General features: G+C 43.0%; 4 protein-coding genes across 5 annotated transcripts; all 4 read right to left on the bottom strand.

The window, feature by feature from the left end:
- Positions 1–26346: 26346 nt before the first annotated feature.
- On the bottom strand, positions 26347–33907 carry rabggtb (Rab geranylgeranyltransferase subunit beta). The gene is made up of 9 exons (XM_083653331.1): positions 33893–33907; positions 33413–33520; positions 32753–32950; positions 31507–31612; positions 31116–31168; positions 30871–30981; positions 29946–30071; positions 29145–29294; positions 26347–28488 (listed from the first exon to the last, which is right to left on the bottom strand). The coding sequence occupies exons 1-9, from the start codon at positions 33893–33895 to the stop codon at positions 28348–28350; spliced, it is 996 nt and encodes a 331-aa protein (XP_083509457.1). The 5' UTR covers positions 33896–33907; the 3' UTR covers positions 26347–28347.
- Positions 33908–37322: 3415 nt separating this feature from the next.
- Positions 37323–47555, bottom strand: acadm (acyl-CoA dehydrogenase medium chain). The gene is made up of 12 exons (XM_083653592.1): positions 47481–47555; positions 46435–46537; positions 46250–46347; positions 45660–45729; positions 45456–45556; positions 43549–43629; positions 42643–42773; positions 42385–42493; positions 40863–41003; positions 40374–40469; positions 37819–38067; positions 37323–37730 (listed from the first exon to the last, which is right to left on the bottom strand). The coding sequence occupies exons 1-12, from the start codon at positions 47493–47495 to the stop codon at positions 37659–37661; spliced, it is 1266 nt and encodes a 421-aa protein (XP_083509718.1). The 5' UTR covers positions 47496–47555; the 3' UTR covers positions 37323–37658.
- A 3675-nt stretch (positions 47556–51230) lies between these two features.
- Positions 51231–55444, bottom strand: LOC310791841 (small ribosomal subunit protein eS8). The gene is made up of 6 exons (XM_083653514.1): positions 55415–55444; positions 54505–54611; positions 54139–54238; positions 52859–53034; positions 52363–52492; positions 51231–51413 (listed from the first exon to the last, which is right to left on the bottom strand). Exons 1-6 carry the CDS (start codon positions 55416–55418, stop codon positions 51304–51306), a joined length of 627 nt encoding a protein of 208 aa, XP_083509640.1. The 5' UTR covers positions 55419–55444; the 3' UTR covers positions 51231–51303.
- Positions 55445–56202: 758 nt separating this feature from the next.
- hectd3 (HECT domain containing 3) lies at positions 56203–70197 on the bottom strand. 2 transcript variants are annotated; one of them, XM_083653325.1, is made up of 20 exons: positions 70036–70197; positions 69070–69526; positions 68283–68536; positions 67611–67746; positions 66479–66600; positions 65318–65431; positions 64673–64755; positions 64324–64489; positions 63812–63893; positions 63248–63430; positions 62536–62588; positions 62246–62414; positions 61621–61734; positions 60740–60829; positions 59553–59759; positions 58616–58745; positions 58199–58273; positions 57867–57948; positions 57681–57752; positions 56203–56433 (listed from the first exon to the last, which is right to left on the bottom strand). In XM_083653325.1, the coding sequence occupies exons 2-20, from the start codon at positions 69421–69423 to the stop codon at positions 56349–56351; spliced, it is 2571 nt and encodes an 856-aa protein (XP_083509451.1). In that variant the 5' UTR covers positions 69424–69526; positions 70036–70197; the 3' UTR covers positions 56203–56348. The 2 variants fall into 2 exon arrangements, with proteins under 2 accessions (XP_083509451.1, XP_083509450.1); XM_083653324.1 differs by lacking the exon at positions 70036–70197 and adding an exon at positions 69860–69966.
- Positions 70198–71779: the final 1582 nt, after the last annotated feature.

Raw genomic sequence — 71779 nt, 5'->3', positions numbered from 1 at the left:
CAGGGGCTTCAGATGGAAAGTAGCCTATGGCTAAATCTGTTACAAAGCATCTCTTCCCCTATGGGGTTTAATGTTTTTTTGTATAGGCCTATGTCCCTGCCAAATAAACTAATAAAATAAAATAAATAAACGTCAAAATGTTATCCATGGACAAGGAGTTTATAGCCTATAGCTCTGGAGCCCAGAGACCTTCGAAGCCATGCCCACTCTACAGTTGTGGATTTGGCTGTTATTGAGTAGCCTAGATGAGGAAATGAGTTTGAGTTGACTCAGTTTGAATATCGTAGTTTACACAGGCATTGAGGCGTTTTTTTTAATCCGCCATTCGAAAAAAAATCATCTCTCACAGAAAACCTTGCACACTGGTCCGATGCGTTTTATTATTATGTTCGTCGTTCTATTCGCAATACGAAACAAAAGTCCTCTCCTGGCTGTACACGTTAACGTTGCTGTAATTGACAGGTGGGTCAAAACTTGCATTGCAATTTCGTGCCGTATATTCGCATCGCTCTTGATGTGTAAGGACCTTTAGGGTTACAACGTGACTGACAGATAGCAGCAGCAGCAGCAGGCAGTGGTGATGTGGAGGCTGGTCGGGGAAGAGGGGACGGTGAGGTGAAGCGAGCCGCTCACACTGGAGTGTACTGTGGACTCCAACCTACCCGGCGGCCCCTCCGCGGCTCCACACCGACGAAGACATGCTGTGGCTTGTGTGTACTGTGTAGTGGCAGCTTTTGTTTTGGCTGCAACGGAATGGCTGCAACTCATCCACTCTGTCTCGCTGCTTTTGGGTTCGCGCACGTCACTTGAAAATCGGCTCACAGAATCTGCATTTTAGAGTGACCGGCGCAGATCACCGATCGAGGCCGATCACGTGAAAATCGGCCATTTCCGGTCACGTGCCGATCGATCGGTGCATCCCTAATATATATTTCCCCAGTGTGTTTCTGTTTGAGTGCATGTGTCAAAAATGATGGTAGATATGATTATGTTGGATAACAAGATATTACGTTGGGTAACGAGACCTTGTAGGAATTAGGAGGCCAAAAATAACCATACTAGCAAACCTCTAAACATTGAGGCATCAAAAGAATTGAGCATTATTTACACAGCCACTGTTTAGTGTCAGTGGTGGAAGACATGCACAGTACGTTCACTTGAGTAAAGTAGAACTAGAACTCTGGTGGGAGGAAAAGTTCCCTATTCAACATTCTACTTAAAGCAGGACTAAACCCCCCAGACTTCTTGCAAAACAATATTCTACTTGATTTGAAAACTCTGCAGGCAAGATGGCCGCCTATACTCCCTTCTTTAGCTGGCAGAATTCCTCCCCCATAAACTAACATATCTTGGCCAATAAGTATGTAACATACAAAATAAAACAACCCGTAATATCTTCATTTGATGTAGAATGCAGAGGACATGTAACTGTTTAGATAAACTTGCATTCCAGGAATATTGCTCAAAGATAACGTTAGTGGCTCGAGACTGTTTCGTCCTGACACCCACTCGCTTTGCGCCAGACACAAATCGATTTGGGGGTGGAACACGCCAGGATTGGCCAATGCCAGTGCCCAGAACGGTCAAATCAAATCATCGACTGAGATGCTATCACCCGCCTCCCAGTATTCTCAGTGTATCCGAGATATATATCATAGAAAACGTTATGAATATAGCCACGTTATAAACAACAAACTAACGCTGGTGATCCGTATGGAAACTGTTACTCGAAATGGTTAAAAGTTCTATCAATTTGGTCATTCACTGGCGTTTTACTGCCCTGTAACATAACTAACTAGCTAATATTAGCCACAGTAGGCGATTTCCCATGGATGCTTTGCTCTTAAAGGGCTCGCGCCGCGTGAACTACAGTAATCACATGGGGGGATTTTTTTTTCTTTTCACATGAGTGGGGCGCGTGCTAACCCCACCGTGACGTCACGATGTACCAAATATCCCATTCATTTGAGGGCACAAAAAAAGCAGTGTTCAACCCATAGAGGGAACTTATGCTGCTGAAAATGATACAAATGCTACAATGGTAACAGTTTGGTCTCAAATGTGGAAAATTTTGACCAGAATTATTCACACACCACCCCCAAAGTCATGGTTAAAAGCTGAAAAAAAGTGTTTTGGGGTTTAGTCCTGCTTTAAATGTGCTGTAACTAGTGATGTTTTTGTCTGTTACAATAAGTGTGTTGAATAGCTCTACATCCTCACAGCCACATGACTTATTGTAATTATAGCTTATAGCTTATTGATTAGGAAATGCCAATGGAACTTATATTTTTCTCCAACACTTATATAGTGTGTTTGGTCAGTAACGTGGCTCTGCAGTAAACAGAAAATACATTTGTGGAATTCTCTCTCCTGAGTGGAGGACCCACATTACTGACCAAACACTCTATATCAGTGATGACTGTCAGAAAGTTGAGCTATTTAACACTTTATGAAGCGGTGCAGCCACTTCTATGAACGACTTTGTGTGGCAAGTTAATCACCTCAAGTGTGTGTGGCAGAGATCTGACGAGGTGTGTGTGTGTGTGTGTGTGTGTGGGGGGGGGGGTACATTGAAGGGTGGTCAAGATTGACATGAGTGAGGGAACCATTTCACAATCTTGGATTTGTATTGGGGGAAATATAGCTCCACTAGGATTCAGATTTTTTGGTAATTAGTGTTGTTACTCAAACACTGTTTCCCTTAATGTGAATATGTCTGTATTTCAGCCATACCGCCAGACGTTCAGCAGCCGTTGGCCTGTAAAGATGTTCTCCCTGAGCAGCAGGAGTGGAGCTCCAGTCTCGACCAGGAGGACCCAGAGCCCCCACACATTAAAGAGGAACAGGAGGAACTCTGGATCAGCCAGGAGGGAGAGTTCCCATTCATTCTCTACACTGTCCCTGTGGAGAGTGAAGATGACGAAGAGAAACCTCAGTCCTCACAGCTTCATCAAAGCCAAACTGAGAAGAACAGAGAGGCAGAGCCTCTAGCCAGCAGCTCAACTGAACAGATGAAAACAGAAACTGATAACTTATCCTGCTATCCCGCTAGTGATTTACAACCAAATAATGCTGTCAAAACTTTAGACTCTTCTGAACCTAAGGCTGAAGACAGTGATGATGATTGGACGGAAACTAGTGAAGCTCAGCCAGTTCTTGGGAAGAAACACTTTGCTTGTGGCAAAAGATTTGACCACAAGAGAGCTGTGCTGAATCACATGAGAGTCCACACAGGTGAGAAACCATTTATTTGCTCGGTGAGTTGCTCAGTGTTTACTAGTGAGCCAATCAAGGTTCAGGCCACCTATAATAATTAACTAGAAATTGTGCACGCTCTAGCGTAGAAACTCTGGAGACGATGCACTTTTTGGGTGTGTGTGACCAAACTCATGCCAACTCATGCACATTAGGGCTGTGAATCTTCACTGGCCTCACGATTCGATTTGATTACAATTCAGTAGGCTACGATTCGATTATAAAACGATTATCGATGCATCTCGATGCATCTTAAATCGATGCATCACTTTTTTCCCCAATACATGATTTATTTTTTCTCACTTTCTTTTTTCTCACTGTGTGGCTACTTTTAAAATAAAAGTGCATTTGGAATTGCATTGTATTATGACCCATAATTAAAATAAACAAATGCATGTACTTCCATTATATTTTATTCGATTATAAAAAAAACACAAAAAACGTTTATTCTTTTTTTTTTTTTAATAATCGATTTTTGACATTTGTGAATCAATGCAGAATCATGCACGTCCGCATCGCGATGCATCTTATACGGTAATCGATTATTTTTGACACCCCTAATGCACAAGGCTGTGTCCCTTCTGTGGTCCTCTGCATGTGTGGCAGTACCAAATGGAGACCTGTTCTCTTGTGGTCTGGAAATGGCTCGAGCAGGTCCATGTTGTTGTCGCAGCTTCAGGCTTGATTGGCTGGGCTGTGAGCAAGAGTCGTCCAACTTATTTATAAGATGGAAATATGTATGTCTGGCTGGCTACAATTTTAGATTGAATTTGTGGGGAGTTGGAACAGGCTGTATTCACTGAACAAGATTATGTTAATCTGTGCGAATCAGTAACCCCCCCCCCCCCCCCCCAAACCACACCCCCAAGTTTACCCAATCGTCGCGTTTGTTTGCTCTGCCAAGCACCGTCTTTTTTTCTTTGCCTGCTGTCATCCATTGCTGTCATAACATGAGCCGTGAGTTAAGTAATGAACATGCTCTGATTAGCTTTTAAAAGATGAAATATCTGACTAAATGAGTGATTATGCTGTTGTCTTTACAAAAAACAACCTACCAAGCTCTTCAAATGTGCGGTGTCCTGGCGGCTCAGGTCAAACTTTCACTCTCCCTCCTTGGTCTTAGCATGTAGAAGGTTCCATCATTTCCAATAAGGCCCTTCAAACCACAGCTTTTAGGAGTTGGGCTAAGCTAAAGTTAATGCTAGCTTGCTGAAGAAGAGTAAACAAGCAGTTGAACGCTGACATTTTCTCTCTCTGCTAATCACCATTCCATTGTTTAACGCTACCGCGGCTACTATGTAGGCTGTGGCCAATGTTTTGTGCTACTGTACATCACCACCCCATGATTTGGTGTTGGCTTGTGTTACCTTAGCCCTTTTCCCACATGCGCTTTGTACCGCAAAATGACCGGAACGTGGTCTAATGCCTGCATGTGGGAAAGGCGCCGTGCCGGTATAAGCGCGACCCCGTCGTCGCGGCCATTTCACCAGTTTTGAGCCAGTCAGAAGAGCGGTATGCCGCGATAGGCAGACAGGTGAGAAAGGGGTCCAGTCATTTTCCGCTATCAGTGCACACAGTAGACAGTCCAACACCAAATACACAGCTGATTGTTCGATATTCCCCTGGTGTTGCGTACCACCAAAGGACTATTGCCAGTCGCAAACGCGCTTCCAGTGGTTTTCGCCACCGGGTGATCTTGCGTGTTAGTGCGGGTCGGACCAGACTCAGCACGTAGTCGAACGTACACCGGGACATGCGAAAATGACGCTTCCATTCCACGTCGTCAAAATTGTTCAGAGCATCTTCCCAAAATAAATTCCCTCCTGGTCTCTCTCGCTTCCAGATGGCTCTAGTCTCACGCAGCAGCGCAGAGGTACATAACACTGTCATGATCTGTCCCCGGTTTAGTCTATCTTCATATTCTGCACGATGTTGAGCGGAGAAGACTGCGAACATGAATCTGTTAATGTTCGCACGTATATCCCTTTCCATTTTCGCCTTAATTTGTCTGCGTCGCTGTCTACGTTTGAGGAAAAAGCACGTCAGCAATATTATCAAAAGAGTGGACGCCGGCTCCATGTTTGTTTGTTGTTTTTTTCTGACTGGCCTCAGTGGCCTGCAGCACAGACCCCAGGCCACTCTCCCCCACCCCCCGCCCCACCCCACCCCCCAACATACCGGCTATTTGACGATAAGATTCCCACATGCGAACGCTGAGGTGTGAAGGGAAATTCAGGGAAATGTCCGATATTGACTTACAGGTAATTTTCCCGTACACATGTGGGAAAAGGGCTATATAGGCATGTTTGTAGCCTGTTGTTTATATGATTTGGTGTTGGCTTGTGTTAGCCTGGGTAAACCCATCCCCCACGTGACCTGCTCTCAGAGTTCTCAGTCACTACCTAGTGACTGAGAGCAGGTCTGAGAGCAGGTCACGTGGGGGATGGGTTTACCCAGGCTAGGCTTGTGTTACATAAGCCGTTTTCCCACATGCGTACCGGAAAATTACCTGTAAGTCAATATCGGACATTTCCCTTCACACCTCTCTTCTGGCATGTGGGAATCTATCAGCGAAATTGCCTGTATGTGGGGGGGGGGCGGCACTGCAGAGCGGGTGGGGAGTGACGTGTCGGCAAAACTCCGAATGGTGAAATAAGTTTGTTTGTTTATCCGTTCACCTACATCGCGTTGAAGCACTTTTTACAGACTGGCTTCATTTGATGTGTCCGGGCTTGCCTTGGCTGTCGGCAACGTTGCTTAGTCCCTGTCGGGCTGTGACTGAAGGAGGAGGACGGACTGTGGCCAGAGAGCGAGCAGAGAGGAGAGGGGAAAATCAGCACACACACACATGAAGCTGACATAGGCTACTGCTCTTATTATCACAAGATCATTTCGCCAGTTTGCTTTAATGTGCGCTAATGATTAGATTATGCCCGCTGGAACATTAAGCAACGTGTGTACACCTCGCCCATGAGAGTGTCGCGCAGAATATGAAGATAGACTAAACCGGGGACAGATCATGACAGTGTTATGTACCTCTGCGCTGCTGCGTGAGACTAGAGCCGTCTGGAAGCGAGAGAGACCAGGAGGGAATTTATTTTGGGAAGATGCTCTGAACAATTTTGACGACGTGGAATGGAAGCGTCATTTTCGCATGTCCCGGTATTACGTGCTGAGTCTGGTCCGACCCGCACGCAAGATCACCCGGTGGCGAAAACCACTGGAAGCGCGTTTGCGACTGGCAATAGTCCTTTGGTGGTACGCAACACCAGGGGAATATCGAACAATCAGCTGTGTATTTGGTGTTGGACTGTCTACTGTGTGCACTGATAGCGGAAAATGACTGGACCCCTTTCTCACCTGTCTGTCTATCGCGGCATACCGCTCTTCTGACTAGTTCAAAACTGGTGAAATGGCCGCGACGACGGGGTCGCGCTTATACCGGCACGGCGCCTTTCCCACATGCAGCCATTTGACCACGTTCCGGTCATTTTGCGGTACAAAGCGCATGTGGGAAAAGGGCGGCATGTTTGTAGCCTGTTGTTTAGGGACATCTAGTGATTGAGCCACCACAGAGCAGCTGTTTGAAAACCACATGCAACAATTAAGGGCTTGGTAGGTCGTTGGAACTATTTGGGATCTCGTCAGGAGCAGACTGATACTAATTTGTGTATGTTTTCCAACTTTGATTTACAAGTATATGCATTTATTTAACGGCTACTTTGATCTCTCTTCAGTCTCCGCCACAAGCACATCTAAGAAGAGGAAAATAGTGACAGGACAGCAATCCATCACTGGCTTTGTGAAGAAAAGAATCAAGGGTACATATGCATATTGTAGATTTTATTGGCTGATTGCTGTGGTGCTGAATCTGATCATGGTACCAGTTAACACGTTTTTTTTATTATTTTTTTTTTATTAATGTAACTATACAATCACGTGTTTCTCTCTAGTCAGCAACAACTATGTTACATTCAAATCTGTCTGTGCTGCATCAACAACCACATATAAGACTCCTGTTGGGACAATACTAACATGCAGTTTGAGAGATATGCTTGTTGTTTATTTTAAACAACAAGCATTATTTTTTGTTTAATTTAGTTGAAATAATTGATCATACCATCCCACATTATTGTAGAATTCTTTCTTTAAGCTAATATGGGAAAACGGCTAAAACCTTTTTTTTTTTATGTTTGGGTATAAAACGGCATTGGTTATCAATTTGCAGGTGAGAATGAGGAACAGTCGGTTACACCAACAGCAGCAAGATCTCAGCCAGCAGATGAAGGCCCATCCCAGCCAGCTCCAAACCCAACAACAAAGTCTGCTGCTACCCAAGAGCTTCCATCCACCGAGGCCGGCTCACTTTTACAAGAGTACTTTGCTGATGCCTGCATGCAGAAGACCCTGCATTCGTTCTACACGTGTGCTGGTGCTGGCTGTGGTTTGTCAGAGACTAAGGAAACCAGGCGTAAAGGAGGGAAAAGAAGATATGCCTTCAAACACCGTTGGATGAATGACAAGCGCGTGTCATTCTCAGAGGAAACAGGTACAAATAATAGACCCACAGCTTTTATTTGTAGCTGTTAAACAACGTAATGCCACTTTGTGAGGCTAAAACTAATATTTTTTTTACTGTCATTCAAATGGTAGATCTAAACCTGTGTTTCCCAAACAGTGGTCCCCTAGTGGTCCGCGAGTAGATTTATATTTTTTCCCTTTTTTTACACCTCCCACTATCCAATCAGAGAAATGTTTACATTTTCTGGGAAACGGAAGGTCCGATCACAATGCGTATTAAGGACTATATGTATTTTTTCACCCCGAATCCAATGCCGCCACCCCTGAGTCTCTACGACTTACGGTTGCGTAGATACATCCACTCTGCCTGCAGGGCTACAGGAGAGAGACAGAGTGGGCATACAGTGGGGGTTGGGAGGTCCAAGTCACTGACCAAACACTCTATTTCAGTGATTGCTGTCAGAATATAGAGCAAGTTAACACTTATTTGAACAGAAAAACTGAATGCTACTTTAAGATGGCAACAGATAGCCTATTTGACTTTGGCAACATTGTGCATTTATTGAACTTGAAAAAACTTTCTTTGAACTTTGAATAGGCTATATTTGAACTGAAAAGGAGGAATAAATGTAAAACAAAAAAAGGTCAATGGACTAACTAAAATAAATTGTGTATATTTATATATATATATATATATTATATCGGTTATCTTGTTTTCATAATTGTGGGAAGCCAAAAAGTTGATTAAATTTACAGCCTTAATGCTATGTCATTTAATTAGCCTGTAATTTGTAATTTACAGTTGAAGTAGTAGGCCTATTGTTTTTGGGGATGTTTGGGGAGTTAGGTGGTCCCTGAGTTTTTCTTTATTGATGAAGTGGTCCTTGGTCTGAAAAAGTTTGAGAAACACTGATCTAAACGGAATGGTTTTTGCTAATATGTTTTTTCCCTCCATCCAATTGTAGGTTTGTGGTGGCTGGTGTATGTGGAGGGAGAGGGGATGTTCTGCCTCTTGTGCAGAATACATAATACAGTCAACAAGTTTAACAAACAGACCGTATTCAATCAAGCTCCATCGTTCAACTTCAAAGCCAGCGCAATAAAAGAGCATGCGATGTCAGATGGACACCAGAGAACCATAATGAAGGAACTAGAGAGGAGAAAATCACTCGCAGTCCAGCATACGGCTGCAACACAGGCCAATGACTCAGTTACCCACAATGCATTCCTGTCTGCATACTGGCTTGCAAAGGAGGAGTTGCCAAATACGAAGTTGGTGTCCTTGATTGATTTAGTGGACCACGTAGGAGCAGAAGACGTCAAGGAATTCAAACTAAAAAGCCAGACATCTCAGAGGGGACTCAGGTTGCTTCTGGGACAGCTAATAAAAGACAGAGTGGTATCTCGGGCAAAGGAGGCAAAGTACTACAGCATTTTAGTCGACGAAGTCACTGATTGTGCTGTTCTGGAGCAGCTATTAATCCACATAGGATATGTTGATCTACAAGGAGAAACGCATTTTGACTTCTTGGAAGTAAAAGATGTGCTTGAAAATGGCGATTCAGCAAATGCAGAAACAATCACTGCTCTGATTGTTGAAGAGCTCCGCTCATGTGGTCTCCCAGTTGAAAGCCTTTGTGGTTTTGGCTCAGATGGAGCAAGTGTAATGACTGCTGCAAAAAGTGGAGTTGGTGTGCGTCTTGGAAGACTCTCTCCCATAATGATCAGAAGTCACTGTATCAATCACCGCCTTGCCCTGGCCTGTGGGGATTCCAACGACTTGGTGAAGTACATTGAGGTCATTGAGACTACACTAAGGCAAGTATGCAAATGGCTGGAATACCCCAAACACACGGCAGCCTATGTTAAATCTTGTAAAGCCGTGGAGCAAGTCAATATTCAACCTGCTGGTAATCTTCTGAGCAAGAAGATTGCAGTTAAAGTACAGAAAGCCTGCAGAGCCAGATGGCTTTCAACGGGGAACTCTGTCGCCATTGTCTGTAAAAACCTGCTTCCACTCCTGCAGACGTTCAGGGTGTTCCAAGAGAGAGATGCCACTGCAGATGGCCTACTGCAGCGAATGAATGACGTCACATTTGTGGGCACGCTGCTGATGTTAAACCAGGTCCTCCCTCACCTAAATTGCTTGTCAAAGATCTTCCAGAAGGAGCATACTTGTTACTCACGTGTAAAATCAGCCCTTGAGGCCACAAAGACTAAGATACAGGAAATTCAACGCAACTATGATGTCAAGAGAGATCTGGCACTGCACATGGCTCCAGATGGTCCCTACGCAGACTTGGCGCTCCAGGATGCCACAGACTCGGAGATGCAGTCCCTACAAAAGTTGGTAAAAAACTACACAGCCGCACTCCTTAAGAACCTTGACAACAGGTTTAAAGAAACTTGTCCAGTACTTCAGGCGTTTTCGGTTTTTGACCCAACCATCTTGCCAAAAACGTCAGAGGACATTTTTCCAACCTATGGTGACGCCCACGTGAGAGTGCTGTGCGAACATCTCAGATTTGATGTGGAGGAATGCATGGCCCAGTGGAAAACATTTAAATACATGCTGGCCAGCTGGGAAGTGCCCTCAAATATTTTGAAAGGCGATGGGACGTCTCCCGCTGCATTCGTTTTGAAAAAAATAATTTGTGAGCAGGCTATGCTGAAGATCAACTTTAGCTTCATTGTGGACTTGGCAAGCATTTGCTTGTGTCAGCCATTGTCAAATGCTGTAGTAGAAAGAGGTGCGAGTGCCCTGACGAGGGTGAAAAGCAGACTGGGGAGTCCGATTGGCAGTGAGATGCTGTCGACAATGTTACATGTGTCCCTCAATGGACCACCAACCAGGACAGATGAATGTGATGGCATCATAAAAGAAGCCACCAGGATATGGCGAGAGACCCATGTGAGGAACCACCCTGCATCCAAGAGGTTGCCCAAGGTTGGTGGGAGAGACCATGCTGACATGTCCATCAAAACAATGGTCAACATGGGAGTCCATGGGAGTCTTTTTGGTAAGTAAGAGCATCTCAATAACACATTAAAGACTTGCATTGCAAGGATTGGGGAGTCTGATGAAATAGTGGTGATTTACCTTTTACATAACACTAATTGTATTTCATTTTTATTTTCAATGGATGAAACAACATTAGGGGAGAGAACAGAACTGATTCGGTGCCCAGTGAGAGCGACAAAATGAAGAAGGCACTAATGATTTTAGGGGTGGACACACAGTGTGACAGTGAGGATTCTGAAGGAGACGTAGAGCTGATATCCTTAAATGAATGACTCTGAAGGACAGTAGAGCTGGTATCCTTAAATGAATGACTCTGAAGGACAGTAGAGCTGGTATCCTTAAATGAATGACTCTGAAGGACAGTAGAGCTGGTATCCTTAAATGAATGACTCTGAAGGACAGTAGAGCTGGTATCCTTAAATGAATGTCCACAGCCTGCTGGTCCTTCACTGCCCAGTGAGAGTGACATATGAACAGGGCACAATTTCTTAAGGGTTAGGAAGGACAATAGAAGTCAACAGCAGTCAACTGACTGCAAACTTCTGCTTTGGGGCTTATAAGTATTGTCTCTAGGCTCTGAACATCATCCCAATCAAAGTTAGGAAATTCCCTTTTATTTTATTTTACTTGTGTTTATGCACATGTTACATGGTACTTGAGCTCTCCCCTGAAAATTATGTTGCTATAATGAGCCATTGAATTTAAGCAAGCAGTATTCTACCATATACTATGGCATCATAGTGACCTCACCTGTATGCAGAAATATAGACATTTATTTTGTCATCATTGTAAAGCCACAGCACAGTAAAGAGGATATGAATGTGATGTATGTTCTTCATCCATCTAGCCTCTTAATTTTGCTCTCAAAGTGCAACAGATTGATGCATTTTACTTTAAGTAAGATGTACAAAATGTTCTTCTGGGAGAGCATTCCTGTGTAGCCAGTGACAACAGTCCTGAAAGGGGCTAAATAATTGCATGCTGTCACTCAATTTCTTATTTTGTAACGTTATAGGTTATTCTTCAAAAGGTGTGTTATCATTCATTCATATATGCTATACTGTAGTTTTCTAAGCAAAATGTCATAAAGGGGGCACGTGGATTCAGAAATCAGGGAAAGAGGGTACTGATGCCAAAAAGTTTGACAACCACTGTGTTATCGTATACAATACTGTAAAACAGGCTATACTGAAGTGCTTTTGTCATTGTGCATAATTATATACAATAATAAATTAGCCTACAATAAAATGTAATAAATAAATAAGTAAATGAATAAATGCGATGATGATGACGACTGTAATGAGCTCAACCCCGCGGTAGAGTCAATGATCGCGGTGATGGGGTTAGCATCACAGCCCTACATGCCACCAACACCATGTGACCCCAAATCCTCGCATGTGATCAATACCATATTATAAACAATAAGTTATTGCTTATATAATATATCATTTATATAATCTGTGTTATTGTCAATAACAGAGATCATACTGTACCTGGCGCCTACACCATGCATGGCTATATCAGAGTTAGATATTTTTCTGTTAAGCCAGGTTTCAGTGAGGATAAAGCTGTCCGGAGATTCGTCAGTGTTGAATGAAATGATCATAACACTGACGAACTCTAACTTTGAGATCAAGCTCCTGATGTTTAAATGCAAGAGACCCAGGGTCGTCTGGTTAAGACCATCCTGCTTTGTGGTCTCGCATTCTGTTTCGCTCTACGTATCGGTCTGAGTCTGGACTCCAAGCCGTGCACAGTAATTTCAGTGGGTGGGTAGCCTACTTGCCTTGACAGACAATTCTTTCAGCCAATCAGTGTTGCCAAATCCAGTCCTTCAGCCAATCAGCGTCGGATCCAGTCAAATACAAATCCACCCAGAAGAACGACGAAAACTTATTTTCTGCTGAGAAACTCTGCAGCTACATACTCTTGTTTAATTGTTGTTATTGGGGCTAGTTCTGCAATAACTGCACTTATGTCTATGTAAACTCGACGAACGTTAACATTAACTGCTCATTGTTTGGGGAGGCACAGAGCCATGGGACCAGCCATTACAGTTTTGTAGTGACATCCCTGATTGGCCAGTTACGATGTCAATATTGAGGCATTGCCCTGATTGGCCCCTGGACTTTGTAATTCCTGAAAGCGCCCGCCCGTCCCGCAGAACGAAACAAAATGTGAGTTCAGGATTGGATGGAGGCAGTCAACCAAAGAAAATCTTGGTCGACCGAAATTTAGATTTGGGGATTTTTGAGACCGACACAATACGATTTTAGAGTGGGGAAATTACCGATATGGCGGTAGTGAATTTAGTGAATTTTTGAACTGGAATGAAAATAGTCATTTTCCTATGTGCACTTATATAACTATATTAGGCATCTCACGCGCTACGCATGCTCGATTCCTACGCTTGCCCGCTGCACCGGCTCGCTAGTTTCGGCCGCCACGCGGCCTCGCCTGCTCTATGACATCACTGATGACATCGTCATGGATGACATCACTGATGACATCATCACTGATAACCTCATCACTGAACTTATAGAGTACCACTACCGCAGAGATGACGTAGGCTTTATCCAGAAATCGCTGCCATTTGGTTCGTCAGTGGAAAAATCTATGGAGTTTTAGAATGGGGATTTCACTTAAATGCATAAAATAAGGTCTGTGGTTAACAAAAGTTGGGAATGCGAATTTGGGTTCAGCATGATACTCTTCTCAAACGTGAATAACTGATGCCTTTTTGAAGTGTAAAAAAAGCCTGCATTTACGTTCTAAAAGTCATAAAAGTTATTCACGTTTGTGAAGAGTATCATGCTGAACCCAAATTTGCATTCCCATAAACTTTTGTTTAGCACAGACCTTATTTATGCATTTAAGTGAAATCCCCATTCAAAATGGGGTGAATGTACCTACTGACTGTAAAGCGCTTTGGATAAAAGCGCTATATAAATGCAGGCCATTTTAAAACCCATTCACTTTTTTGCTCACAAACCCGGAAGTATACTTCTTTATACTATACTTCATTCCTGCGGTTCTCTATAGCCTCAGCCAAGAAGGATGACATCACTGATGACATCATCACTGATGAGATCACGTCATCATTAGGGCAATTACCCAATTAAAAAAAAACCCTAGTCAGGTTACCCGCAGGGGTGCTCTTTACACTTCCTGAAAGTTTCAGCCTGATCGCACGTAAAATGGCCAAAATTCTTGAAACAAACAGACAAACATTGCCCACTTGCTCCCTTTTATATAAGATGCAAATGAGCTAAATAACATAAGTACTGTATGTTGTCAGTCAAGTGCCGACCCTTTAAATGAAGAAGTAACCAGTAGGCTAGATGGTCGAGGAAATAACATTTTATTTGAGAAGGGGCAGTTTTTTTATGTAGAGATAACAGTTCTATTGCTCAGTTAGAAAGCCTACATTGTTGTGTAATAAGTTTGTCCATTGTATTATGAGTTTAGTTTGTTTTGAGTCTATTACTCTCTCACCTCAGCAAACTCACCACAGCTGGTATTTACTGAGCTGTGTCAGCTGTGTCACCACTAGGCTTACATGGTATGAAAGTAGCTACGCCAAGCTCGTTGTCACCGAGAGTAAATGATGGGGACGTTGTTTATTTACTTTCCAGCATTGCGTCTCACCAACTAACGACATAGCGTGAAATCAACTCAACAGACTCAATCTGCCACCGCGCTGCGCATGGATGTATTAACACAGCCCACCGCACCGTCGTCTGAGTGCTGAACTGCTGCTGTAAGTTTGACTTCACTCTTTTCTTCCTCGTTGGCAGTTTTAACAAGTGCACTGTTCAGCACCAGTCCGCCAACAGGTCAGGTAACATTAATGGCGCATTTGCAGTTACAAATGAGAGAAATCCACCAAGTAGAGGTATTTTTTTTTTTTTTATAATATTTTTTCCCCACATTTTTTATCCCATTTTTATCCCCATTAGTACTCCATGCTTCCTCCGAGACATGGGCAGTAGCCAGCTGCTTCTTTTCACCTGACAGGGGAAGCTTCACCAGTAGGACATAGCATATGGGAGGATCACGCTATTCCAACGAGTTCCCCTCCCTCCGAACAGGCGCCCCTAACGACCAGAGGAGGCACCACTTCAGCAACCAGGATATTGCATGTGGGGTTTCTATATGAAGGAAACCCCCAGGGGGAGAGACCATGCAAACTCCACAGAGTAGAGGTCTTCACGGATCCAAAATGATGAATCTAGACCCGAACGGACCTGGGAAATGTATGCCCAGCCCCAGAGTCCAGACCCGACTGGACCTGTCTATTATTAGAAAGCTGAGACACACACCCGATAAGTGTTGGACCCGAACCCGAAGTCACTTCTTTTGAATGGACCCGAGATCCGTCTGGGTCGGGTATCCAGGGGGCCGGGCATCCCCGAATACCTCTAGTAGGTTCAAGTGCAAATTTTTCTGACAAGTTTATTTTTAATTAGTTATTTGACAATATAAAAAGGGGTTATTGACAGCTGTGACAGCCACTAACCGGGTGCGCTCGGGTCCTACTGGACCTGGCATTTCACTGTCAGAGACCCGTGGCAAATGGACCCAACTCGGAGTCACTTCTTTTGAATGGACCAGAGACCCACTCGTGAAAAAGTACTACTGAATCACTATTATACTATACACTACTATACAATATCTACACAAAACATACTGTTCCACTACTTGATTGCTATTGAGATGTGTAGTGATTTATGTAGTAAATCACTGCATGATTAGTACTTAATTACTTCTGTCTCACTATTTGGCCTTTGGGAAATTACTATATAAACACTACTCATCCCTTCACATTTATTATTGAAATACACAATGCTTACACAATTTACTCCTGTATTCCTTCACAATCCCTGTGGAAATACTACGTCTGTGTAGTATTGTATCACTACTGATGATCACAGTTGGATTTCTTTCATTTATTTTATACACAAACCCTTTCGAATTACTATTGAAAACACGTTTGCTACTAGTTGCCTATTCAGTATCATGCTACATTATCGTGCATATAAATTATTCTTATCAAACAAGAATGAGTTTACACAAGCTTTATTTCAAATACATTTATTAAATTGAATATTGTCACACTTTTAAAAATCATGTATAGCATTACTTATCACATTTTAAGGCTTTGTCCACATAATTTAACTTTATCAGAACATCTTTTTTGCTGCAGCCACACTTCTCCATCACCTAACCTATATGAGAAATGCACAGAACAGCCATCTGTAAGTCACATGCGGGAAGTTACAAAATAGGCCAACCTCGAGAGGAGATAAAAAAAAAATAGCTTATTCTTACCAGCAACCGCCTCCAGTTTCCTGGTAGTGGTGGTCCACTTGACCTTCTTACCGTAGGCATCAGGCGCGTCGGCCTGGCATTACTTTCACTCTGCAAATAAGTTGAACAACAAGAGAAGCTGACCTCCACTCACACGGCTCAACCACAACCACCCTACACACCCTCATATCTAGTCATGTATAAAGTATCTTTGATGAAGTGAACAGGCTAACATTCGCTTTAACTAGCTAACACACCATGCTGGACTTGATTGTGGTTTAGGAAAATGCCTTCTACTTACAATTATTGTGTCATCGCCGTCACAGTTGGATTCACTGTATTTGGGTGTTTTGAGTCTCTTTCTTGCTGAAACTGCTCTGCTTGGCATCTCTATTTACTTTACAACATTGAAAAAGAAACATTTAGCTTTGCAGTTGTCATGATCCGTCTAGTTTGGTCTTGTCATTTCCTTGTGTGCTGTTTCCCTCTGACCTGGTTAGCCCTGCCAAAGTAGTAGAACCTCTACTTCAGTGCTTCTCAAACTTTTTTGGCTTCAGTACCCCCTTCCCCTGATTTTTGAATCCAAGTACCCCCTTTACCCAACTACAACATTTTGCTTATTTTAACGTTTCATTTATTTTCATGATTTATTCTTACATTTACCCTCTGTAGTACCTCCACCCCACGCACCCCTACGCGTACCCCAGTTTTGGAAACACTACTCTACTTGATCACTACTTAAAATATGTGGTGTTGCTGTAGTGTTGTGACTATTCACTATACAAGCAAATAGTAGAACCTCTACATGATTACTATTTAAATGCCTGTGTAGTGAAGCAGTAGTGTTTTAACAGCTTCTTCACTACTAACACCAAGTAGCAAAATTCTCTGCTTGATTACTACCGTTTGGCTACAGAACTCTACTGGTGTGTCGTGAGTAGTGTATAAACTACAGATTCACTGCACCATTCCTACATGTCACTACATAGCCACTACTACACAAATAGGTTTTGTGTAGTGATTCACTAGTACTTTTTTGAGGGCCTCTAGTAGGTGCAAATTTTTCGGATACGTTTGTTTTTAAGTAGTTATTTGATGATATAAAAAGGGGTGATTGACAGCTGTGACAGCCACTAACCGGGTCCACTCGGGTTCTTTTGGACCCGGCAGTTCACTGTCAGAGACCCGAGTCCAGGGGTGCCCAATACGACCGGTCGATCGCGAAGGTAGTGTGGTCGATCGCATGGCAATGAAAGGAAGATTTTTTTTTTTTTTTTTTTTTTTTTTTTTTTTTTTATACTGTTTTTCCACTGTTTTTCCACTGTTTCCACTGTATACTCAGTGTATATATATATAAATAAATATGTTTGGTAGATCACTTTGACTTGGTCATTTTAAAAGTAGCTCCCAAGCTGAAAAAGTGTGGGCACCCCTGCCCGAGTCCATTCGGCCGGCCAAGAAATTGACTGAGCCGCCTCCTAATTCTCTATGCAGGAAAAACTGGTTAAGCAAAATGGTCGACATTTATATGTGAGGATTATTCTAGTGATTAAGCCTGTCTCATAGGACAAACAATAAAGGCCATCAGATCAATGATTTTGTTCTTGAACAGTGTTTCTCAAGGCCAGTACTATTTAACCCAGTACCAGGATTATTTAAAGAGTAAACTCACCTCACCTACATCTGTGTTGAAGCCTGACACCTAATGGTGAAAAGTAGCGTGCTGAACTGACCTGCTATTGGCTGGTGCCCTGTATAGAGTACAACAGAACAGGGGGTGACATCACCTGGAACAAAGACCAGCCAATAAGAGAAGGCCAGTTCAGTACGCTATTTTTCACCATTAGATGTCGGGCATCACCAAACATTTGGGTTTGGGTAGACTTAATGCATCCAGTGTAGGACTTGTACTTTGCCAAACACTCATGTGAGCTATAACGCTGGATTCCCTCTGCAGGTGAGGATGAGCCACTTGAGGGAGATGAAGTGGATGCCAAGGAAGGAAACAAGATGCTCCGTAAGAAAAACAAGAAGAAGAGGCGGCGGCGCAAGGGCGAGAAGGAGAGCAGTTCAGAGTCTGGTACGGAGTCTGATTTAGAAGCACCACCTCCACCGAGACCTGTCGGGACCACCAGAGCCAGGTGAGAAGAACTTCAAATCCACCCTACAGTAGACACACCAGGGCTCCAGCTTAAGGACCTCCCGTCGTCATGGGGCCCATTAAAAATTGGATTGGGGAGGTCGAGGATATAAACTAGTATTAATCATTATTATTATTATGAATTCATATTAATTAGCATTTGGGACACAAGTTGGGGGGAAATGTTACAATGAACGGCAATGAAAATGAAACTGACTGCACGTTTTTTTTTAATAGCACAGTTCTTAGCTTCTTAGCACAGTTCTTAGCTAAACCTCCTTGACTACACACATATGCACACAAACGTTACAAAGGCTGTGTTCACACGTTTTTTTTAATGTGGAAAAAGCGCTGCCTGGAACACATTGTGAAGAGAAATACAAAGCGGATCACGGCAACCTCACCTCAGGGTTCGACATTAACGGATGCTTTTGAGAACCTTTATGAAAAGATTTCAACCAATTCTTGCCCTTTTAGTTGGGTAATCTCCAGCAGTTCCGTGACCATCCTACTTTGGAAAACAAAACATAAGCTTTCCTTTGTTTGATTCAATGCTTACTGTCAATTCAAGTGGGCGGTGACAGAAGTGACATCATCAGTGAGGTGGGTAGCGGTGTAATGCTTCGTTCAATTGGGCTCGTGTTTACCGTGAATATGAGACCGGAAGTTGTGTACACCAGTGGTTCTCAAATGGGGGTCCTTGAGGGGCTTCCAGGGGGTCCCCAGCCAAAAGGGAGGTAATTTATTTTCGCTATAATTCCATTCATAAGTAACACAGTGACTATTTTGGTCATGGGTTTTATACACTTTCTGTAATAAAACATCTAAAAGCATCAATTTTATTATCATAATGAGGGTCCATGGCACAAAATCCTATCAAATGGTCCGTGGTCTAATTTTTGTCAGTTTAGGCGTCCTTCATGTGAAAACAATTTGAGAACCAAGACCGGAGGTTGTGTACGGTAGCTCCCCTGTGGGCACTTTTCTTTTTTCTTTTTTTTCCGCAATGCAATCCGTCACGTCTCCCTAAGTACACTCCCCAAGTTTGAAGTCGAACAGACGAACGGGTCCCGAGATACGCGAAGGACAGGCAAGACATACAGACAAGTTGAATGAATCATCTGGGACAGACGGCAGCATCAGACGTTTCAGCCAAACGGCCTTCTTCAGCTTACGCTGAAGAAAGTTAGCGGCTGAAGAAGGCTGTTTGGCTGAAAGGTCCGTTGCTGCTGTCTGTCCCAGATGATTCAATACACTTTTGAAAGGACATTTTAGTGTGCTGGCCCTTCTCTCCCTTAACCCATTGATACCTGATGCAGCATTTGTGTGTGTATCCCTTAAAGGGATACGCACACAAATGAGGGATATACACGCAAATGCTGCATCAGGTATCAATGGGTTAATCAGTCCTTGTTGGCCCTGCCTGCACCTAAGTTTTCTCATTATTATTAGTGTGCTCGTTATTGCTAAGTCTAGACATACAGACAGACCGTACTGTTATTATAAATGAGTTAAGATAGTATTATTATGGTATTATTATTATGAATAATATTATTGCTGTTTTTCTGGCTGCTTCCCTGTCTTACTGACTGTCTCTTTTTGACTGTTAGAGCTGATTGGCGGGAAGAGAGATATCTGGCAGAGGGGGGGAACATTGTCGAAATTAATTCTTCAGCAGAGGTGAGAAAAAATATCACTGTTGTATCACTGATGTTGCTACATACACACACAGACTCTCCCTGTCCTGATTCTGTCTTTATATCTTTCTCTATGGAAACAGAGAGACACCAATGGACCCAAAGTTCACCACTCTCAGCAGTGTGAAGAAGCATTCACACTTAAATACTTCAAGCATCATCAGAAAGTTCACACTGGAGAGAAACCCTACCAATGTGACCATTGTTGGAGCAGTTTCAGTTCCACAAGTAGACTAATGAATCATAAACGTATTCACATTGAAGAGAAACCCTACCGCTGTGACCAATGTGGGAGCACTTACAAAAGTGCACGTCACCTGATATCACACCAACGCAGTCACACTGGAGAGAAACCCTACCACTGTGACCAATGTGGGAGCAGATTCACTTACTCAAGTAGCCTAAACCAACATAAACGCATTCACACTGACGAGAAACCCTACCACTGTGACCAATGTGGGAGGAGTTTCAGACACACAAGTCACCTGAAAAGACATAAATACATTCACACTGGAGTACAACCCTACTGGTGTGACCAGTGTGGGAGCAGGTTCAGTCAGTTAGGTAAGCTAACAGCACATCGACGCATTCACACTGGAACAGGCTACTGGTGTTGACCGCTCTAAGAAAATGTTCACACATTCATCTAATCTGAAGAGACACTGCTGCATCTAGCCTCTTGAAGAGCGCCTCCACTGTCTGCAGGGGGAACAAGCTTCTCTCTGTAAAAGAAAAAAAAAGGATAGCAAAGGCTGATTGTGTGGAATTATGCTTATTTCTCAGCCATTAAGCTTGGCATTGGAATGTTAGTATGTATATGTAAACAACAATGTAATGTGTCATTACAAAGTAAATGATGTAGTTTGGATGGAGAGAGCTTGTGAAACTGTCATGGCCAAGTGTGTCATTTGTACTACAGCATAATACCATGGAACTAATGTCACCATTCATTTTTCTGACGCACCATAGAGATTGTTATATTTTGTATTTGAGATATATTGAATTTGCATATGGACACTGGACAGTACAGACAAAAGCAAAGCACTCAGTGTTTCAGGTGCCGGACAAACAGATGATCAGCAACAGGCAAAAGGTGGAGTCTGCACACTGCATAGAGACTTACTCCCAGTAGATTTATTGCCTGTATAACATTTCGGTCATTGCTTCATCAGAATGAAGCAGAAAGTGACAGAGCACTAATATAAATGGGTCACATCTCTCCACCAATTGGCGGAGGGAAAAACAGATCGGGTGAGTACAATCAACCAGAGAGTATATATACTGTAACAAAATGACACAACTCAAGAGTGCAACTTGCAATTAAATGAAGTAAAACGGGAATGTTTTAATTGGTGGAGAGATGACCAAAACGTTATACATGCAATAAGTATACTGGGGGGTAAGTAAGTCTCTGCTGCTACACAGTGTGCCGACTACTTTTTTGCCTGTTGTTAAACATGGGTAGTGACATCAACAAAGACAAGTTCATATGAATCCATGGCATAGATCTCACCTGGCTTCAACTCACTCCTCATCAGTGGCCTACTCTATATATCCCGCCTGTTTACTTTGTTCTGGCTGGCAGCAACACCAACCACATGAGGGCCCTCTGTCCCAGTGATTCAGATACACACCTATGGTTGTGCATGATGGAGTGTTTCCTACTTCTTGGTTGTACTTTAATGGTTATTTGTGGATGGGGTGGTGATTGACTGCTTGACTAGTATAATGGTAAATGCTGTAATCATCACCTTGCCCGTTTGCCTTGAGACTACAAGTATTGTGTGTAAGTGAGCACTGAGCAGTGTACACAATTTATTAATTGTAGTGCAAGAATCCTTACAAGACGCTAATTTATAATGTTGAATTTCGAATGTAATTGAATGTTTCTCTCTTATGTAGTACTCTATAATTTCAGCAGTGGTAGGCCTACCCCTCACCCCCTTGGTTAGAGTACTACTTCATTGTTTGTTAGGTACCTTGCTAATTGTTACGTGTTATTCTATACGTTAACTGGTTATTTTGGACTTTGCATAAACTGCTTTATTTTTTATTGTGTGTTTTATTGCTGATCTTATATGATGTGAGGGGAATGCATTATTATTACAGTGCACTCTTATAGTGGTCACCTTGGGACGGGTCAAATTGATCACTATAAGTGGATGCTCATTATAAAAAAAAATCTTTATTTCTCATGCTGATTACCATCTAATTGAGATTTGTATATTTATTATATGAATACAGTACATATAACAGACAGACAGACAGAGATTCCGCGATCTCTCAATATAGAGACACATGCACCAAGTAACACTGCTGTATCTCGTTGGCTCATTTTTGGCAGTTTGTAAGTAAAAAAAATAATGAAATTGCTGTAGTTTTAATTTTTTCCCCGTTCTCAGGTGTGACAAGGCCCAAAAATGATCACTGTAAGCGGAGTATTGATCACTATAAGCAAATTATTTAAACGGCATGTGTATAGGAATGATTCAGGACCTAGTCTCAACGCCAGACCCATGAGAGTTCTTACGCTGATACACTACGTTACTGCATGCTGCAGAGCTTTTTTTCATGTCATTTCTGCTCATTCATCAATATGCCAGTCGTTACTTTAGTTGTAGTACTCTGTTGCTTTTTGTATATATATAGAAAATAAAACCCCACAGAACAAAAACCGTCATAAACATTAAATACAATTTGTCAATTCAGATTAGTTAAACTGTGTGTAGAGGAATAAACGAGTTAAAGGATAACGCTCGCTGACGAATGTGTGTGCTTTGATTACTTCTAAATTGATCAAAAACTTCCAGTCAACACACTCAACTCCTAATATTTGATGTCATAATGATAATTATGCGCTTTTATTTTGAAGGCTAAATGGGTCCCATGTCTTCTTTTTAACGCCCGCCCTCCTCTGCCTCTGATTGGGTTGTGTTTAGGCATGATGATTGACGATTGGTTAAGGTTAGGTAAGAATATCAGGGTAAACCAATCGGGGGCAGAGCAGGGCCTGCAGCATAAATGTGATGATAGCATAGCCCTGATTGTCCTGAAAAAAGGAGGTTTATAAAATGGCTTTCTCAAATCAAGGCCTGCTCACAGCCCTGTGAGCAGGCCCTGCTGCTGGTAAGAGGATGCTCAGGGGGAGGCGTGAGAGCGTCCTTGTTGCTCCCTGCGTGGGCTGCCAGGGCTTTCACAGGCATCTGGGGGGTGCAGGTGCGGATGGGGACCTCACTCAGCGTTGTCTGCATCACTCTCTTGTCGTTCGGACTCTCCTCCAGGACAGCATTAAGGCCCTGTGGTGTGCTGTCCAGCTGGCCCTGCACCTTGTCCCTCCCTTGCTTCACCTTTTTCTTCAGTTTCTCTGAAAGCTTCTTCTTGGTGCCTGCCCTCGCTGGTTTTTTGTCCAGCTGACTGGCCTCCTTCTTCCATGATGTGCTGATGCATCCACCCATTTTCCACAAGCTAAGAAAAAACCTTCAAAAGTTCAAATCAGTAACTTTGTAAAAAGTTCCAACTTGTTCCAACCGATTAGCTCTCTACTAGGCTACTGCTTGTTCCTCTTGCGACCGCTCAGGACTAGAATGAGATCTCAACTGGCACCATCACTATTTATACTCTCATGCACTGTTCTGATTGGTCAGCCACAATTCGAATTTTTCCAACAGAAGAATGCACCAATCCCTGCTTAGTCTGCCGGAAATCAAAAGAAGAAGAAGAAGCGGCCGTTAGCACGAAAAAAAAAAAATCTACCTGGAAATCAGAAGAAGAAGAAGAAGAAGCAGCCGTTAGCACAAAAAAAAAAAAAATCTACCTGCCTGGCAAATTCAATGCTGATAAACCACCAGCGAAATGGTGTGCTTGGAGTATCTACTAGTACAACAGCGACTCGAGATATCCTGAACATAATCCTGGAGTATTTTTCATCCCATTCCCAAAACCCAGGGTAAAATAATATGAGAAATGGCTTCTTGGGATCGGGTTCGCTACCTACAGACTGTTGCTAGCTCGCTATGCTAACCTGCAGACCCGACCCTAGACAGGCATATTTATTCCTGTTTTATCTGTTTTTGACCATGGAACCGCCTTGGGTGAGTACCGGTATTTTATTTTTCCCTGAAGCTGTGTGAAGTGTACGTGTCAGTGTAGACTGTAGAAGCAGTGTAGTGTAATGTTATGTATTGTGCTTGTGGTAGGCAGCTAACGCTAGCTAACGCTAACGTTAGCTAACGCTAACGCTAACGTTAGCTTTCTCTTCAGGGTCATCTGTTAACTGTCCCAATAGCGTAATGTTGTGAAAAGAACGTTACTATGCATATTTGCGATCAAATAGCCTCAAATTAATTTTCCACGTCTTTATATCAGCGCCATGGTTGCATTAACCGCTCATGTTAATTGTGCCTGATTGCTTCCAAACATAGATACTAACGTTAAATAGCACTGCTGTAAACGGCTGTCACAAATTTAGCTAGTCGACAGCTACAAAGACAGTGATCACACTAGATGCTCACAAGTCATGTTTTGCAAGTCCAACTCAACTCAATTCTTTGAGCTAGAGTCCACAAGTCAAGTCACAAGTCTTTGGTAATCTGCTGTATGCCATGGTCTGCTTAGAACACTGCATAGCTAAAACGAAGGAATTCAAAGCATGTAGGTCTACTGTATCACTAGATCCTTTATTAAAAAAAATACAGTATCGGCATTGATTAGTTGACATTATTATTATTAGACATTCCTTAAGGCACTAAATTCAAATAAATAAATAAATAAAGATTGTTCACAAGTCCCAAATCTCAAGTCCAAGTCAAGTCTCAAGTCTTTGAGGACAAGTCTCAAGTCAAATCTCAACTCAGTGTGTGCACGACTAAAGAATTGTGGCTGCCTGCGTTCTGATCTGCTAGTAGTTCCCCTTCAAAGTGGACTGCAAAGGGTATTCAGCCATGTTAAGTAATATGGCTGAATACCCTGTGTAGTCCACTTCGCTGGGAACTACTAACAGATCGGAACGTCTCAAGTCCAAGTCCCCATCTCTGGATGACACTGATATATGATATTATTTTTAATCTCAATAAACAGATATTGTTGGAATACCAGCAGGCTTAGCTTTACCCCGGCTAGCCATTGTTAGCAATAACCGTTGATAAGAATAAGTCCATGATAAGAATGCACAGTATTTTGCGCATACAAACACCGTAGCAATATGCTCACAGATAGAAGTTAGATTAGATTTAATGATACACAAGTCAGGGTAGCCTGTTGCCTCAAAAAGCACAAGTCACTGGTCTGGACTCCTTGTTTGGGATAGGGTTCGAATCCCTGTGGTGACATTGCTTATTTTTGTGGCAACTATACAAATCCAAATCCCATATTATTTTCTCTCATCATAACACTGGCTGTGCTTTCAACATTTTAAATAGGGAAACATTTACATAATACCACGTGGCACCCGCTGAATATCGAACAAGACATTTATCTTTTTGTGAAATGTTTGCTCATGTGGAGAGAGAGACCTGGAAAGAGACTGAGACACACCGTGACAGAGAGACACACACCAGGAGACAGAGACTCACCAGGAGACAGCGAGTCTCACCAGGAGAGAGAAAGACACACCGAGTGCATGAGTTAGTGGGCACTGCATTTGCACATAATATAAATAACTAACTTGCTGTTAAGGTTAACACCAGCTAATGTTGGTAGTGGTACCATGAGTATGGCATGCATAGGCTAGCCATTTTTGTGGTCTGTAACATTGCTGATGTAATGAAATGTCAGGTGCAAATAAATAAAACCTAAAACCTTGGAGAAAAATAAACACTTGACAAAACGCACTTCGCTCTTAAAAAGGACCAGTGCACGCAGAAATTAAATGACTTGAAAACAGATATCAGTGCACTGTAATTAGGCGACACTAGATAGAGTGGCTGTAAGCCTGCCCATTTTTGAACCGCTCTCTCATCGGTGCTACGACCTGTCACTCATTCAATTTCAACCCGCCTTCAAAACTAGCAGTGGCTGTTAACTGGCACAGACTCACTTATGTAGTATGCGGAGCGCAGCGATTCAACATAATATTTGAGTCTGGGGAGAGACTATTCAGGACCAAGCTTTTTGATCAATATGTGGTTGATCACTATAAGCGGATTGCACTGGATTAGGCCTACTATAATTACATTTTTATCATACAGTTCACTAGAATGTTACATTGCTTTTAAATGCAACTAATAAAATAAAATACATTATTTGCATTTAGAATTACCCATGTTACTGAATTATAATTTATATTTGAATGGTTTAAACACACTGTCCAGATGGGGGCATTATTCTTTGTTTGGGCTATCAATGGTTTGGGCTTTTAATTTTGAATCACACTTCAGGGGAAATCATACGCATTTATTGCCACCCAAGATATCACACCATGTCATTACTTACAATAATATTAAAACATACAGTTGTGCAGGATTAGCTGCCCCCACAATACAGATTAGCGGTCTAATGGTTTGTTCAGGTCCGCCCAGTAGAATTCCTTATATCTCTACTCTGCATCACAACAGGGCTCACAAGTCTGCATCAATCTTTGTTAAGGGAATGGGGTTTCCTTGATTTGCACATCAATGTTGCAAAAGACAATTATATTTCTCAGTTGTAAATTAACTAGTAAATATTTTGTCCATTTATTATGCAAGAATTGACAGCCCTACAACTGATTCCACACGTGATATGTATTTTGAAACTATCTAACAATGCCAACAGAACATTTTTCACAAACAATAAACACGTTTTTTGCGTTAAGACAAGTGGATATCATTCAGGCAACAAGAGTGCAGAAAGCTGACAAACATCAGTCACCATATCAATATGGTTATTCACAAAAGGGAAAACTAAATCAAGAAGATGAGAAAATAACTGTCATAGCTACAACAGACAAGCTTCAGAATCATGAATGCTTAAGACTGGATATATTTTATGATTTTACACATGCAAGTTGTTACGTAACATGAACTTAAATAGTGTAGCTGAAATTGTGGATAAACTAACGTAGCTACTTGGCAATAGACTATGACAGTGGTTCCCAACCTTTTTTGTCTTATGTACCCCTTGAGCTGTTTTTCCATGACAATAGTACCCCTCACTCATGCATGTTGATGATCACATACAAGTAAATCTATACAAAATATATGTTTCACTGAACTGCCGGTGTTTGGGCTTTTTAGTTGTTTTTTGCCATTATCAGTAGCAGAACAGTGTAGCAGTTGACACTTGCCAGCAGAACTAGTTGTGGCACACACATCACATTTTAACAATGGGCTTATGAAATGACTTGGAATATATATATATATATATATTTATCATTTTGGAGGTAAATTGTATTCCCCAATCATTCCAAGTACCCCCTGCAAGCTGCTCAAGTACCCCTAGGGGTACACGTACCCCTGGTTGGGAATCACTGGACTATGATACTAACATGTCTTAAAGCATTGGGTTTTTCCAGTCCCCAACCAATCAGTCCTTTGAGTTCCTTCCTGTCAAAAAACCTCTGCCTTTCAAGCTGAGTTATACAATGCAGCAAGTGCAACACAATTAACAAAACAATTAAAACAAAAAATGTTTTTTGCAAACAAAAAGTCCACGGTTGCATCTCCAGTTGCGAGGCCTATTGGGATCGATTCTCGGAGTGAACTGTATGCTTGCTCTAGTGCAGGGGTTTTCAAAGTCTGAGAATGTGGGCCTCCCCTCAGATGAAGCCCCCCCCCCCCTTCATTATCATGTTATTTGATCTCATTGCCACTCAAATATGGTGTTGTCAAGATAGCCTGATATTGCTGTTTGACATACTTCAGACTACACCAGATGGAGAAGGTGAAGGCATGTATTTGTATCCGACTCTGGGAAAGTGGGGAAAACTGTGAAATTCCACAAATCTACTGTATCAATGAACTTTCGTTAACCAAATCACACATTTAGGCTATTCTATGTGATCTCCTTTTGATAACCAATGTAATATTTTTCACGTCCATTCACTGAGCCTCCCCTGAAACGGTTTGAACTGCCTCCCACTTTGAAAACCCCTCCTGGTTTTCCATCGACAACCTGTTACTTTTAAGAGGTGGAACTTATTCGATCTGAAACAGCGGGTGCAGAAACAGAGCTTTTTGTGCCTCATACAAATTCATTGTGAAGCAGAGACAGCTGTGAAGTTTCTTATGCCCCTAGAGACAGAATATAAAAGCGGTGAAATCACAAATCCCAGATCTACTGCAACTTCCCAAAATGTGTGTGTAGACTTCAGCCAAAGCGTGTGATGTTCCTCTCCGTGGTCCCAACCACCATCCCCGGCTCCTGGGGTAGCTCAGGTGTGGCTGAGGGGGCAGTAGTGGTGTGGTGTGGTGTGGGGGAGGAGGTGGCTAGCTCAGGAGGTCTGGTAGCACGTCTATCCTCTGCAGAACGTCCTCAGGCATACATAACACAGGATTCACTGGCTTTATCTGTTCATCACCAAGAAGAGCGAGACCTGCCACTCCAAACAGAGTGTGGAAAGGATCCACCTGTAAGAGAGAGAGAGAAGGCAACAGTAAACATTGTGTCCTCCCTCTGGGCCAATCGGTAACAAATGTGTCACCTTGCTCAGGCCCATCAGTGTTAAAGTGATAATACTTTTTTTTTCTAATTTTTTTGTGGTTAGCGCTCATTACTGTGGTGTTTCTGCTGCTTTTTTTTTGGGGTTAAATATGATTAACGCTATAGATGGTCATCTTCCCCTACAAACTCTGTCTGTCTGTGAAAGTCTGTATAGATGAAGATTATTCTTCACAGAGAGTAAAGCTCGCACACTGCAAGGCTCCAGTTGAGTGTTTTTATTTAACACCGATGGGTTAAATACATTTTAATATTTTTAAATATGTTAAATAAAAACACTCAACTGGAGCCTTGCAGTGTGCGAGCTTTACTCTCTTCCCTACTATTCCTGCCTCGAGCTCTGCACCTGCCCTATACAGGTTTGGATTGTGCATGTCTCGCCTTTTTTCATGTATTCTTCACAGAGATAAATATCAGAATGTGAAATGACAATGGACTTAAACCACAGAAAATCTGTGGGACAGTAAATTTGTGCAATGTCCAAAACGAAAGACCTAGATACTAAACTACTTTTCCATATAGTGGAGAAAACGCATGCAGGCAGGGAACAGCTGTGTTAGCTCACCATGTCTCCCGGTCTGTCTGCGAAACCTCCCGTCTCCTCATCCTGGCAGGCCAGGATGAAGGAGCGCAGCTTGGCCTTGTCGATCCAGTGGATCCTGCCGATGATCTTCAGAGAGGCCAAGACCCACCACGAGTAACACACATCCGGCAGCTGAGGGACACACACACACAACACACACACAGATGCTGCTCGGTCAGAAGCTTGGTGGAAGAACAACTAAATTCAAATTTGGATGCCATTTTTAGTTGATTAGTTGAATTATAAGTTTAACCACACAACAGGAGCGACAGTACGTAACATTTCAACCTACAGGTAACTAGGGGCGTTAAAAAAAAAGATTCATGTAAGAATCACGATTCTTATCTGCCACGATTCTGAATCGATTCACAACTCCCAAGAATTGATTATTTTTTCATGTTTATTTTTCTACAGTATTACTTTAACTTATTTTTCTTGAATCCACTGAGAGAACTGAGAAATACTAAGAAGTAACAAGTTTAGCATGCATAAATGTTACCTTTTGTCTTAGGTTTGCCTTTGTGTGTACTGTGTTTACATTATTGCAATCAGCTCATAAAATGTAAAACAAAAAACAATCTTATACACTTTATTCTACTTTCATGCCATAATTTGCTACACCGCCTTTCTTAGCACACAGCAGACTGGGTGTAGTAGATCCTGAAATCCCTGTGTGCTGAATCAGGAATCTTTTTGAATCGAAAATTGATTCACCCAGGAATCGGCATCGAATCGTGAGATACGCAAAGATCCACGCCCCTACAGGTAACCTAGGTAACTGACCTTCTCCGGTCGGCCGTTAAGGCCGCCGGACGGCAGCTGCCTCTCACAAAGCCACCAGCCCAGCAGGTCGGCGTTCACCTGGTGCAGCTGACCGGTGAGGGACAGGAAGCCGGTGCAGCAGTAAATCTGAAGGAGAGGAGGACAAACCGCTTTTGTTTGAGAGGCATTTTGAAGATGACCATGACATTATTCGTAGTAACTTCAGTATGTTTTCACACGTATCCCTCCTAGACACACATTCAGCCTGGTCAACAGAGATGCCGGGCAGCAGCGTCTCCTGGATCATTTTGGGGTTCAGCGCCTTGCTGTAAATGTAATAGCAGTTCAACCTCCACTCATCAGCCTACAGCTTGAACTGAGCACACCCCATCCAGTCAGCGTCAGGGACTGACAACCTTTCAGCAGCCGCACAGTGCTATTTTAAATGCACTCTCGATGTGTTTAACAGCGTTGGATACTCAGATTAACCAACATGTTCGTTTATCATTTCTTGTAGTCGGTTACTCGTTACCTTTTGAAATTACAATCTCATTACCTTGATTTTTCTCTCATACATGCTGATGGAATGAGACTGGCTTACTGTTTTAAAAACAGAGCAAGTCTTCCTTTGCATTTTAAATAATGATCAACAACACTTGGAAGCACAAGCACAAAAACACTAAGAGCAACGTAACGCGACTAGTTACTTTTAAGATAAGTAACAAAGTTAAATAATCACTTTAAAACAAGGATAGGTCGGAACCTAGCATATGGCCAGTGCGATAAAGCTTTCACGATCATCGGCACGCAAATTGGAACTTTCCCCAACTGTGGTGAATAATTCTCCAAATCCTCTGCCTGCTGCTTGTTCATTGCTGATGTGTAAGAGCACTATATTGTGTAAAGCCAATAGGACAGCATGCGGTGATGAAGTGAGTGGACGTACCTGGCCAGCATGAGACTCAGAGCCAGGCCTGCAGCCAAACCCTCCATCAAAGTTCATACAGGACAAGACAAACTCCACCGCTTTGTCAACATTTATCATGTCCATCTTGCCCTTGGAAAGAACAGAGGAGCAACAGTCATGCACAAATAATTCATTACTATATATTCAACCAATAGAAAAAAAAGGCAGTGCTGTTACAAATGATGCAACCTAAAGCTACACTGCACACATTGAAATGTGCTCACCAGTAACGCAAGAGTGGCAACCGCACAGAAGGAAAACCTGGTGTCTATTTCTCCTGTAAAGAGACAGAGATCAGTTACTGAATAACACAATATCATATGCTTGTAATAGTTGTATAACTTGTACAGCACACCTAAATTTAGTTAAATAGAAGACCTATAATCTCTTAACTGGGATTTTAGCTGACTTGTGTATTACAGAGGTATGCTGTGAAAAAATAAACCCATGATACCTATCAATTTGAAAAGAAGCACACATACTCAACTTCAGATTAAAACTTTGGGATATTTTCAATTATTTTAACCATGGTCCTAAAAAAATTCGGACTGTTCTCCAATTTTTCCATTCGGGAGCACATGTATCTCTTACATATCGTAACTAAGCCCTGCTCACCCCATTTGTCCCCTGCGAACGAGCCATCTTCCTGCTGCAGCCCTTTGACGTATTCCACCACCTTGTCCACATCAAGCACATCGACACTGTCGTACAAGCACAGAATCTGACGGAGAGATCGGACATGAAACAACAAAAACACAGTCAGAAGTCAGAACAGAACCCAGAGAGAATGTGAACACGGGAGTTGTAGAGAAATCAAGCTCCAGCTCCAGACCTGAAGCCAACAAATTGAGAAGTTTTGCTGCCAGCGTCAATAAAATAAAATAAAATGGTAAATGGTAAATGGCCTGCATTTATCCAAGGTCTTGCCCAAGGACACAACGACAGCAGCTGGGAGGGAGCGGGGATCGAGCCGCCAACCCTTGCGGCATTGGCCGACCCGCTCTACCTCCTGAGCTAAAGCCGCCCCCCCAAAAGATCTCCTGGATCATGAAGATGCTGCAGGGGGAAATAATTAAACTGAAATGCTCAGGCAGGAAGTGAGGCAGCTCTCGAGAATGAAATACCACTGAGATTTTTTTTTTTTTTTTACGGGTACTCTGAGGTTCAGGTAACTAGGTTTTACTGTAAACTAGACACAATAGGATATATGTGGTTCTCTCATTTGCTCATTCTAGAGGAGAACATATCACATCAAACTCTGAGTGTAACCTTGCTTATTGGCAAAAATAGCAGCACTTATTTCAATAATATTTAAATTTGTATACCTGGTTTAGCTAGATATCCCTTTAACTTGCACCAAAATACACTGTGGGGTGTGGTAGCAAGTGGTGACAATGATTAACTAATGTTAACTGTTCTTATTTGATGATTTGTTGGGAAGAAAATGATCAAAATACACTAATCCCCATTAATACGTACTTCTCGATCACATACACATGCATGATACATGTCTACAAGGGGTAAATGCTTGTTAACTCTTAAAAAACAATTATATGTACATAAAGGTATATTTAAAAGTATAGAGTACTGCAGAAGATATCACTTATATATCACAAATATATCACTTTAGGATAAGAAACCATAAAATTGTCAAATGTGCCTTATCTTGACTGTCTTTTGAATAAGCCGGTAAACACTGAAGTGCATTTAAACTGCAGTCACCTCAGTGTAAGACATTTTCAAAAATATTTGGGGGACAACTTTTGTCAAAAAAATGGGGGCATTTACACAATTTTGGGGGCACTTGATTTTGGGGGGCATTTTTGCCCTGGTCCCTGGCTAATTTACTACACTGAGTCACCTGCACAGCGCTGAGGGTGTAGAGCAGGTGGGGGTCGTGTCCGATGCTGGCGCTGACGCCTCCACACTCGTGCTGACAGGCCTTGATGAAGTCTGTGATCTCCTGACGGTTCATCCTGGGCAGCTGGTCCATCAGGTCCATCACCGTCAGCCCCCAGTAGATCCCACTCATCCTCAGGTACTCTGACAGCGTGTACTCCTGCACAGACACAGACAGGGACACTCATCCTCAGGTACTCTGACAGTGTGTACTCCTGCACAGACAGGGACAGGTACTCTGACAGTGTGTACTCCTGCACAGACAGGGACAGGTACTCTGACAGAATGTAATCCTGCACAGACACAGACATAGTTTAGGTACTCTGACAGCGTGTACTCCTTCACAGACACAGGTACTCTGACAGCGTGTACTCCTGCACAGACACAGACACTCTGAGAGCGTGTAATCCTTTACACAGACACAGACAGGGACAGGTACTCTGACAGTGTGTGCACAGATACAGGTACTCTTGACAGCGTGTACTCTCCTACACAGTCAATAAGTCAGTCAGTATTTATGCAGTCTTAATTAGACTAGTCTAAACTGAGAATCTAAGACCACCAGTCTATGGCTTAGACTACTCTTAAACTAAGTTTATTCGACTAGCCAGGGTTTACTCACGTAGTCGTCTTTTTTGGAGCCGTAGGCAGCGATGTAGTCCGCATGTTTGTCCAACAGGAGCGAGTTAGGAGCGTCATGTTTGACGACAACATCTTTCACTTGGGTCCCCTGAGGGTAAAAACACAGAGACAGGTCGCAAATTGTGAGTAGCGCTACTTTGATGCACTAACTTATGTTGCAGCGTGCATGTCATATATCCATTGACGGGAGATGACACTGAGTTCATGACACCAAGATGAAACCTTTAGGCTTTAGCCGTCTTGTTGACAGGTTGTGTTGTAAACGAGCTAGCTAGCGGCTAACGTCAAGGCTAGCTAGTTTTTACCCACATAACCAGCTGTCTTTCACATAATTGACGGTCAAATCTTTAACAAATGAAGACAGTGCACAATTCAAAGACCTGCGACTATGACCTATCGTACACACTACAAATAACAATGGCATTAAAACGGGTTTGTTAAACAGTACTGGGCCGGTTACCATTCTGCAATTTTTCTCATGATGATCTGGCGTCGCACTTTTCTACGTCATATCAGGTGGCCGGTGACGCTGGTAATCACCATCACCCCCTGTCTGTCTGTCTGTCTGTCTGTCTGTCTGTCTGTCTGTCTGTCTGTCTGTCTGTCTGTCTGTCTGTCTGTCTGTCTGTCTGTGCGAGCATTTTTCGGTTGAAAAGACGTTTAAAAAACGTTTAGGGTCAACGTTGAAAAAACGTGCAAGGAAGGTTTGAAAGTGAAAGTTTTTTCACCCACTATTTGCAGACGTTTATTGAACGTTCAGATTTAGACCATATTTCACCAGGTTCTTAAATTAAAAATTCAGCAGCGCACGAACCCCGCTTTCCCACATTCAAGGCAGCCCGCTTAACGCGCTGAGCTATACATTTCCTTATACTCTATAGAGAGCTGGGCACATATATACTCTATCTCGCACACAACTTGTAGACTACATGATTGTCGACGATCGGGAGTTATTTTATGTGATGTGTACGAGACTATTATATTAATGTAACAGACTAAAATTATGTTGTGTGTGTGTGTTGTCTATAGGCTGTAGCCTATGGCTTCAGAGGTTACTTCATTTAACACCAGAGACTGAGGAGGTACACAGAGCCTTGTATACAGTCTGTTACAATAACATAGCGTTCCGCACTTGGTGCAGACCGGTGCAGACTTGCTTTGGTCTAGTCTAGTCAGTCACGGTTAGTATAGCTAGCAATTAAGTACTTGCGCATGCACGTTGCGGCAGGAACTGAATTCATTATTTTATAGTATTGCGCTAAACTATTAACCATAGTTGTGTCCTGGAAGCTTTTTGCTGGCACCACATAGCCTATATAGTCCCATATTTATGATATTTCATGTGACATAAAATGCGTTGAAATGTAGTTTTCGTATAGACCAGATTTCAACGCTCAGTTACACAATAAAATGGACAAATGCCAATCCACACACTATCAATATTGCCTCTATTCCAAGCTACAACAAATGTTTTAACAATATGATGAACCAAATTGTGTTTTTTTACACGTTGACGTTGTAACCGCATTTTAGCCGGTTGAAAAGAGGGTGAAATTAGGTCTTAGACGTTCAAACCCAATATCACCCAGATTTCAACTAAAAATCAACGTTGAAAAAACGTTTTGTGCTTGCTGGGGTATGGGGACTGCCCCCCACCTCTCTTCATCCCTGTGGCATGAAGGACCGTTTCTATATTTCATGGCTATATTTTTAAAATTCCTGTCTAGGTTTAATCTCTTTTACTTTCAAACCTAATTGTAATCCGGAAAAAAAGTTCATTTTCATGTTGCTTTATTATTTTAAGTAGCATAGTTTATTATTTCAGCAGAAGCTTTGTGCTAAATGCATAGTCTGCAACATTAATACGCTATTCAGACCATTCAAGCTGCATGCATGATGCGTGTACCACACACACCTACGGCTACGCCCAAATTCAATACAAGGTGTATTGTGCCTCAAGGTGGTTCGATATCCCTGACTGTATACAGTGCAAAGTAGTTTGTATGTGTGAAGTAAAATGAAAAGGTGTGAATGGGTGCAGTTAGGCTGGTCCTTCACATGAGGGAGACAGAGCTCCGTGTGTGTGTGTGTGTGTGTGTGTGTGTGTGTGTGTGTGTGTGTGTGTGTGTGTGTGTGTGTGTGTGTGTGTGTGTGTGTGTGTGTGTGTGTGTGTGTGTGTGTGTGTGTGTGTGTGTGTGTGTGTGTGTGTGTGTGTGTGTGTGTGTGTGTGTGTGTGTGTGTGTGTGTGTGTGTGTGTGGCGTCAGATTGCAACAATGTAACTTTCTTCCCTCCCTTCAATGAATTGCAACAATGTTGCAATTCACTGAATCCGGACACGGTTCTTTTCGAAAAATCAGTTCTGGTGCATCTCCATCTTCTCCGAGACGACAACTTTACGGCTAAAAGAAGTATTTAGGATTTTAATTTATTAGATCGTACTCGTTTCTTATTGGGCTGTGGCACAACACGTGACCAGAAACGGATGAAAAGACGCATTCTGGTGTTCTTTAAAAAAAAAGCATATTTAGTGTTTTGATATTGTTTTACTCATAACCGGCTGAACGGCATTTTCTTTATATTTTGTTCTGTGGTCTTGCGTAGAAATTCAGTAGAAAACCGCGACAGAGAGAGACACCTCGGAGAATGCCCCCGTCGCTCCGAAAGCATTGCGGTATCGCTTCTCGGCCTTTTGGCTAAGATCAAGTGTAGTATCTGTTCTTATCAGTTTAATATCTGATACGTCCCCTACCCGGGGACCATATATTAAATTGATTTTTGGAACTGGGAGATGGAATAGGGGCTTGCTCCGTCCACTCCACGCATCGACCTGGTATTGCAGTACCTCCAGGAACGGTGCACCCCCTCTCTCTGTGGAAAGGAAATATTTTTTGTTCGGAATAGCCTACATGTTGCAAAGTTACGAAATTACTCATAACTGTTCTGTAACATACAGTAATTCTGCTAGTATGCTACTTGCACTTGTTTTGGGACTAGATGTTCCATTCAAAACATGATGCTGTAAAGAAAAGTTAGTTAGTTTGGATGCAGCCCCCGCACATCACTGCATCAGTGCACACGCGCAGCCACAGCTAATTGCACCCATGCAGGTGACGTCGGATTTTTTAATTAGGTGATTGATTGCATCATCAGTGATGATGTCATCCTTCCTGGCTGAGGCTACAAGTTCAGTGATGATGTAATCAGTGATGCCATCCTTCCTGGGTGAGGCTATTACAGGCCAAGCAGCGTATGTGCATTATGTAATGGGCGAGCTGCAGGGCAGGCGAGCCTAGGAATCAAGTGCGCATAGCGCAAGTTTGCTAGTAAATAAAAAATATAAATAAAATGTGGCTCCTTAAGTAGGGCAAGGTTGAACACCTACTGGTTTAGGCATACACATTTAATAATTTTCAGGAATGCATAATATAATCTCCATTTAATGTGAGGTGGTGACTCAATCAATAGGCTACTACACTGGACAAATATTCCATGCCTTTTCCAAAACTTTTAAGGATTTTACAAATACCATGACTTTTCCATGTCTGCAAAACAAGATTTTGAAATTCCACGAATTTTCCAGGTTTTTCATGACCGTGGGATTAGTTTTTAGGCACTGATAAAGATGAAATATAAAATGCACAATGAGAGTGCAGGTGGTGAAGCAGTGCGATGGTGAATTTCCATACTTTCCTCTTTCTTCTGATTTCCATTTTTATTCCCCAGTTCCTTCCCAACAATATAAATTGTATCCATTCCTGCATACCTGTTTGTTTATACCCCCCTAATTTAAAATGACGACCTTGTTACAAAAATGACTGACATCCCTTTGACCATCCCTCAATTCGGCAGGCTGCCATTTTCAAACAATACAATGCATTTTCACATTTAATTTAATAATGACATAAGACACCATCCATAAATTAACATGTTCCTCTTACTGTACATAGTTTATTCAATTCAACAAGAGTGGTTGTATCTGGCAGTCGGGTTATAAAATAATAAATTGTTCACACTGGCATTGCTGCTCTATTTTACATTTGTTTGACTGGTTACAGTCAACTGTGATAGCAAAAAGAACAAGGCATGGATAAGTGCTGGACGTAAGGCAATTTACATTTTGACCTATCCTGCGATGCTTTGATCATATCTATTTGCATGAATATATTTATAAAAAAATATTACAACAAAGGACATTTTGAGCACAATCTGTTCAGGCATGCAGAGTTCATTTCTTGTATTTTCCCAGGTGTTCGCGGGCGATGATCATTCTTTGGATTTGAGCGGTGCCCTCGTAGATCTGCAAAGCAGAGAGAGATCCCACAATTAGAGTGTGAAGTCTTCCCAAACACTTAAGTTGTTGTTGTTGTTGTTGTAACGTCACCCACCTGGTAGATCTTGGCGTCTCTCATCAGTTTCTCCACCGGGTATTCACTGTTGAAGCCGTTGCCTCCAAAGACCTGCACGGCGTCACTGGCCACCTGGTTGGCGATGTCTCCGGCGAAGGCCTTGGCGATGGAGGCGTAGTAGGTGTTCCTGTGCCCCATGTCCACTTCCCAGGCCGAGCGCTGGTAGGCCATCCTGGCCAGCTCCACCTTCATGGCCATCTCAGCCAGCAGGAAAGACACTGCCTGGTGCTGTGAGCAAGGAAGAGACAGAAGCTTGTTCAACCAGTCTGTCTATAGGTGCTGAGTCTGACACAGTGAAAACACTTGAAAGGACTAGAGGCAACTAGATGCTGACCGTTACGTCACCTCACGTCTCCTGTGTCAGGGCCAAAAAGTTGCAAACACGACAGCCGACGGGCAACAAGCACGTACGCTCTGCGTGAGACCTGATTCATGAAACATGAAATAGATAGTAGCGTTTGCCTACCATTTCACTCACTTAAACGGTTTCGGAATACCGCTACTTCTAATCGAGAATTATGTCTGATAGAAATTTGCAAATGACACTGGCGTATGTCAGCCCTCGTCTCGTCTTTTTCTGAAAGGAAGAGGTGGAAAAATAAGGAGAAACCCACATTAAATGGCTGATGATATGCAGCGACAAGCTCGAGGGACTTTCCCAAACGCACGTCGTCGTGAAAATATCCGTGTATTGGAATTATCAGGCGAGATAAAGTTGGAAAATGAGCAGAGCGTTTTGTGTGCCCTCTCTCCTGCTTCGCTCCCGCTGACCAGCCAATCAGAGTGATTTCTCTACCCCTGACCAGCCAATCAGAGTGATTTCTCTACCCCTGACCAGCCAATCAGAGTGACTTCTCGACCCAACACTGATTCAACATGTTGAATTGGCCAAAAAAGCAGCCGACAAGCCGCCATCAAAGCAGACTAGAGCCAACGAGTCAAGTGAGAGACACCACAAATACTACAGCGACAGACAGCCAGACTTGGCCGATGGCCGACTGTGGGCTTGGTGTGTCTGGGGTTTATTGTTAAACAGGGTCAATTTTTCACTGAACGATTATTTGGTCAAAAAATATCCTGGTAAAGACTATCAAAAATAAGGTAAAAATGACTATTAATGAAGGCTAAAAGTTAGTGAAATAACCACGGTTTTCAAATAAAAATGTAATACATTTAAATCTTCTGACATTTGTTTACTACGCACACTGAACTTTGTATACAGTGAGCATGTCATATTATCTTTTGTTGCATTTGTCTTCACATTTGAACATCCTTGTAGTCTGCACACTGTATAATAATGTTATTATCTGACCAAGCTGGGGCAAAAAAATAAGTGCAGTGTCACTGCTATTTTGTGTTTTTCTGTATGTGAAACCAGTCAAACCTGTTCACTCAAAACATGGAAGTGACAAGTATCTGTATCAGTTTATTAAGCCTGTGCTGCTTGCCAATGTTCCTTTTATTCACCTAGGAATCACATGACCTTGTGCTGCTGCCTATTGGCTTGTACACACTACCCGACGTAGTAGCTGTCTCGTAATCAGGAGTCTTTGCGTCGTTGTGGTTTTCACATATGACTGAGCTGCGACAGGTGATCACTAGTCTCTTAGAACAGACGAGTTGGCTTCCGCAATTTTCAAATGCTTCCGCCATACCGTCTGTACTTCGTGGGGGAGAATCATGCACCAACCGGAATGGGAAGCAGAAAGGCGGGTCTTCCGCTCATTAGTCCAATCAGAATCCAATATGCCGGCAGAAAGGCGGGTCTTTCTGCCGGATTCCAATCAGAATCCAATATGCCGCATTCGCGTGTCGTGATTGGTCGGATTCCGTAGAACTTCCTTCCAGTCTGAAGGTTTTTTTCCCAACTTCCTTGTGCATGTTCTGGGGGTGTAACGTACAGACTGTATATAGCTGCATTCGCCGGATGTAGATGATACAGTCTGTTTTAAGAGACTAGGTGATCACACATTACAAGATATCTCACCAGGAGAATCCTCATCCCCGAGTCCACAAACGCAGTCTCACACCGACTTTCTTTCTAAACACGCTCAAACAACATGGGCCATTCTACAGACTTGGTTCAAAGTCAGAGTTATTAAGTTTACTGCGATCTCAAATATTCTTTTGGGTTTCAATAGATCATAGAATGATCTTACTAAACATCCTAAATCAGTTACGTAGCTGCTAAATGCTTTTTAAAATTAGATTTTTGGTTGTGCGGTAGAATGCCGTTGGCCGGCCGTGTCTGTCTCACTGCGCTCTCATTGGCTGAAACACGTTGATGGCTCTGCCCGACATGACCAGATATTTAGCAGGCTAGATAAAGATATCCGTCGGGCCTCTGTGACTCATGGGCAAGCTCTCCTCTCGCGTCTGTGAACACTTCAGACGGAGCAATGGAGCGCCGAGCCAACCGCCGATTTGCCTCGGTTGTTGGCGAGCTCCAAAAACCCTCAGCGAGGGCTCGCAGCGCCTAATCTGAACTGGGCATATTAGAAATCGTGCATATGAGTTCTGTCACAATTACAAACCTCAGCAATGAGTTTCCCAAAGGTTTTCCTCTCCAACGCGTAATTGGTGGCTTCATCCAGAGCCCTCTGTGCCAGGCCTGTCGCTCCTGCCGCCACCTGTTACATTAATGAAGATCATCAACACACAAATACTCACAAATAGTAACAATAAACACAAGGGACACGGCTACTGAATTTAAGATTGATTTTTAGCAACGTGAGGCCAGATTTTCTATTCGTTTTTTAATGAGAAAATCCTTTGAGTGTTCTCTGAGAAGCTGATGACAGCATTACACATGTCAATTAACAGAGTAGTACTGAAGCATGCATTCAATCAAGAAAGTATGGAAAAAGCATCATTTTTAAAAGGTTTCACGAGCCGACTAGAGGTTGATTCACTAAATGTGTTTTATCAATGGTTGATAGAGAATACCAAAAATCAGTTGTTATATGAAAATGTAGATTATTACTTGGACCACAGTTCAGTATGCTTGCAGGTAGTCGACTTACTGGTGGCCTCGTCTTGTCGAAGGCTCCCATGGCAATTTTGAAGCCAGCTCCCTCTCCGATGAGGACGTTCTCCTTGGGTATCCTCACATCCTCAAAGGTGATGCCTCTGGTATCTGAGCACCTTTGGCCCATGTTCATCTCCTACACAGACAGACACATGGGCATCATCATTGGCGTTTGTTTACAGTATATCAGGATCCTGTGGGAATGGGTACATGTTTCCAGACAACTGCTTGGTGAGGTGGTTCCTTTATCTGTTCTGATCCCAGAGCCTGAATTTAAGCTCCTCCAGACAGAGCAGGTTAGCTGTGCAGCATAGGTTACAACAGTGATGTAAGTGAGCCACATTCCTGAAACAATTAAAGCCCCTACATGGAACTTTTAACTGGTTATGAAATACTGGTGCCTCTATATGACCTTCATGAGCGAATGAGACCATCAGTGAGAAGATTGGCTATATCTGTATAGTTATCCTAAATGCCTGTGTGTTGTGTCGCAACAGCAGGAGGAGGCTCGGCGTTCAGACCCAGCTTTTAATTTCTCTCAAAAACAGCTGAAAACGGCCGTCTGTTGAGGCTGAGCAAGGAGACAGGTTTTATTTCAGAAGAGGCGAAGGCAGTAAGAAAATAACAGGAGAGCTTGGAAGATCCTACACACAGTAAGAGGGTAAGCGAAACTGGTAGCTACCATTAGCATTATGTGTGCGCAAGACAATTCTCTGACCAATCAGTAGTCTGCAGTTTTCACATCACCTTTTAGCATAGTCTCCACCAACGTTTGGAACCACAATGGTGGTGGTACTTTTTATTTTTTATTTTATTTAACCTTTATTTAACCAGGCAAGTCATTAAGAACAAATTCTTATTTACAATGGCGACCTGACTGAAAAAAAGTATTGCCCCAGCCCGGTACTTTCTCAGCGGAAAACCAAAAAAATGCGAGGCAAGGTGAGCCGGTACCTCTGGTCAAAATGTTCATGAGACAGAACCCTGGACAAGAATCCATTCATGGACAAGCAGGAATATTCCCTGTACATACTGTTGGTATAACTTTATTCTAGCCACCTTTTAGACAAACAAACATAAAGGTGAATGGAGTTCCTCTAAGATTAAACCGGACGGACAAACCCCGTCTTTATTTGTCACAAACACCGTGGCATGCACACACGTAAGTTGACACCCGCAAGTTAATGTGTCACCATTCACTGCCTAAAGCACATATTTGTTGTTACTGTGACCACGAAAAGAAAAGCTGAATATTTTTAGGAAACAAACTTTTCACATCAAGTACATGTACTTCCATGATAGGCAAGTGTTTTGGGGGTTGGGAATATTGTTGTTTACCTTTTTTTTGTACTACTTGTGCGACGCATCACATTAGCAATTTTTTTTAAGTTAAAAATGTTCTTCTTTGATTTCTCATACAAAAAAAGATAATTTTTTTTGAATGCAATGAGCCTCAACTCCAAAGATCATTAATGGAAAAGCAGTTCAGAGCCGCCAGCAGGTCACCCTGTTCTCACCTTCCGTCCAATTTGAATTCCTGGAGTGTCAGCTTCAACGATGAAGCCGGTAAAAGCCTTGCCGGCTGAGCATTTAGGGTCTGGGTTAGTGCGGGCCAGGAGGAAGTACCTAGGTAGCATGGAGAGAAACACAGTCAAAATGTCTTCCAAAACAACAGATAAGTGCAGATGTTTTTGTAATAGCTACGTCTAGCACATCTGTATTGCTCGCGTGCAGTAAAAGCAGCGGGAGCGTGACATCTGTATGTCGCTACGCACCAGTTAGCTTTGCCGCCGTTAGTGATCCACATCTTCTGTCCGTTAACGACATACTCGTCTCCCGTCTTCACAGCTCGGGTCTTGAGGCCGGCCACATCAGAGCCCGCCCCCGGCTCCGTCACACAGTACGCCTGCACAGACACACAGCACAGGAGCTCGTACTGCACTGCACAGCCTGTTGCTAGACACTTTCACATTAATACTGATGCTTTGTGCTAAATGTCCAGGTTGCCCCTCTCTTATACATTAGTCCTGGTGGTTTGGGGATCGTTTTCATATGTTCAGAAGAAGCCATTTTCTGCCATTCTATGTATATAGATAGATAGATAGATAGATAGATAGATAGATAGATATTTATATAGATAGATAGATAGATAGATAGATAGATATTTATATAGATAGATAGATAGATAGATATTTATATAGATAGATAGATAGATATTTATATAGATAGATAGATAGATAGATAGATATAGATAGATAGATAGATAGATAGATATCTATATAGATAGATAGATAGATAGATATAGATAGATATCTATATAGATAGATAGATAGATAGATAGATATCTATATATACTGTTTTAACTTCTAAATTGCTCCTAGCTTACTTGCTGTTGCAGTGTTTGCTAATACAATAGCTGACAGAAAATAAGCTAGGTTTCAAACTGTTCCCTAGCAACACAATTCCGTGAAAACCGTCATGAGATAAAATCCATTGAATGATTATTTGAATGGATTGAATACAGGAATAAAGAACAGATCCCTTTTTCCACCGCGTGCCAACCAGTGGGAAACACTAGAACAGATCCCTTTTTCCACCGCGTGCCAACCAGTGGGAAACACTGGATGTAGGACGGTTTTCCTTGATGACAACATGAGGTGCTTCTAAAGTGAAATACTTACACACATAAGTGGCTCCTCGGTCATTCTTCCAAGGTATTTCTTCTTCTGTGCGTCATTGCCAGCAAGAATAACAGGCATTTGCTGTGTGGAAGAGGTTGACAACACTTTATTCTAACTGTGATACAGTATATAGGCATTATGAGCTAGCCTGGGTAAACCCAGCTTCCACCTGACCTCTATGTGCCATCAGTCACGAAGAAACCTATTTATGTCTATGGAAGAAACTTATGCTACAGGCATAGCCTGTGACGTCATGTTGAAGGCTGGGTTTACCCAGGCTAATTATGAGCAATTTGGAGTTGAAGTATTAACGCCTTATTCATAGCTTTCAAGGGGCGTTACGTGCTGCCAGGAACGCCCACCTGACGGTCAAAAAAAAAACTTGTTCATTCCGCTGCCAGCCGAGTCGACTAGTTTCTCACGCTGTGTTTGTTCAGCCGTTTGTACACACGTCTTTGCGGCCAACATTTCATCAAAGGTAAGCTCAAGTAACATTACAATAATGATTAAAATACCCCGTTAACGTTACTTGAGCTTACCTTTGATGAAATATTGGCCGCAAAAACGTGTGTACTTTGATGGTAGAAAAAAAGCCATTTGCCCTCCCCAGCGACTGAACCACGTCTAATCGCACAAATCCACAACCTCCTCCTGTCTGAGTTTTCTTTCTCCGACGGGATTCTGTAAAAGCACAAGCCAGGCGTGTCTCCTCGTCGGTTAGTGCAACCGATAGCACAACAGGTATCCGGCATTTTGGCTGAACAAACAGCGTGAGAAACTAGTCGACTCGGCTGGCAGCGGAATGAACAAGTTTTTTTTTTGACCGCCAGGTGCGCGTTCCCGGCAGCACATAACGCCCCTTGAAAGCTATGAATAGGCACAGAATCCAGACATCTTTGATTAGAGAAAATTAAACCCCAAATTCTCAATAACAAAATGTATCTTTGCCCAAATATAGAACATTCGCGCTTTTATTCAAAGAAACTCATGTCCAACAGGTGAGATTTTCTATGCTGAATTTACTGGTGGATCCTCACAATTCAGAAAAGGCCTTGAGTGATATTCTATGATGTACAGTATTCAACTGTTTCTGATCAATAAAAGGCCACATTGCAAGAATAGTGTCTTAGGAGAAGTTTGTTGCAATGTTCTTTCTTGTATTTAGACAGCATCACATGACAGAGCTACATCACTCCTTTGTATTCAAGCCTCCCTTGCTTCAAGCAATGTTCTTTGAAAGAACTGGTAGGGTTAGCAGTAGGGGTGCTCCAAAAAATCGATTCTGAAAGGATCGCGATTCTTAATGCCACGATTCCTGGATCGATTCCAAACTCCCAAGAATCGATTTTTCTTCGTATTGTTAAAAAAAAAATAAAAAAAAAAAATTACAGTGCACCTGAACGCAACATGCAAGATACCGGCTGAATAAGTGTACAAATGTTCATGTCATTTGTGTACTGTACTGCCACGGTGCCACCACCTCTTGCACTTAAGAACTCTGGTTAATGTATTCCCCCCAAAATCTATAAATCCTTCTCAAAGTCTACAGATCCCCCCAGCCTATAAATCCATCTTATCTGAAGAACATAAGGGGGGAATTCCCCCCTAGTTTGCTAAATGAATTTAGGCCCTGACTGTAATACTTCAGAAGTTGAATTTGAAGTTCAGCATTAATACATTTGTCATTGTTTGTCTTATATTTACCTTTGTGTGTTATTGCAATATAAAACTACATAATTGAGAATCGATTCTAGATTCTGGAATCGAGAATCGTTGGAATCGAGAATCGATTCTGGAATCGGATCGTGACCCCAGGAATCGGAATCGGATCGGATCGTGGCTTAGCCGGATCAGAGCACCCCTAGTTAGCAGACCTCCAGCAATCTTGATGAACAAGTTCAACTTACACCTAGAGAGTTTGCCTCAATAGCAGTCTGTACTCCTGTGCAGCCATAGGCCAACTCTTCTGTGATGAGGCAGGCGTCGAATATGGACAAGCCCATTCCACCTGAAAACAAAGCAAAAAGCTAGAGCTACACAAAGCTCAAAATGTGGCACATAAGGTTACAAAAAAGACCAATCAAAACTAAACAGGAAGTGAGACAACATACCGCATTCCTCTGGAATGTGAGAGTTCATCAGACCAAGCTCCCATGCCTTCGTAATGACGGGGACAGGATACTGTCAAATGGGTTAGATATGGATATCCATTAGCCGGGGGAACTATGCAGCAATAATTTTGGTCTTGCATAATGACTGCAGCCCTTTCAAAAACATTTAAGGACTTCTTGTTATGGGGCGTCCGGGTAGTGTAGCGGTAGATTCCCTGCCTACCAACACGAGGGTCGCAGGTCCCTGCCCCCGTGTTACCTCCGACTTGGTCGGGTGTCCACATACAGGCACGATTGGCTGTGTCTGCAGGTGGGAGGCTGGATTAGGGGTATGTGTACGCTGCACTAGCGGCTCCTCTGGTCCGTCGGGGTGCCTGTTCGGGGCGGAAGGGAACTGGTGGGAATAGCGTGATCCTCCCACGTGCTACGTCCTGCTGGTGAAGCTCCCCGCTGTCAGGTGAAAATAAGCTGCTGGCAACTGCACATGTGTAGGAGGAAGCATGATGCTAGTCTACGGCTGTCTCAAAATCGGCAGTGGGTGGAGCAGCGACTGGGGCAGTGGGGGAAGGGGGGGAATAAGCTATACTCACTTCACCACTTTTGTCATAATCCGACGCAACGGGAACAATCTCTTCACGGGCAAACTTCCTGGCCAGCTGCTGGAACTCTTTCTGCTGCTCCGTCATCTCTGTTGGCCAAAGAAGCAGACATGAAGCCTACAAGCAGCTCCAAAACACAGTCCAAAAATAACCCTGATGCTTAGCAGCCTACTCACCAAATGAGAACCCGGTCGATACTCTGGAGGCGCCGACGGCTGCGCTGGCTGCAGCACTGGAGCTCTGGAGGCGGATCCCAGCCTGCACACTGGCTCTCAGCACCTAGAGGAGCAGGGGATGGGAGAAGAGTCAATCCGTAGCTTACTGAGGTTTAACCTTCATCAGCAAGGGTGGATGTAACTAATCACATTAATGTAATTGAAACCTTTTTTGGCATTTAGTCAGTCATTCTCTTTTGCTTTATACTGAAGTATTGCTCTTTTCACATTTTTTTTATATTTTAAACAACATCATTACAGAGTAGCGGTACACAGTTTGCAGAGCCCCCATGTAAGCAACAGAAACTGGGCAGTCGTAAATTGATAAAATTATGGAGCCATTTGCAGTTAGAAGTCAATCAGCAAAGAAGAGTCATCTGGTTTTGCTTTGTGCACTTTATTCTGTAATTTTCAAATTTCCAATTAAAAGAACCTAGTTTGAACTATGCCCTCTTGTCCTCTGCATGGAAAGGAACACATTTACACACCACACACTTTAAATCAGCGAAAGCTATGCCCCCTTAACACTTTTCTACTTCTACTTTTGTCAAATATCAGCAAAGTACCAGTACTTCTACTCCAACTCGAGTGTCATTCCAGTAAGGTCACTCTGTTCATAAAGAAGACAGCCAGATTGTATGACTCACATTCAACTGGATTTTTTTTACCTTGAACGTCATATTTGCGCGACATATTTGCGCGTAGGTTATGACATTCCGTTGCAAGCAACTTCACTGGTATTTGGCTACATATTTGACATCTTAGAAGTAAACATATTGCAAGAAACTGCGGCTGCTTAATGTACTTAACGTTAATAACGATTGTCACGAGCTGGTTAACGTCAACCCCTTGAAGTCGCTAGCAAAGCCTTCTTTTGGTTGACAGTAGGGGGAAAGCGTAACGTGAACAGAAACGTGCAGTTTGCAAAATGCTGCGACTTTGTATCTGCCGTTCATTAAATAAGAGTTGCGTTGCACCAGTAAACTGGCGTATTATACGAGATTTACCTTGTTGAACAGCATTGTTGTTTCCCCGTGAAGACGTCTGCTACTGGCTGCGCCTTTGTCCTACATAAAAAACACTGAATTCCTAGCCTATCACAGCCGCGATTTCAACCACGTGACGTTCCTGGACCAACCGGAGATGACTTTTGCCCTACTTTCTCACCTAGTCTGGGCACCTTCCACCCCGCTTTTTGTCATGGGGGCGTAAACCCCGGACCCAGAATTAACACCGGATGGCAATGCGCCTAACAACGTCTTTGTTGCCGTTAGCTTGACGCGGTGATGTTACCTAAACTAGAGTCTGATCAAAACAAAGCTAGCGTTACATAAAACAAAACGTTTATGCAATATGACATCTCCGCCACCACCGCCTGACACACCGGTCAAAACGGTGAAAGAGGATTCTGATACTTGGGTCAAATTGTCAAGTTAACGTGAAAGTTGACGAGCTAGAAACGCTGCCATCCGGTCTAGGGCGGGCTCTAGGCGGGAACCAGTAGGGTGACAAAATCAATTGTGGGCGGGAGCCAGGCTCTTTCTCGCCGAGAAGACCCTGGTGACGCGAGGTTATTCTCACCTGACATAACCTCGCGTTACCAGGCTCTTCTGTGTGTTTCACACTAGACTAGACTGTATAAATAAATAAATAAATAAGTAGGGGTTTCACAATATATACAAAGATATGCCAGCTCGACATTCAAGATTCAAGTTTGGCAGGAAGTAACACAGGTGCAAGCAAAACATTAGCAAGTAAGGTGACCAGATTTCCGTAATGAAAATCGGGGACATTTCCAGTTCTGCAGTCAATCATTAATAGGCTACTCAATGGTATTATCTATGAAATGAAGAAGATTCATGTTTCATGTAATTTGACCATGGTAGAGGTACTGGTGTCATAAACTATGATGCAAGCCAACACAGACCTTGGGGAACACAACAATTCAAGCTGTGATTTGAGAACAAAAACCTTTGACATTTGAGATTGCACTAAATCAGGCATGCCCAAACTTTTTTTGAATGGGGGCCAGATTAGATCATGTGAAAATACCTGGGGGCCAGCTTCTCGCATCATATGGGTTTATAAATTAGGTATTTATTGATTTATTGTCTACAGTTTGACCACCAGGTAGGGGGATTGCACTTCCTGCACCATTCAATCTTATTGAACCAATCTTATGGAGCATGAATTTTTCTCATAAACTTGTATAAACGTGTATTCATGTTTATAGCCTATTTTATTCATGGTGTTATTTTACATGTCTACTCATACATCATCTATAGAGTCTCGATGATGATCGATATGATTCAGTGACCACCCCCATGGTAATGACAAAAAGTTTAACTGCAATGATGAGATGCAATACACTGGAATATGTCGTTTTTATGTGATACTTTCATCATCATCATCCATGCATGTGTTTATCAATTGTGTTCGAGTCCTCTCCATGTCTTTGCTTCATATATTTTGACTTGACTGAATTTTGTAGCCTACCTCATATTTACAAGAGAAAATAAAAATCATTCCAATCAGTTAGTTCCCACATTCAGGTGAAACAACATAGGCTACATTTCTGTTTTGAAACAGAAAATCTTCAAACTATAATTGCAGACCACCAACAGCAACAAAAGTAGACAGGCCTACATGGAAATTCACACTATAGCCTACCAGGCCTAGTCATCATCACGCAAAGTGACTGCATCAGGATATATCAAGTGCTTTTCACCAATTAAGAATATTTACTTATTGAAAAAGCGTTTTGCCGCTGTAGATGTTTCTGCAAAGAGTAGCCTAATGCTAGAACCAGAAAAAGCGAATCAAAGAAACCCAAGAGGCCCAGCAAACAAAAAAGACATGGGAAAATAAAAGCTTTTTACATTGAACTTGAAGAATCAATTCCTGCCAACAATATTTGCATCATTGCATGGTCTCCAACTCCAAGCTCAGCCAGAGCCAGTTCAGGAACATTAACAGTGATTAGCTGCTGTAGCCTACAGCCAAGGGCAAGTTCATTATAAGAAACAGTATTAACAGGGTTCACACTTTTCACCGATTCCAAAACTTTTCAAACCCCTTTTCAAATGTAGGCTATGAGACTGAATTAAAAAGTAACCAATTACCGTAGACTAACTAAATCTTCCTCCAATATGGAGGTCTGGACTGTTTCGGAGCCAGCCGCAGCTTTTGGGGATTTTTAACAGTAAAAAAGCAAAACATTTCATAACTTTCCCAAAAACATTTCTCCCTTTTACTAGTATTTATCATATCTTCTGCAAGCCTGGAAAATAATATTTTTTTTAAATAATTGCATGACTTTTCCAGGAGTGTGGGAATCCTGCAAGGACCATCAAACTCTCCTGCTCCCTCTGCTCAGCCCTAACTGGAAGGTAATGTAATAGAGCCTAGGCTACTGCAGGGGTTTTCAAAGTGGTGCTCCAAACCGTTTCAGGGGAGGTTCAGTGAATGGAAGTGAAAAATATTACATTATAAACAAATTATCAAAATGAGATCAAATAGAATATTGTGATTTAAAGAAAGTTCATTGATACAGTAGATTTGTGGAATTTCAGTTTTCCCCACTTTATCAGTCAGATAAATACATGCCTTCACCTTCTCCATTTGGTGCAGTCTGAAGTATGTCAAACAGCAATATCAGGCTATCTTGACAACACCATTGTTGAGTGGCAATGAGATTAAATAACAATCATGAAGGGGGGGCAGACTTTGAAAACCCCTGGCCTACTGTGTAGTCATAATACAACACAGCTTGAACAAGAGCCCATCTACCAGCAGGTGGCGCAAACAGGCTGATACCATTTACAACTTCATACTCCAGTAGAAGCATCATGTAGAAGTGGTTCCAGGGATCAATAATCTGAGCCACAGACACAAACTAATAATTATTCAGCTGTATGGTGACATTTTATATTTGCATGAAGCCCCCTGAAAAAGGCAACTAGCCTATTGGAACTGTTTAACCGACAGATTCACCCTTCTCAATTGTGAAAAGCTCCCAAACAGAAACACTCCAAAAACTGATAGTGAAATCTACAAAATTGGATGACCGCCCTCTGTATTCAAATGACCATCGCAAGAGAAATACAGTACATGTGCCTGCCCACTGTGCCCAGTAGAACTGTAAATACACGGTCTTTATGTACTTGCTTAGAGGGTGGAGATAATAAAGTTGACTTTGTACCTTGAGAATCAGCAGTTTCAACTTCCAAATTCCTACTTTTTCCAAACCATATTTACTTAAAAAGTTTGGTCCAACATCATTAGCCTACCAATTACCACATCACTCCATGGATGATATTCCTGTTACAAATATTGTATTTAAGATGACCGGATCATGTGATCAAAATATGTAGTTGCATGTACATCAGGATATATTTAACAATTTTAAGCATATAGGCCACTGGTAAACCCTAGCATTACCCTCATTGTCAATCTTTTGTCAGTTCATAGGCATTTAAGCATACTTTATGGACTCCCAAGTATAAGAAAGATCAACAATTGTACTGGTTGTTGGTTTGCTTTATTCAACACAAATACAAAAGCATTTTTTCTTTTTGCAGTTTGTTCTCAGCCTTCGAAAGGGAGGAGCCATTATGTGGCCCAGCCCTTCTGCTGCCTGAGGTTAGTTTAGCACTGGAATGAGATTGGACCGTCAGGGAAACGGCGGCCCAGTCACTTGGCAGTGCGATAAGATCAAGTTATCCCCAGCCTTTTCTAAACCAATAACACAAGAAAATGAAGAAAGCAAGATTGCACACAGTTTTTGAACGTTTTTTTTTATTGAACTGTATGTATGTATGAAACGTACATTTATTTGCCTTTTTTGGCTTTGATTTTCCTCAGGTAGAACTCCAGTTCCTTGCCCTCCAGGACGTAGCCGTCTGCCCTGCCGCACTGGCCGGGTCTGGAGGCGATGCAGGCTGCAGGGAGGGAGAGGAGATGGAATAAAAAGGGGGTTAACAACTCCAAAAACAGGCAACAATGCTGCACTCACAGGATTTCAGAAAAAGGTTGTCGTTGAGGAATCCGTACGGTCTTAAATTCTCATCTGCATGCTGTTCAGACCTCAGCATCTTTTGAACAGCAGGCAATGACATTTGAAGTGACCTATGTTCTGTGCCAGGTCAGCATTTTAAAATTTGACATTGATTTAACAAAACATTAAATTTGCATTTTACATGACAGAAGACTTAGATGAAGAAAAATAAATCATGCCCCCCAAGGGCATCTGAAATTAGATGATCCATACCGGATTATTATGGACCTCATGGGAGACTTTATAAAAAAGTTGTCTCACTGGTTTCCAGGGGCAACTTAACAGACACTCACCCAAAAAAAACAATGCAGATTTATTTGCACATGATCTCACATTTCCAAAGATTGAACAGTTTTGCAGGCCTTCATTTAGTTTGACACTTATTGAGTTGATTTGAGCTCAATTGTGGACTAGCGATGTCATTCATACACAAATGACAACTTACTCAATAACCGGCAAACTAAATGAATTCCTGCAAAACGGTTCAGTTTTTGGATATGTGTGAGATTATGTGCAAAATAAAATAATTCCAAGTCATTACTACAAATAGTGTTCATAGCCTATAGCTGTGAAACCATGGTCTTCCTCAGAGTCGCAAATATCGTCACCAACATTCAGTAGCAGAACTGGACAAGTTATCGTCATAGAAAGACCATGAATCTTTACTTTAAACGTGAGTGTTTACAACCTATAGCATGCCTCATGCAGTCTACACCAAAACAAAGCCAAGAAAAAGACGAGGGCACTGGACACAAAGGTATTGTTTCCTTGCTTTCTAAAGTCATATTGGATGCTTACACAACACAGCAAATCCATGCAAATGTTGGACTCACCAAGCAGTTTGCCCTGCGTGAACTGCTCCTCAAGGAGAGTGCTGATCTTAGAGGTCTTTTTGCGATCATCAAACTTCTTCTGGGTCTTCTTTGACCTCTTCTTGTTCAGAACCTCTTCCTCCTCGGGAGTCTGACAGAAAAGACAAAAACTCATTAGATGGACATGAACCATTGATCCACAATGTAACACCTGAACATTTGAGATGCTCCCTCTTGTGCCAACTGTGGATAGCAATCACTGCAAAACAGTGTTCATAGCGATATAGCTGTGGAACCATGGTCTTTCTCAGAGTCGCAAATATCGTCACAAACATTCAGTAGCAGAACTGGACAAGTTATCTTCATAGAAAGACATTGTTTTTAAAACTTATAACAAGCCTCATACAGTCTACACAAAAGCAAAGCCACAGGAGAAGTTATGTGCAGCTGACATATTTGCCATCATTGAATAAGATGAGGGCACTTGAAAGTTAACCATTGTGTTTTTCCCACGTACCAGCTTTGCCCCCTTCTTGCGTCCCAGAGGAGTGGCGTAGTGAGCCTCATACCACTGTCTGTAGGGAAGGCTGTCGACGAGGACTATGCAGTTCTTCACCAGAGTCTTGGTTCTCACCAGCTCGTTGTTGGAGGCATTGTAGACCACATCAATGATCCTGGTCTTGCGTGTGCAGCCTGTGTACAGAAGATCAAGCAACATTAGCAAAGACGGAGCTAATTTCATATTTCAGTTACAAGCCAACAGAGTACGTCAAGTATAGGGCGGTTCCAGAATACCACAAGGAGAGGACGAAAATCTGACTTTAATGATTTTCCTTTATTCAAGCGAAAACTGCTATAATATGTGCATTAATCACAACTAAATAAATTACAGCCATAGCCTATAAAAACACATTTGTTCATATGTACAGCAGGCCCTGCTGGCTGCAGGGTGAAGCTGCAGTTTCAGTGCTGTAAGTAATGTTAGATGAGAGCTGTGAGGCACTGATGTTAAATGTCCTCGTCTGGGAGAATAAGTAATAATTAATGTTGATGCATAATAAATAATGTTGCATTACTATTATAAAGTAAATGAAAAAAAAGGATTCAAATACTGATTTGGACATCGATTACCATGGCATCAATTGAAGCTTTCGGGTCAGCCCTACTTAAGCATATTGTAACAGCACAGACAAGGCTGGTTTTGAACCCTCTTATCTCTCACCTACAAGTCCAGCAACGTTAACCATCAAACCAAAGGGACAATCCCTTTGGCCAAGGACTACCGTGCTTGCTTTATACCTCCAGACCCAGGATCACTACACTACCTCCGGCTGTGGGAAGCGCAGCCCCTGCGCTCAACGTATCCGACGACTTACGCTCCAATGAGCGGCGCCCTTCCGGGGACGCACTCCGCATCCCCCCCACGGGGCTACGCCTCTGATGACCACGCGGCCATCCCGAACTTCTGACACCAATGTAACAGCCCAGGCGAGGCTGGTTTCAAACCCTCGATTTTTCACTTACAAGCCCATCAATGTTAACCATCAGACCAAAGGGACAATCCCTTTGGCCAAGGACCAACATGCTTGCTTTATACCCCCAGACCCAGGATGGCTACAATATTATAAATATGTAAATATAGGTAATTGGTCTTTCTCAGAGTCTTAAATATCATCACCTGCAATCAGTAGCAGAACTGACAAAATTATCTTCATGGAAAGACATGTGCACCGCATTAAGAGCATTACAGACAGGAGAATACAACAAATAGAATGAAACCAAAGCAGAGAAACTTACACTCAGAGCCCCATGAGAAGTTGCCAACGTCGAGCCTCAGAGCACGGTATTTCTTGTTTCCACCGCGGACCCTCACTGTGTGGATGCGGCGAGGTCCAATCTAACCAAGCACATGGCACAGTCAGTAAGATATAAGGATTTAGCATGTTTTTAAAGATGAAATTCCAATATTCAATGGTAAAACTACCATTGTGCATGCTTTGCAGCGTGTCAGAGTAACTATGACAAGTCCTAACATTGATAGGCCCTAAACTTTGAACCAAAACGGCGCAAAAAAGGCCTACCTAAGGTCACGTTTTCATCACCCACGCAATACCAAGAATATAACAAAGTAAAGCCTACTTTCAGCAGGTAGCCACTGTTTACCTTTGTGTTTGCAGGAGGGCGCCCAAGCTCATACTTCCTTTTCTTGTGGTAGGGCTTGCGCTTGCCACCGGTCTTGCGGCGTTTATGCCAGTTGTCCCTCGAGATACCTGGGGAAAGGATGAGGGGTAAGAAAAAACGAGTTTAATTAATTTAGATCACATGGCATTTTAATCAGATTGTTTTCTATGCTTGAGCAATCAGTTCTCCAAGGTGGTATCCGCATACGTGAGTAGGATTCCGCTTTAAGAGTTTCATCATGTCACTCAAGCACAGAATTTCCTGCACATGGTTAGTGTCATGTGGAGCCGCTCGCTAAGGCTGTGTACATGCTTCGCTAATTAGCGTTTGCTAGTTACAATGGCAATTTCTAACGTGGCTAGTTCAATTACGTTACAAGTAACATTACTCAGCAGTCTTATTCAGCAATGGAAAGTGAATAAGTAAACGGTGCTCTATAATGTGTCAAGGAAGTAGCATGCTCTTGACAACGAGCCTGCTAGCTAATGCTAACAGCCTCGACAGATTCTCTCCCATTAACCTGGCGTCCAGAAAACACAAATGTCAGGTAACACACACATTAAAACAGCCCCACGCAAGCCGGCAACTTACATTTAAGCAAACAACTCAGTGAATAACAAGTAATTCAATGGCATGTGTGCTATTTACACGGCGTTTTCTTTTAGCATCCATAGCTATACGGCCAATGCGAGCAGCCATCTTGGAGCAAATTACGCGAGTTCAGAATTATTTCATTAAAACAAGGAAAAACTCGCAGCACGCAACTAAGTTAAGGTTATATCGGTTAGTAGGATATTTAGGTTCAGTATGGCAAACCATTATTGGAATATTCCTGCTGTAAAACATCTGATGGACAATGATTCTCTCTGCGACCCGAACATGAAAAACGTACCCATCTCAAGCGCCGGCTAGAAAGAGGAAGCGCAAGGGTTCATGGGTAAGTTTGAAGCAAGGCGGTGTCGCGAGAATCGACGAGAGTGAACTTTTCTTCTTTTGCCCACGTGGTGAGTGGTGCACCGTGCACTGCTCATCATTTGATAGTTCAAGTCAGCAACGGAAATTTGCCATTTTCACGAGTTGAAATAAAAAATTTAAGACTTTTTGTGCACACAAAAGGCTTATTTTCCTCAAATTGTGTTCACAAATGTGTTTAAATGTGAGCACTTCTCCTTTACCAAGATAATTCCTCCACCTGATGTGTCTGTGGCATATGAATGAATGAATGAATGAATGAAAGCTTTCAGACAAATAATAAATAATACAAATCAAGATACACATTTATTAAACAGCATGATTTTTGCACAGGTGTGCATTGGGCTGGCCACAATAAAAAGACTAAAAATGTGCAGTTTTATCTTGACAAAAGACATTTATTGGGACTATGACTACGGCCACACATACTGTATTATGCATTACTGTATTATATCTTTTGAAGACCAGTCAATATTATCTGCTCCTCAGTTTTCATATCATTGTTCTCTACTGGCAATGGAGTTGTCCCATTTTCTTTATCCATATAATTAGTGCTGACCATTCAATAGATAACATAATATCCTGTGTATTGATCATTGCAAACATATCAAACATAACTATTTCCATTGATTTAAATATTCAGGCATCACTCTTTTTCATTCACAAGTCACAAGAAAAACAAAAGTCATGTGCATTATTCCAGGTTTCCATATATTTATTATTTAATATATACAGCAAGGGTTGATTGGCATTTGTGTAGATACTAGATATGGTGATGAACTTGGCAAGGGTTCCTCTGTAAGACTCTAGCCAGCGGGTGCAGAGCTCCTGTAGCGATGTGAGGCGGGTCACTGTCACTCCTCCCAGGGGCTCATGTCTGTGTCGATAGCCACGCAGTTATAAGCAGCGTAACGCAGCTTCTCCTCGCAAACCTTTGCACTGCAGGGATGAAAAGAAGGAATACCGGTTTTGAATGAAACCATTCGTGTTGGGCAATTGATCACAAACACATTTTTGTCATGCAAAGAGTTGCAACAAACAGTCAGCAAAGAAGATAAGAGTAGGTAATATGGGGTTTACTTTGTGCTCTTTATTTTTACATTTCATCCTTTTAGAATTGCATGGGAAAGATCACATCTAACAATGTTCTCTTTTCTCAAATCTCAAAACTTTTACTCGGAGTTAACGACACAGACGACACAAGTTCAGCCCGATATTAAAACGATTTGGTCGTGGGCGACACATTTCCAGCGTCGTGACCGTCAGGAACGACGAACGTCTGTCTTTGCCTCTTGTAGTGTGACACAATCAAAGACGTCGGAGCGTCCGGGATGGCTCACGACATCCCGATGAACAGACTAGCACGCCAGTCTTTTTGGTCTTTTCTCGCCTAGTTTGACAACTATTACGACGAGTTTCTTTTGAATTCAGCTTGAAGTGTGGCTTCTGTGGCAGAAAACACAGAGCGTACCCACCCTGGCTGTAACCATAGCACCCCCACTCACTCAGCCTGCCTGCATGAGAGGAGAGGGAGAGCATCCCCACCCTGTAACCATAGCAACTCACTCACTCACTCACTCACTCACTCACTCACTCAGCTTGCCTGAGAGAGGAGAGGGAGAGCCGCAGCAGCATGCAGGGAGGACGGGAAATGTAGGCTACACAATCTATTATATTGTAGGCACAATATACCAGCTATTGGTAGATTTTGAGGCCTGTGTTTCTCGCTTTCTGCTGTGGCACTGTGCTGTCTGTCTTGTCTGCCTGTGTGCTGTCAGTCATGATTCCACTCCCTGAGGTTATCAATTATGATTTATTTTTTTTCACTGCATGAGAAAATGGACTTGTGGCGTGTGTCAGAGTTGGCAGTCCTGGTTGGGATCAGACTTGTAGTGCTGCCAGTCTCCGGGCCAAAACATGTCACGAATTTATGGCAGAATGATTGTCTAGTCTGACATGTTGACATCATGAAAGACAAAAAATAGTGTGTAGTCTGATCTTGTCATAAGTTGAGTAAATATAATATAATATTATTATTATTATTATTATTATTATTATTTACTTCAATTTCAGTAAAATATCAGCAGAGTAACAGTAGTAAAACGTTAGAAGGACATTCTGGAACTCATTCCACCACTGCTGAAGAATCTGTGTGAAAGCTCAAGATGGCATCATGTGATGTTTACCTGGGGTAGTTGGGTAAATAAAGGGTGCTGGAGCATGTGGAGGATTGTGGAAGTGCATCAGTTGTTTCAGATCTACAGGAGCAAACAGACCATGTTTTAAACAGTGAAGCCAGTAGCACTATGCTACATCATGAGCTTTTCACTATGAGCAACAAACAGCATTTCACATAGACGATCTTTGTTTACCCTTGCTTGTCAGGAAAGATGTAGATGGGCGCTGGGAGACGGCTTCTGCCCGTCACAAACCTCAGGAACCTGCTGCGATCCTCTGAAATCGGAATTGAAAAGCTTCTCAGTAACCAAGGACCCGTCAGAAATGCTTTGTTAGCAACTCATCATCCACACAGAACGGCCCTCTGGAGCTACATGGCAGTCACACTGCCAGGAGCAGGGATCAGATACCCACTGCAGCCACCCTTGATCAAGAAAAGGCCCTCATGGTACTATAAGGTGCTTTGGATAAAAGCATGTCAAATCATGTGTTATGTAATACGTTGCCAAATAAACAGTGAACTGACCATTAGTGAAGTTCATCAAGGCTTCCCACAAGTACTGCACTCTAACGTCACTTTGTTCCAGGTCCTCATAGCGAGCTGTGGGGAGACAGAAACAAGATGAATGCTGTACAAAGCCTTTATCATTTAGTTGAAGATCTCCAGTACAATCAGTGCTTAGTGGGGTTTTATTTCACCTGCACATTAAGCACCTTTGAGGAACTTTCATTTTGTGTTGATTTTAGGATTTTAGTGGCCCCTGTGGACAAAAGTGGTAGTTCCCAGAACAAAAATGGGAGTGGGATTTATGAATCAATATCAGTTCCTTCAAATGAATATCGATTCAATATTGTTTGTTTCTTAACCAAGCCCTATCTGTCTCTAGCCAAAAGTGTGTTTATTGTTAGCGAAGCTGAGATGAGCTCCAGACAGGCCACTCACTGAGTCGTTTGAGGGCTTCCACAGTGATCTCAGGGTCTCCGCACACCTTCTTCTCCACTTCCTGCCAGGTGAGCAGGTCCAGCACGGCTTGGGGGACCACCTTCAGCAGCCCCGCCTGCATGGCTGCAATCTGACACACAAACACAGAGCAAAAATAATGGATATGAACGCACCTACACCTACCTTGTTTTCAATGGGCATATACATATAGACAGCTAGCCAACTAGTCTATGAACATGGGTGTGTCTACGATTATAGCTGTGACATTTACTAAAAAAAAAACATGTTTTGTGGCCGCATTGCATTCTGGTCTATTGAGTCTACTGTTGGTGGAGAAATTGCTCTCTCTGCTTCTTGTACAATGGATATGCATGTTTGTTGAACATCTGTGCAAAATGGCGGCTCTAAAATCAAGCCCACGCACTGTGATTCTGAAGGACTGATGTTTACCGTTGATGTTTTAGACCAGTGCTTCTCAGAGTGGGGTCCTTAAGGGAGTTCCAGGGTCCCCAGCAAAACAGGGAATAATTTGTTTTCACTATAATTCTATACATAATTTGGTCATGGGTTTTATACACTTTCTGTAGTAAAACATCTAAAAGCAAACATCTTATCAGATGTGGGACACTGGGACAAATCTTATCAAATGGGGGTCCGTGGTCTTAATTGGTCTTAGTTTACACGTCGTTGACATGAAAAAGTTTGAGAACCACTGTTTTAGACAGCCAGGGAAAAAGCTATCAAACTTTATTGTGAATATCTGTTTGGCCAGTTTCCCCGGAAATAAGAGAAATACAGCATCAAACAACAAAATGGGTATAAGTCTTCAAGTAATCAACAAAACGTACAAAAACCCCACAACATATATCAACGAGGACAGAGTGAAATATTGGGGCTCCTCGTTACGGCACAGAGCCTGTGAAAGCCAGTCACACACCTGCTGCTTGCTCTCGTCCAGCCGGGCTTTCTGCACCAGCTGGATGAAGTGGCGGCGCTCCTCGTAGCGCACGGCCACGCTCGCTCCCGCGGGGACCAGCTCGGCCATCTGCCCGTCGCTCAACAGCGTGCTGTACACCAGCTCCTCCCCAAACTTCAACTCAAACGTCTCCTGGTCCATGTTCTCCATGGCCTCCAACAGCTTGACCTGAACACACACACAGGCACATTGACCTCAACATGATGAGTGGGCTTGCTTCGATCTGCTCTAGATTCTAGTAAACTCAGTGTAAAATGAGGATTAGACAGACGGAGACTTTGCACCTTTTTATTTCAAATTGAATACACGGAAAAAGATGTGAAATGTGAGGCTACAAAGGTTAAATTCAAACACATTCCAGTAAAATAAAATTAACTTTATGGTGCCTAAAGAGAAAATGTAGTCAATGCAGCAGAACAGGATCTAAATAGCATTACGAAAAATATAAAATGAAAACATTGAAGATGCAAATATGGATCATGCTCATATCGAGTTCCGATTGTTGAGGGGGAAAAAAAATCTTGGTATTGGTTTAAGGGTATGTGTGCATATTGCGTTTTTTTGTTTGTTTGTTTGTTTGTTTTTCCGAACGCCAGCACCTTTTCCTCATCAAATGCAACGGGACGTGGCCGAAAAGTCATCCACTCCAGAAAAGCACTGCAGCCGGCGTTTTCCCCCCCGTCCAAGCGGAGCGCTTTCAAAAGCTGAGATTCCGCGTCCCCCCAGAAAAGCACCGGGTGACGTGAACCACTCATCTCAGCCGACCAATCACGATGACTGAGATGCTGACTGTTTCCCATAGCAACCAAAAATATGGAGAAAGTCAAAGTGCCCGGTGGAGAAATAGGACGTTGTAATCATTGAATTGACGTTACTGTAACAGCCATCTTAAAGGCAGTATGGATAACGGACATGTAATTGAAATATCTGGTAAGCCTTGTTCTCCAACACTGTAATGACTGCTAGAAGAGCTAACCAGCTGGTTACTGAGTTAGCAGCTGCTCAGATGACGTTGTCGTGATCCGCGTTTTATTTCTCCTCACAAAAAGCGCTGCGTTTCCACATAGAAAATGCAGAAAGACTCTATATGATGGACACACTCCCTAAGATTACATGACGGCTAAATATAAAGATTTTCGAGTCCTCACCAGTACAGAGTCGACAGCGGGGAAGTCTTTACTCCAGCTGACCGTCTCTCCCGTCAGCTGCTTCCACACCAGACCAGGCAGAGCCAAGACCTGCAGGATCGGACAGAGAGGCAAATCACTACAGTCAGCCACTCTTACTTTAAGGCAAATCAATGCAAACATCCTGTGTGGATCCTAGAATAAGAATGTGAAGTGTCTCTCTCTCTGTGTGTGTGTGTGTGTGTGTGTGTGTGTGTGTGTGTGTGTGTGTGTGTGTGTGTGTGTGTGTGTGTGTGTGTGTGTGTGTGTGAGCAGAACTGTGCTCTGCCACAGCTATGCCATTTTAGGTGCTATCGCACTGAATTTTTCAGGAAGTGTCAATAGCATCCCATGCGGGTGACCTAACGGAGCCGGATTTTTGAATTAGGTAATAATTAGGGACGACTAAATGGGCAGAAATAGACCCTTTTCACGGGGGCCATTTTGTGTCGAAAAGGCAGAATAAGCACAGGTGCAAAACACTAATGAGGGTTTCCAAATTCTAATCATGGAAGTTTGAAACCCTCGTTAGTGTTTTGCTTGCACCTGTGTTTACCCTGCCTTTTCGACACAAAATGGCCCCCGTGAGAAGGGTCTATTGTGCAAAAAAAGTGGCCACAGTGACGCAAGACAGGTTCAGCACCATGGAGATCTCCAGAGTGGAGGAGCCCACAGGTGCTTCAGAGTGGAGCAGCTCACAGGTGAGTAGAGTTTGAATCAGGGAAGTGGACCATGAAAAGCCTCTGGGGAGGGGAGAGAGAGGAGAGGCTACATGCCAACTCTGCGAGCGAGGCCTGACTAAATGGCCAGTCACACAGGGACGGGTGTTCCTCTAGTAGTAGTGAGGAAGCGGTGTCACTAACCAGGAAGTCTTTTCCTCTCAGAGCAGCTCCCATCAGCTGGCCGATCCACTCAAACTTGTGGAACTCTTTACAGGACGGGTTGGGTACGTAGTAATCTCTGGCCTCTCCGGTGCCCTGGGAGAAAATCAACAGGACTATATTTAAAAAGTTATCCTCCTTAACAATATTTTACTTCACACACCCAATGAGAGAACTGAAGTCCCCTCTAATGTTGAATGTGTACCTGGCAGAGATGGGGATTTGGACTTGCGACTTGGACTCGAGTCACACTTACGCTACACACACAGTGACTTGAGACTTGACTTGAGATTCATCCTCAAAAGACTTGAGACTCAACTCGGACTCAAGATTTGGGACTCGTGAAACAATCTTTGGGCATATTAACATTAAGGAAATGTCTACTAATGTCATCTAATCAATGCTGATACTGTATGCTAATCAATAAAGAAGTGAGGATAATACAGTACATGCTTTGAAATCCTTCGTTTTAGATATGCAGTGTTCCAAGCAGACCGGATGGCATCCAGCAGATGATAGAATCCATAAGAGACTTCAGACTTGATTTGACTTGGACTTGTGACCAAAGACTTGATACTTGACTTGGACTTGTGAGCATCTCTGGTACCTGGTTGGACGTGCGGGTGAAGAACGGCAGAGGCATGGGACACTCGGCTGAGCTGGGGCAGAGCTCTTCAGACATGTCCGCCAGGCTGTCCCGAAATCCACCACCTTGGTCAATTATTCCCTCTGCAATGAACTTGCACTCCCACCACTGGTCATACCGAGCAGGCCACCTGACCAACCAAGAAGGAAGATTAATTGTCGGTTTGTTAGATCTTAACACCCTTGAATGATGATTACATCGAGGTAATAAACATGAGGTTGACGTCGTGCAGGTGTCAGAAAATCTAGTACCTATAATCCAAAGTCTTCTCAAATTTGTCAGATGGCTTGAGACCTTCGTAAACCTGCATGAGGAAAAATAAAAAACGAGGAAACAGTGCATCATGCGCCTCTGAGATATTGCGATGAACGGAAGAATGAACAAAAACTGATCGAGAGGAGGCCAATCCATAGTCCCTTAAAATTACATTTCATATAGGCCTACATACAGCCTTCCCTGCATGAAAGTGATTTTGATTAGATGTATTTGCTAATTTTAAAACAAGTTACATAATACACATACATACATATACAATATAATAATATAATGCACCTGGTTAAAGGACTGGTTAGAAAATGCAAGCTTTCCACTTACTTCAAGATAATATAACATGCTACTGTAGGTTGACTGTGAAGAAGTGATGTCAATAGAATCAATAGTACATAGTATCACAATATTTTGTGTGGCAATATTATATCAATACACGAAGCCAAGTATCACTATCATTTATGACAGTGTTGGTCAGTCTGTCTGCTTGACAATCCCATTTTGCTGTAATAAAACTGATTGAAGTGAGATTAACAGACTGGAAACTTTGTCTTATTAGATAAAACAGATGTTGACAACGTTTTTTCCTTTGGGGACATCATTTGCAGTTGAAAAAAGATAATAAAGCACAATAAATCGCAATAGTTTTTAAAATTGCAATAATATTGTATCGTGATTCCCAGCCCAAGCTGTTACCTGTGTGAACACGGCGTTCTTGCAGCAGGGGTCCAGGGAGGGGTTGTCTCGGTGCTCCATGGCCAGGCGTCTGTTGATGTAGAGGCGGGGCATGAAGTTTGGCTTGCTGGTCTCCGAGTCCTTCAGGCACTGCGTGATGAGGGCCGAGCGACGCTTCGACAGCAGCATGAACTGCTTTATGCTCTAGAGGGCGCCAGAGGACATAGAAAAAACAGTTTGGGTGGCGTTGCATCATGGGACAATTGTGATGTCATCAGTGATGTCACTCGAGCAATTGTGATGTCATCAGCGATGTCACATGAGTAATTGTAATGTCATTAGTGATGTCACTCGAGCAATTGTGATGTCATCAGTGATGTCAACAGTCATGTCACTCGAGCAATTGTGATGTCATTAGTGATGTCATCAGTGTGTATCAGTCCAGAGTCTCCACCCTTACAAGTATTTTAAAAGCAACATGCTACCTGGATCGTGCCTATACTGTATATCTCTATTCCAAAACTACTGTGGCTTAATTTTCATTTATTGTCCACATAGTACATTCAAAAATTCCAAATCACTCACCTTAATCTGGTTGAATGTGCCCAGGCTGTAGTCCCAGGCTGGCACCAGATGGGGCAGCAAATTGTCCAGGAGAGAGATGAACCTGCCAAGAGAGAGGGAGGGAGAGGGAGGAGAGAAACTCAACATCACAAACACTGAGAAATAATGCAAGCAGTATGGACATTTAAAACATATCTGGCTACCATTTCTGTAAGGTAATTTCCCTGACTTTTCTATGTCATTAAGTGCAGTTTCCAACACCAACATTTGTCAGTATCTTTATTCCAAGATTTTCAAATGGGAAATTTTGTCCATCTACAACTTGTGACTTGTGTAACTGGCAATTGGATCATTCTTCAAAAGAGTTTGGACGTTGAACTCAATGACGGGTTAATTATGAGCACATTTTCATGACATTACCAACACTTTCTGGACACGTATCGTTTCCCATCGCTTTTCCAAGGCCTGGAAAAGAAAACAATGACGCAATTCTCAACTTCCATGACGTTTCCCTGGCAGAGTGTGGGCCCTACCTCTGGATGACCAGCGCCCGGCGGTAGAGGGCGTCGGGGGCGGTGCCCTCCAGACGGGGGTAACGCACCAGGTTGGAGGACTGGAAAACATCAGCGTTCAGACCCAGGTCCCTCTCACACGACGACTTGATCTTCAAGCCTCGGATCCGGACGTCTATGCCCTCGTCTGGACAGAGAAGACACGCCGTCACCTGGCTTTAGTCACACAGCTACCTACTTACAATGTCCAGGTTCGTACCATGGTGCAGAAGCTTTGGCAGCAAAGGAACTCCTCCCGGTTTAAAATAAACATTAACATTCAGCAGGAAATATCTGGGTGAATAAAAACATAATATGATGGAAGCCTTACCCCTACACTCCTCAATCCGGACCTCAATGACAGGCAGGTGGGATGTCATATCTTCCAGCACACATACTTCTCCAATCAGATTGCTGGAGGCAAAGCAGAGCGGGAGCCGGTGAACATGAATGCAGCCAGCAGACTATGAAATAAAACCCTGGTGCTGGTCGGGCTCGCAACAGATGAAGAAATGTCTGAGAGCGGCACACAGATATCCTTCATAATAATGCATGAAAGTGAAAACAGCTTGACATTCTACGTTCATCAGGAGAAATGGATTGTTGCTTTTTCAGATGTTTTTTGTCAGAAAAGATGGATGGAACTTGGTTGCTGACTGTATATCTACTCTATATACCATATGCAGTATATCATGTTGTTGACAAGGTTAGACCAATATATCAGGCTGATCTTGTCTTTTTATTAAACATCAGATATTAGCCATATCGTCTGCAGCGATATGAGTTTTACTTATTCAAACATTCCTTGTGATTTTGTGGCTTGAGATTGGAAAAGTTTAAAGAGGTTGATTCTGGACATAAAATCATGTCTATTGGCATCTCCCAACACAACGATATGGTACTATGGGCCTCTTTGGGTCAAACCCTAGTGAAACCTTAATTGTGTTGTTATTGAACAAGTCGTTTCCATGCTCACTCGTCTATGGTGACGTCACTCAGCTTCTTGAGGTTGTCCCCCTCTCCTCCATACACAGTGACTCTCTTGGGCATGTAGTTGTCGTCGGTGGAGTCCACCGTCAATATCAGCTTACTGAAGGACACAACAGGAGCACAGTGTGTACACAATAACAAACACGCTCACACACTTTCAGAAAGGTCAAAGTTCATTTGAGCTACGTGACCCAAGTAAAAACAAGTGCATCTACACATTACAAGGCAAAAGCCCACTTAAGACAACTCTATGCCATAATAACACAGATGCAGGGCGCAGTCGATCTGGGCACCCAGAGTCTTATCAGTCTGACAACTAATAAGACTCTGGGACAGACGGACCATATTTCTGGGTTTCCGGTGTAGAGCGGACGGACGTTCACGCCAAGACTTCCATTTCCATCGTTGTTTACAGTCTGATGACGTCTCCGATGCAGCGATCTGTTTATAGAGATTAGCCGTAACGTCGCCTGGTCCTAAAACACCTACAAAAAGTATCCATCTATCAAGTCCAACTCCATTCTCGCGTCAATCGGACTGTAGTCGTCAGGGTTCCTAGTTTGGGGTGCAGTTAGTCTCGCTCGCCAGAGTCTCTCCGTTTCTTGCTGTACCAGCACAGGAGAGAGTCTGGCTCCTCTTACTCTCACTCTGGTATAGCGGGGGGAAAAGGCTCGGTTATCTTTACAACCATCCACCGAAAGTACCAAGCAGGCCTGCTTTATTGCACAATCCAAAACTTCGTCAAAACTTGCCATTTTCAGCATGTAGCTCAGCATGCTGAAAATGGCAAGTTTTGTTGTTTCACAGTGGCGCGGAGGCATTTGAGAGAGACACGCGGGGAGTGAAAAGGGATTCCCCTTCGCTCTGACTGAAATGTTCAGAGCTGTTGGCAGAGCTTATACCTGCAGCCTGCTTCCAGTGAGTCAGACTAGGGTGCAGTTAACTCGACAACTACCTAGACAAATATATAAAAGTTGACATAGCTATTTGATTAAGACAGGCTACAAAGACATTAAATAGCTGTTTTAGACTATCTAAAACTGTGCGGTTTGGATGAGAATGAATGAAGGTGTACCTTGCTGACATGTACTTCCTGTTTTGTTTTGTTTACTGCTCTATAAAGTATCATTGCTGTGCAGGTGCTTACTTGACCACAGTGCCTCTCTTCATGTGCAGGCGGATCCAGTGCTGTCCCTGCATGCCGTCGCTCTCCCAGTACGTTTCTGTGTCTCCATCTGTCAGACAGCTGGCCCCCCCGCTGGGGTCCTCCTACCAACAGACGTCAGGTTGGTTATGTATGTAAAACAAGGACATTCACTAACAAAAATGTATACATTTGTAAGTATATGATCGTAAAGGAGCCATACTACCCATTTTAATCATTTTGTGCTATTTCGATGACAGTTAAATCATTGTCCGTGTACATTTGAGCAACTCTCTCCAAAAGCCAGAGAACAGAGACTCAAATTTGTATCATCATCAACACAGACGACAAATAAACAAACAATAACTCAAATAAAGGGGCGGCTTTAGCTCAGGAGGTAGAGCGGGTCGGCCAATGACGCAAGGGTTGGCGGCTCGATCCCCGCTCCCTCCCAGCTGCTGTCGTTGTGTCCTTGGGCAAGACACTTAACCCTCCTTGCCTCGTATGATTGGTATGAATGTAGACATGAATGATGGTGGTCGGAGGGGCCTTTGAGCGCCGATGTGTGGCTGCCACGCTTTCGAACCACCGGTACAAATGGTGTGAACGAATAATGATTCTGTGAAGCGCTTTGAGCACTTGGAAAGGCGCTATATAAATCCAATCATTATTATTATTTATTATTATAAATACTCAAAATAGTATTGAATTAATTTATATATTCAAATAAGTTTATTGTAATAGTTTTGCCAGTTCTGAACCGGAAAATATGCTCCGCTGCAGATTTCGAATCTTCATGACATCCTATATTAAAAACGTACGTCTGTGGTTTCTGGTTTTGGGAAAGACTTCTTCATATGCCACTGTCTCTGACTTGTCTTATCACTCTACTGCCTTATTGCTTGTTGTGTCTCTTGTTGTTTTTGCACTCATATGCCCTGTTATATTTGTACTATGTTGTAAACGGAGTTCACAGCACAAGAATTTCACACGTGATACTTGTACTACGGAGTGACAATAAAAATCTTGAATCTTGAATCAAGTACTGAGTCCGACTAGATTGTCTTAGAACCCAGGAAAAACATACTAAATACCAGCACTCCCAACGAGGTTTTGTGAAATGCATGTTACTCACAGAACATGAAGATACGTCGATGCTGGTCACACACTGCTTCACACTGCCCAGGTTCTCATCCTCTTTTCCTATGTGGTCGTAGAAGTAGTGCACCAGGTCCTCGTCGCATTCGTACGTCCAGGTGGGAGGCACATATCTTGCGGAATCGAGGGAAGAGATCAAGGGAGTAACATATTCATTTGATCTGCTCGCCAACAGATTGTTGCACTAAAAATCACACCCGGGTGTTGAAGTAAGCGGTGCCGGACTGCCGGTTTGCGCACCCTTCTACCGCGCCTGCCTCTCTCTGGCACTGTGTGCGTGTGTGCCAGCACGCGTGTTTTGAGCCGCTCTCTCCAGTCTCCATAGCATGCCAAAGTCTCGCCCATGAAGAAGTAAATTCTCCATTCATTTCCAGACGTTTCTTAAACCGTGCATGAGTGCGTGCACGCGTGCATGTTTCACCGGCATTGAGCCGCTATATCGACCTCGAGATGCTCTCTCTCTCTGTGTCGACCGGGGAGCCGGGGGAGGGGCCTAGGCTGCAAGGCTACAGATTCTCATGCTCATTCTGCAATCCCGTACAACATCCTGTGCTACGACCGGACACTTATAGTAGCGACGGCACCGCTTAAAAATATACCAAGAAATCAAGAGCGTCTTACGGCATTGACGTCACACAAGCAGGCTCACCTTAGCTTCTGGACGGCAGCATCGTCACTCTCTGCGACCCTGGGCTTAGAGCCGATGTGCAGGGAATTCTCCACATCCACCACCTGCTCCCATCTGTCGCAGGGCTTGTGGTCATAACCAAAGAGCTGCTGGTGTCTGCTCACGGTCTCCGGCGACTCCACGGGCACCAGCCTGTCCCCTCCCTCTGTGTGCTTACACACCAGGATCCAGCCCTCACACAGCTCCTGGCCCACACGCTGCTCCTCCAGCTGCTCCTGGTGTTGACAAAACGGAGAACAACCATCAACACTGGCTTGTAAAGCAATAATAATATGATGTCTGCAGGAGTCGTGCAAAATTAAGATAGCTCTTACAACTGCGTTTTAACAGGTTAGTACAATGGACTTTGCATCACAGGTCTCATTCTACTACAACTAGAGAAGTGCACTCAGTAGAGTGCAGTGCAGATCTCCGCCAGGAATCACCTGAGTCCTGACCATGGCCAAACCGAAACCCAACTGTGAAGGGAACCGCTACGGGAAACACCAGCTAGACAGATACATGACGCGCGCGCGCGCGCACACACACACACACACACACACACACACACACACACACACACACACACACACACACACACACACACACACACACACACACACACACACACACACACACACACACACACACACACACACACACACACACACACACACACACACACACACACACACACACACACACACACGATCTCCTGGCTCAATAATGAGCAGAACAAGAACAGAGACATAAAAGCCAACACGCTTACCTTATTTATCTTGACCCACAGGCCCTGGCTGTTACAGTATTCTTCCCCCGTTGTGCGGATACACGTCCCTTTCTTTGGCTCAATGTTGTACTTGCATAATTTCTTGCTATGGGGAGTTTGATGGGGGCTTTCAAACACAGAGACGAGCGTCTTTCCCACAGTGGAGCTAGCAGCTGATGCGCTGGATGAGGCGGATGAGGTGGAGGATGAATCTTTGCAGATTTTATAGCAGACCTCCTTTGGGACATAACATAAACATTCAGGCACAGCTTCGCCTTTCCTGAAACATTCAATGCACTTGTTCAGGAAGCGGATCCTCCCCAGCAGCAGATGAGGGTTGTCGCCCAGCGACATGGTGCTGTCAGCCGGCCAGGGACAGTCAGCATAGAGGGGGGGCGTCACCTGACATCACTCTACTGTCCTTCCTTTGTTTTCCTGGGCAGTTGCAGCACCGATCCTGTCAAACAGACATACAATGCAGAACATTCTTAGGTAACAAGGCTTCAGTGGACAGGTAACGTTACGTCAGATTAACGTTAGTAAAATGGTGCTGCTCTCCTTCCTGGGCGAGTGGAGAGTCTAAAGGGCGAAACGCCCTGATAATTAATCAAAGTTCCTTCACCACCACCACCCCAATAAATCATTCTCTCGGCGATAACACTACTAAACAGCTAGCATTAGCAAGCTAGGCAACGTTAACACCGCCGGAAAGACAGACACTTGTAGTTCCAAATCGCAATACAACATGACCATAACTAACATCAACCACGAAACAGTACCGCATACGTACCCTGGACTGAATGCAGTGTGTTGTGTATGATGTGAATGCATTTGTGAATGGTAAAAGCTAGCTTGTTGTACGCTTAACATAAAATACGGAAGCTCCTTCGATCATTTTTGACCCTTTGTGACTACCGTTCCCAAAGAATTTACATTGATAAGAAGCGACAACTACAGCACACTAACCTCGCGTCACCAGGCTCTCTGGTACGGATTTTACTCGGTTGCGGATTCGGCTCGCCCTGCCGGAAGTGCTCGGGGTCCACAACGGGGTCTAACCCTAACCTAACCCTAATTCATATTTTTTTGTACGTCTATCATGTCTGATAACATCAGTAGCTTAGCGTTAGCTTGTTTATCTCGGTTCATCTAAAGCGGTCGGCCATTTTGCTCACGTTAATCCCACCACGTGCCCGATGTACAGCCAATCAAATACAAGGCGAGACAGATCTGTACCTGTACATTTCCGGGTTCAACTTTGATTGTAGTAGAAGAAGTTTCCGGGTTCGACCATTCTCATTAGCATATTCTGGTGTGTGAACACCACACAATTTAAAACTACCGGAGAGGATTAGGGCCACATGTGAAAAATGTACTTGAGTTCTGAGTTTAAATCAGGATTCTGAAAATTAAGTTAGAATTCCGAGTTTAATTATATCAGAATTCTGAGGGTGGAAAAGTCCTAATTCTGAGATAGTGATATTAAAGTCAGAATTGAGTGGGCATCCCGGCTCACTGAGTTTATTCCAGCTCACCTGGTAGAACGCGTGCTAGTTCTTCACGCGTCATTTGCTGCATGTCCTTTCTCCCTCCCTGCTGTCTAGCACCACATACTATCCTATCAAATAAAGGCAAAATGCCAAAAAAAGAAAGAAAAAATTATTGCGAGAATTTTGAGGAAAAAAAGTCAGAATTCTGAGAGAAAAAAGTCAGCATTCTGATTTTAATGTCAGAATTATGAGTTTAATGTCAGAATTCTAAGATTAAAGCCAGAATTCTGAGAGAAATTGTCAGTAGCCTACAGAATTCTGAATGTCTAAAAAATGTCTGGGGTCCCTAGATTTTTGTGATGTCAAAGTTATAGGCCTATAATTATGAAGCCTTCTGATAGCATTGACTGCTTGACAAATATTTTTGCTTGATTAGAAGTGTTTTTTGGAAGCTTCCATTGTGGGATTGGGTGGATGATTGATGGATGTGAAGTCACTCAGTAATAATCAGTAGGCTAACATTAAACCACCAGGGGGCACTGTCGTGCAAAGTGACCAGTCTTTTGAAATCTCTGATGCGCTTAAATAAAGACCAACTGAGGTGCGTCGACTTTCAAACCACCAAACTTTCAAACCACCTGATGAATGGACTTAACTGAACATCACGCATGAGCACGCGCACTCACGCACACGCATGCACGCGCACGCACACACACACACACACACACACACACACACACACACACACACACACACACACACACACACACACACACACACACACACACACACACACACACACACACACACACACACACACACACACACACACACACACACACACGGGAAGGGAAGCTGAATTTCCACATTCCAGTTGGAGGGAGACACACCCATAGAGGTTCAAACCTCAAACAGACAAGTTGATGGGATGCAGAGAGGGAGGCTGCTGCTGCTGCTGCTGCTGCTGTGTGGATCTGAATGAAACCCTTCTGGCAGAGCAGAGAGCAACAGGTGGCAGCCATGACAAGCAAAGGTAAGGGTCAGGATAAAGACATTTTAACAAGACTTTTCATCTGGACATCCCTAACTGAAACATATGCATCTGCTGTGAGATTGAGAAGTTTACCTTTATTTTCCTATTCATAAAATATATTTTTTTTCATTGTAACTATTTGCACATTTTCTATATTTTATTGTTGTACTTTTATAAGCCAGTGGAT

The sequence above is a fragment of the Poromitra crassiceps genome, assembly GCF_964638095.1.
Source record: "Poromitra crassiceps genome assembly, chromosome: 17".
Classification (NCBI taxonomy): domain Eukaryota; kingdom Metazoa; phylum Chordata; class Actinopteri; order Beryciformes; family Melamphaidae; genus Poromitra; species Poromitra crassiceps.
This window is presented reverse-complemented; position numbering and strand designations above follow the sequence as displayed.

Bases quoted from the DNA above. Each gene is read 5' to 3' on its own strand.
- hectd3 (XM_083653325.1), bottom strand. From the start codon at position 69,423: ATGTCGCTGGGCGACAACCCTCATCTGCTGCTGGGGAGGATCCGCTTC. The intron at 64,490-64,672 runs GTAAGGCTTCCA...TTCTCTGTCCAG, and splicing joins CCGGATTGAGGAGTGTAGGG to ACGAGGGCATAGACGTCCGG. The intron at 58,746-59,552 runs GTGTGTGACTGG...TTTGTGTGTCAG, and splicing joins TGGACGAGAGCAAGCAGCAG to ATTGCAGCCATGCAGGCGGG.
- acadm (XM_083653592.1), bottom strand. The intron at 46,348-46,434 runs GTGAGTAGGCTG...TTTGGCCAACAG, and splicing joins ATCGACCGGGTTCTCATTTG to AGATGACGGAGCAGCAGAAA. The intron at 37,731-37,818 runs GTGGGTGACGTT...TCTGCTTTGCAG, and splicing joins GAGACGCCAAGATCTACCAG to ATCTACGAGGGCACCGCTCA.
- rabggtb (XM_083653331.1), bottom strand. The intron at 32,951-33,412 runs GTGAGTAAACCC...GTGTCTGTGCAG, and splicing joins GCTCCAAAAAAGACGACTAC to GAGTACACGCTGTCAGAGTA. The intron at 31,613-32,752 runs GTGACTCAGTGT...TCTCTCCGTCAG, and splicing joins ACACCCTCAGCGCTGTGCAG to ATTCTGTGCTTGTACGACAG.
- LOC310791841 (XM_083653514.1), bottom strand. The intron at 54,239-54,504 runs GTAAACAGTGGC...GTGCTTGGTTAG, and splicing joins GCCCTCCTGCAAACACAAAG to ATTGGACCTCGCCGCATCCA. The intron at 53,035-54,138 runs GTAAGTTTCTCT...TTCTGTACACAG, and splicing joins CTTCTCATGGGGCTCTGAGT to GCTGCACACGCAAGACCAGG.